This window comes from Aegilops tauschii, chromosome 2 (assembly GCF_002575655.3).
Source record: "Aegilops tauschii subsp. strangulata cultivar AL8/78 chromosome 2, Aet v6.0, whole genome shotgun sequence".
NCBI lineage: Eukaryota > Viridiplantae > Streptophyta > Magnoliopsida > Poales > Poaceae > Aegilops > Aegilops tauschii.
In genome coordinates, this window is record NC_053036.3 from 38,936,395 (window position 1) to 39,008,483 (window position 72,089).

A 72,089-nucleotide genomic window follows, 5' to 3' on the forward strand; every position below is an offset into this window, starting at 1 on the left:
TGTTCCTAATTTTGGCAGAATTTTTCAAGTATCAGAAGTATGGTGAATGTTCAGATTATTACAGACTGTTCTGTTTTAGACAGATTCTGTTTTTGATGCATAGTTTGCTTGTTTTGATGAAACTATCGATTTATATCAGTGGATTAAGCCATGGAAAAGTTATATTACAGTAGCTATAATGCAAAAACAAAATATGAATTGGTTTGCAACAGTACTTAGAGTAGTGATTTGCTTTATTATACTAACGGATCTTACCGAGTTTTTTGTTGAAGTTTTGTGTGGATGAAGTGTTCGATAATCGAGAAGGTCTCGATGTGAGAAGAAGGAAGAGAGGAAAGAGCTCAAGCTTGGGGATGCCCAAGGCACCCCAAGTAAATATTCAAGGAGACTCAAACGTCTAAGCTTGGGGATGCCCCGGAAGGCATCCCCTCTTTCTTCAACAAGTATCGGTATGTTTTCGGATTCGTTTCGTTCATGCGATATGTGCAAATCTTGGAGCGTCTTTTGCTTTAGTTTTCGTTTTTCTTTTATTCACCATGATGGTATGAGATAGTCCTTGGTTGATTTATAGAATGCTCTTTGCACTTCACTTATATCTTTTGAGTATGGCTTTATAGAATGCTTCATGTGCTTCACTTATATCATTTGAAGTTTGGATTGCCTGTTTCTCTTCACATAGAAAACCGCCATTTGTAGAATGCTATATTGCTTCACTTATATTTGTTAGAGCGTGGGCATATCTTTTGTAGATAGAATTAAACTCTCGTGCTTCACTTATATCTATTTAGGGAGTTGACAGGAATTGGTCATTCACATGGTTAGTCATAAAATCCTACATAAAACTTGTAGATCACTGAATATGATATGTTTGATTCCTTGCAATAGTTTTGCGATATAAAGATGGCGAAATTAGAGTAATGCTAGTGGGTAGTTGTGGATTGTAGAAATACTTGTGTTGAAGTTTGTGATTCTCGTAGCATGCACGTATGGTGAACCGTTATGTGATGAAGTCGGAGCATGATTTATTTATTGATTGTCTTCCTTATGAGTGGCGGTCGGGGACGAACGATGGTCTTTTCCTACCAATCTATCCCCCTAGGAGCATGCGCGTAGTACTTTGTTTCGATGACTAACAAATTTTTGCAATAAGTATGTGAGTTCTTTATGACTAATGTTGAGTCCATGGATTATATGCACTCTCACCCTTCCATCATTGCTAGCCTCTTCGGTACCGTGCATTGCCCTTTCTCACCTCGAGAGTTGGTGCAAACTTCGCCGGTGCATCCAAACCCCGTGATACGATACGCTCTATCACACATAAGCCTCATTATATCTTCCTCAAAACAGCCACCATACCTACCTATCATGGCATTTCCATAGCCATTCCGAGATATATTGCCATGCAACTTCCATCATCATCATATACATGACTCGAGCATTCATTGTCATATTGCTTTGCATGATCGTAAGATAGCTAGCATGATATTTTCATCGCTTGTCCGTTTTTTGATATCTTTGCTACGCTAGATCATTGCACATCCCGGTACACCGCCGGAGGCATTCATATAGAGTCATATCTTTGTTCCAGATATCGAGTTGTAATATTGAGTTGTAAGTAAATAAAAGTGTGATGATCATCATTATTAGAGCATTGCCCCAGTGAGGAAAGGATGATGGAGACTATGATTCCCCCACAAGTCGGGATGAGACTCCGGACTTTACAAAAAAAATAAAAGAGACCAAAGAAGCCCAAATAAAAAAGAGGCCAAAGAAGCCCACCAAAAAAATGAGAGAAAAAGAGAGAAGGGGCAATGTTACTATCCTTTTACCACACTTGTGCTTCAGAGTAGCACCATGATCCTTCATATAGAGAGTCTCTTGAGTTATCACTTTCATATACTAGTGGGAATTTTCATTATAGAACTTGGCTTGTATATTCCGATGATGGGCTTCCTCAAATGCCCAAGGTCTTCATGAGCAAGCAAGTTGGATGCACACCCACTTAGTTTCCAGTTTGAGCTTTCATACACTTATAGCTCTTAGTGCATCCGTCGCATGGCAATCCCTACTCCTCACATTGACATCAATTGATGGGCATCTCCATAGCCCATTGATTAGCCACGTCGATGTGAGACTTTCTCCTTTTTGTCTTCTCCATACAACCTCCACCATCATATTCTATTCCACCTATAGTGCTATGTCCATGGCTCACGCTCATGTATTGCGTGAAAGTTGAAATGGTTTGAGAACATCAAAAGTATGAAACAATTGCTTGGCTTGTCATCGGGGTTGTGCATGATTTGAATATTTTGTGTGGTGAAGATGGAGCATAGCCAGACTATATGATTTTGTAGGGATAACTTTCTTTGGCCATGTTATTTTGAAAAGACATGATTGCTTTATTAGTATGCTTGAAGTATTATTGTCTTAATGTCAAATGATAGACTATTGCTTTGAATCACTCATGTCTTAATATTCATGATACATGATCAAGATTATGCTAGGTAGCATTCCACATCAAAAATTATCTTTTTTATCATTTACCTACTCGAGGACGAGCAGGAATTAAGCTTGGGGATGCTGATACGTCTCTGTCGTATCTATAATTTTTTATTGTTCCATGCCAATATTCTACAACTTTCATATATTTTTGGCAACTTTTTTTACTATTTTTGGGGACTAACATATTGATCCAGTGCCCAGTGCCATTTCCTGTTTGTTGCATGTTTTTGTTTCGCAGAATATCCATATCAAACGGAGTCCAAACGGGATAAAAACGGATGGAGATTATTTTTGGAATATTCGGATAATATGGGAAGGAAAATCCACGCGAGACGGTGCCCGAGGGAGGCACGAGGCAGGGGGGTGCGCCCCACCCCCCTGGGCGCGCCCCTGACCCTTGTGGCCCCCCCGTAAGGCGGTTGATGCCCTTCTTCGGCCGCAAGAAAGCTAATTTTTAGGAAAAAATCACGGCAAAGATTTCAGTCCAATCGGAGTTACGGATCTCCATATATATATGAAACGATGAAAGGGCAACCAACCAGAACGCGGAAACAGAGAGAGACAGAGAGACAGATCCAATCTCGGAGGGGCTCTCGCCCCTCCCATGCCATGGAGACCAAGGACCAGAGAGGAAACCCTTCTCCCATCTAGGGAGGAGGTCAAGGAAGAAGAAGAAGGAGGGGGGCTCTCTCTCCCTCGCTTCCGGTGGCGCCGGAGTGCCACCGGGGGCCATCATCATCATCACCGCAATCTTCACCAACAACTTCACCGCCATCATCACCAACTCTTCCCCCCTCTATGCAGCGGTGTAACCCCTCTTTTACCCACTGTACTCTCTACTTAACCATGGTGCTCGACGCTATATATTATTTCCCAATGATGTATGGCTATCCTATGATGTTTGAGTAGATCCGTTTTGTCCTATGGGTTAATTGATGATCGTAATTGGTTTGAGTCGCATGTTTTATTATTGGTGCCGTCCTATGGTGCTCTCTGTGTCGCGCAAGCGTGAGGGATCCCCGCTGTAGGGTGTTGCAATACGTTCATGATTCGCTTATAGTGGGTTGCGTGAGTAACTGAAACACAAACCCGAGTAAGGGGGTTGTTGCGTATGGGATAAAGAGGACTTGATGCTTTAATGCTATGGTTGGGTTTTACCTTAATGACCTTTAGTAGTTGCGGATGCTTGCTAGAGTTCCAATCATAAGTGCATATGATCCAAGTAGAGAAAGTATGTTAGCTTATGCCTCTCCCTCAAATAAAATTGCAATAATGATTACCCGTCTAGTTATCGATTGCCCAGGGACAAATAACTTTCTCGTAACAAAAAGCTATCTACTATAACTAATTTGGTTGTGTCTTTATCTAAACAGCCCCTACTTTTTATTTATGCGCTCTTTATTATCTTGCAAACCTATCCAAAAACACCTACAAAGTACTTCTAGTTTCATACTTGTTTCCGGTAAAGCGAACGTCAAGTGTGCGTAGAGTTGTATCGGTGGTCGATAGAACTTGAGGGGATATTTGTTCTACCTTTAGCTCCTCGTTGGGTTCGACACTCTTACTTATCGAAAGAGGCTACAATTGATCCCCTATACTTATGGGTTATCAAAGACTATTGAATTCAAATGGGATTTATTGGAAATAATTAAACGCAACTCTGAAGATTGGGACCTCGACGAAGGTAAGGAGTCAGGTATAACACCTAAGTTTAATTGTGTTAGATCTTTTATGGATATCGATGTTTTCCATGAATTTAGCACTAAATATGGACTTGACTCTGAGATAGTAGCTTCTTTCTGTGAATCCTTTGCTACTCATGTTGATCTCCCTAAGGAGAAGTGGTTTAAATATAATCCTCCCATTGATGTAAAAGTAGTTGCACCTATTAAAGTTGAAGAAAGGACTATCACTTATAATGATCCTATCGTTCCCACTGCTTATATTGAGAAACCATCTTTCCCTGTTAGTATAAAGGATCATGCTAAAGCTTCAACTATGGTCAATAAAAGTAATATTAAGACACCCAAACCCCCTGAGCAAATTAAAGTTGAACCTAGTATTGCTATGGTTAAAGATCTCTTGGCTGATAATATTGACAGGCATGTTATTTACTTCTGTGAGGAAACTGCTAGAATTGCTAGACCTGATACTAAAAATAAACATAGACCTGTTGTAGGCATGCCTGTTATTTCTATTAAAATAGGAGATCATTGTTATCATGGCTTATGTGATATGGGTGCTAGTGCAAGTGTAATACCTCATTCCTTACACAAAGAAATTATGCATGAGATTGCACCTGCTGAGATAGAAGAATTGATGTTACAATTAAGCTTGCCAATAGAGACACTATTTCACCAGTTGGGATTGTTAGAGATGTTGAAGTCTTGTGTGGGAAAGTTAAATATCCTGCTGATTTTCTTGTTCTTGGTTCTCCACAAGATAACTTTTGTCCCGTTATAATTGGTAGACCCTTCTTGAATACTGTTAATACTAGGATAGACTGCGAAAAGGATGTTGTTACTATTGGTTTTGGGGATATGTCTCATGAGTTTAACTTTGCTAAATTTCGTAGACAACCCCGTGACGAGGAATTGCCTAGTAAAGATGAAATTATTGGTCTTGCTTCTATTGCTGTGCCTCCTAATGATCCTTTAGAACAATATTTGTTAGACCATGAAAATGATATGTTTATGAATGAAAGAAGGGGAATAGATGAGGTATTATTTAAACTGGGACCTATTTTGGAACACAACTTGCCTGTTGAAATACTAGGGGATCCCCCTCCACCCAAGGGTGATCCCGTGTTCGAGCTTAAACCACTACCTGATACTCTTAAATATGCTTACTTGATGAAAAGAAGATATATCCTGTTATTATTAGTGCTAACCTTTTAGAGCATGAAGAAAAGAAATTATTGAAAACTCTGAAGAAGCACCGTGCTGCTATTGGATATACTCTTGATGATCTTAACGGCATTAGTCCCACTCTATGCCAGCACAAAATAAAATTGGAGAAAGACGCTAAACCAGTTGTTGATCACCAACGACGGTTAAATCCTAAGATGAAAGAAGTGGTAAGGAAAGAAATGCTAAAGCTTCTGGAGGTAGATATAATTTATCCCATTGCTGATAGTCAGTGGGTAAGTCATGTCCATTGTGTCCCTAAGAAGGGAGGTATTACTGTTGTTCCTAATGATAAAGATGAATTGATCCCACAAAGAATTATTACAAGTTATAGAATGGTAATTGATTTCCGCAAATTAAATAAAGCTACTAAAAAGGATCATTACCCTTTACCTTTTATTGATCAAATGCGAGAAAGATTATCCAAACATACACGTTTTTGCTTTCTAGATGGTTATTCCGATTTCTCTCAAATACCTGTGTCAAAAGAGGATCAAGAAAAGACCACTTTTACTTGCCCTTTCAGTACCTTTGCTTATAGATGTATGCCTTTTGGTTTATGTAATGCACCTGCTACCTTTCAAAGATGCATGATGGCTATATTCTCTGATTTTTGTGAAAAGATTGTTGAGGTTTTCATGGATGATTTCTCCGTATATGGAACTTCTTTTGATGATTGCTTGAGCAACCTTGATCGAGTTTTGCAGAGATGTGAAGAAACTAACCTTGTTTTGAATTGGGAGGAGTGCCACTTTATGGTTAATGAAGGTATTGTCTTGGGGCATAAAATTTCTGAAAGAGGTATTGAAGTTGATAAAGCTAAATTTGATGCTATTGAAAAGATGTCGTGTCCCAAGGACATTAAAGGTATCAGAAGTTTCCTTGGTCATGCCGGTTTTTATAGGAGGTTCATTAAGGACTTCTCAAAAATTCCTAGGCCTCTGACTAATCTCTTACAAAAAGATATTCCTTTTGTCTTTGATGATGATTGTGTAGAAGCATTTGAAATACTTAAGAAAGAATTGATTTCTGCACCTATTGTTCAGCCACCTGATTGGAATTTACCCTTTGAAATTATGTGTGATGCTAGTGATTATGCTGTAGGTGTTGTTCTAGGGCAAAGAGTTGATAAGAAATTAAATGTTATTCAATATGCTAGTTAAACTCTAGACAATGCCAAGAGAAATTATGCTACTACCGAAAAAGAAATTTTAGAAGTTGTTTTTGCTTGTGATAAGTTCAGACCTTACATTGTTGATTCTAAAGTAACTATTCACACTGATCATGCTGCTATTAAATATCTTATGGAAAAGAAAGATGCTAAACCTAGACTTATTAGATGGGTTCTCTTGCTACAAGAATTTGACTTGCATATTATTGATAGAAAGGGAGCTGAGAACCCCGTTGCAGACAACTTGTCTAGGTTAGAGAATGTTCTTGATGACCCACTACCTATTGATGATAGCTTTCCTGATGAACAATTAGTTGTCATAAATGCTTCTCATACTGCTCCATGGTATGCTGATTATGCTAATTACATTATTGCCAAATTTATACCACCTAGTTTCACATACCAGCAAAAGAAAAAGTTTTTCTATGATTTAAGACATTACTTCTGGGATGACCCACACCTTTATAAAGAAGGAGTAGATGGTGTTATTAGACGTTGTGTACCTGAGCATGAACAGGAACAGATCCTACGCAAGTGTCATTCCGAGGCTTATGGAGGACACCACGCTGGAGATAGAACTGCACATAAGGAATTGCAATCCGGTTTTTATTGGCCTACTCTCTTCAAAGATGCCCGTAAGTTTGACTTATCTTGTGATGAATGTCAAAGAATTGGTAATATTAGTAGACGTCAAGAAATGCCTATGAATTATTCACTCGTTATTGAACCATTTGATGTATGGGGCTTTGATTACATGGTACCGTTTCCTTCCTCTAATGGGTATACACATATTTTAGTTGCTGTTGATTACGTTACTAAGTGGGTAGAAGCTATTCCAACTAGTAGTGTTGATCATAACACCTCTATTAAGATGCTTAAAGAAGTTATTTTTCTGAGGTTTGGAGTCCCTAGATATTTAATGACTGATGGTGGTTCACATTTTATTCATGGTGCTTTTCGTAAAATGCTTGCTAAGTATGATGTTAATCATAGAATTGCATCCCCATATCACCCACAGTCTAGTGGTCAAGTAGAATTGAGTAATAGAGAGCTCAAATTAATTTTGCAAAAGACTGTTAATAGATCTAGAAAGAATTGGTCCAAGAAACTTGATGATGCATTATGGGCCTATAGAACTGCATATAAAAATCCTATGGGTATGTCTCCATATAAAATGGTTTATGGAAAAGCATGTCACTTACCTCTCGAACTAGAACATAAGGCATATTGGGCCATTAAAGAACTCAATTATGATTTCAAACTTGCCGGTGAGAAGAGGTTATTTGACATTAGCTCACTTGATGAATGGAGAACCCAGGCCTATGAGAATGCCAAACTGTTTGAAGAAAAAGTTAAAAGATGGCATGACAAAGGATACAAAGCGTGAGTTTAATATAGGAGATTATGTGTTGCTATTCAACTCTCGTTTAAGATTTTTTGCAGGAAAACTTCTCTCTAAATGGGAAGGTCCTTACGTTATCGAGGAGGTCTATCATTCTGGTGCCATAAAAATCAACAACTTCGAAGGCACAAATCCGAAGGTCGTGAACGGTCAAAGAATCAAACATTATATCTCAGGTAATCCTATAAATGTTGAACCAATGTTATTGAAACCGTAACCCCGGAGGAATACATAAGAGACACTTTCCAGAACGTTTCAGACTCCGAAAAGGAATAGGTATGTGGTACGGTAAGTAAACCGACTCCAAAACAGTTCTAATGGCAATTTTTCTCTGTTTTGGAATATTTAAGAAAATAGGAAAATAAGAAGTAGTCCGGGAAGGACACGAGGCTTCCACGAGGGTGGAGGGCGCGCCCCCTGCCTCGTGCGCTCTCCCGACTCCGTTTTCTTGCACGATACTTCTTTTGGTCGGTAAAAATCATTATATAATCTCCCGAAGGTTTTGACCACCGTACCACGCAAATATCCTCTGTTTTTGTTTCGAGCAGTTTTCCTGACAGATCTAGATCACCATGACGTCTCCAAGTGCCCCGAAGGACAAGTTCTTCGAGAAGGTTATCAATCCCTACCTCGCGGAGGTGCTGCAACACCCTCAAACCATTGAGATGCATGATGGGTTGCTGCACATCCGCGATGTCGAGGGGCCAAGGAGGACCGAAAGCGTGGAGACAAGACTTGAAGCAATGGAGTAACAAGTTTTCAAGTGCCAAGGGATGGTGGAACGCAGACTCAACGCCAACCACATGATGATCGCGGAGTTCACCAACAACCACAAGCTAGATGCCAAGAACATTGGGGAGACCATCTTCAAGCTTCACGAGAAAATCGAGCACCTCCAAGCCCAGATCTATGACCTGCAAAACCAAAATTGTGAGTATGAACATAGATTCAAGAGGATGAGTTTGGCTGCAGATTTGAGGATTCCGGAGACTCGATCATCCCTCTATGATGGTGAGCCTATGCCTTGGAAGATGGACGACAAGCCTACATCATCAACAACTCCATCATCACCACTTCTGAGGAAGGAGACATAATCACATGGGTATGGGCACTCCCCTTGGCAACTGCCAAGCTTGGGGGAGGTGCCCCGGTATCGTATCACCATCACACTCCTATCTTTACCATTTTTCTTAGTTCGATCCTTTTGGTAATATCTTGATCTAGTAGAATAAAGTTTTAGTATGATTTAGTTTTGAGTTTTACTTTATGATCCTTCTATGTAATCGAGTCCGTGAGCTATATATAATAAGGATTAGTGTTGAGTCAAGGGCTTGATTACCTTGGTATGATCTTGAGAGAAAAGAGAAAGAATAAAAAAGAAGTAAAGAGATCATATTGATCTTATGGAGAGTAATGACTTCACATATAAAGAGTATGATGAATAAAAATTGTTGAGAGTTGACAAACATAGTTTTGGTCATCGTTGCAATTAATAGGAAGTAATAAAGAAAGATAGGTTTTCACATATAAATATACTATCTTGGACATCTTTTATGATTGTGAGCACTCATTAAAATATGACATGCTAAAGAGTTGATGTTGGACAAGGAAGACAACGTAATGGGTTATGTTTTCTTATATATGAAATAAAGTATATTGTCATGGATCATCCAACATGTTGAGCTTGCCTTTCCCCCTCATGCTAGCCAAATTCTTTGCACCAAGTAGAGATACTACTTGTGCTTCCGAATATCCTTAAACCCAGTTTTGCCATGAGAGTCCACCATATCTACCTATGGATTGAGTAAGATCCTTCAAGTAAGTTGTCATGTTGCGTGCAATAAAAATTGCTTTCTAAATATGTATGATCTATTAGTGTGGAGAAAATAAGCTTTATAAGATCTTGTGATATGGAAGCAATAAAAGCGACGGACTGCATAATAAAGGTCCATATCACAAGTGGCAATATAAAGTGACGTTCTTTTGCATTAAGATTTCGTGCATCCAACCCTAAAAGCGCATGACAACCTCTGCTTCCCTCTGCGAAGGGCCAATCTTTTACCTTTGTCTTATACCTTATGCAAGAGTCATGGTAATCTTGACCTTTACTTTTTACATTTTATCCTTTGGCAAGCACCTTGTGTTGGAAAGATCCTGATATATATATATATATATATATATATATATATATATATATATATATATATCCAATTGGATGTAAGTTAGCATGAATTATTATTGTTGACATTACCCTTGAGGTAAAAGGTTGGGAGGCGAAACTATAAGCCCCTATCTTTCTCTGTGTCCGATTAAAACTCCATACCCATAAAGTATTGCATGAGTGTTAGCAATTGTGAAAGACTAAATGATAGTTGAGTATGTGGACTTGTTGAAAAGCTCTTATATTGACTCTTTCCGATGTTATGATAAATTGCAATTGCTTCAATGACCGAGATTATAGTTTGTTAGTTCTCAATGAAGTTTCCGATTTATACTTGACATTGTGAATAGATTATTACTTGAGCATAAGAAATCATATGACAATATCCATATATGTTGCTGTTATAAGAATGATCATGATGCCCTCATGTCCGTATTTTATTTTATCGACACCTCTATCTCTAAACATGTGGACATATTTATCGTTATCGGCTTCCGCTTGAGGACAAGCGAGGTCTAAGCTTGGGGGAGTTGATACGTCCATTTTGCATCATGCTTTTATATCAATATTTATTGCATTATGGGCTATTATTACACGTTATGTCACAATACTTATGCCTATTCTCTCTTATTTTACAAGGTTTACATGAAGAGGGAGAATGCCGGCAGCTGGAAATCTGGGCTGGAAATGCAGCAAATATTAGAGACCTATTCTGCACAGCTCCAAAAGTCCTGAAACTTCACGGAAGTTATTTTTGGAATTAATAAAAAATACTGGCGAAAGAATCCACCAGAGGGGGCCCACACCCTGGCCATGAGGGTGGGGGCGCGCCCTACCCCCTGGGCGCGCCCCCCTGCCTCGTGGCCCCCCTGGCAGGCCTCCGGTGCCCATCTTCTGCTATATGAAGTCTTTCGTCCGAGAAAAAATAAGAAGCGAGCTTTCGGGAAGAAACTCCGCCTCCATGAGGCGGAACCTTGGCAGAACCAATCTAGGGCTCTGGCAGAGCTGTTCTGCCGGGCAAACTTCCCTCCGGGAGGGGGAAATCATCGCCATCGTCATCACCAACGATCCTCTCATCGGGAGGGGGTCAATCTCCATCAACATCTTCACCAGCACCATCTCCTCTAAAACCCTAGTTCATCTCTTGTATCCAATCTTTGTCGCAAAGCCTCAGATTGGTACCTGTGGGTTGCTAGTAGTGTTGATTACTCCTTGTAGTTGATGCTAGTTGGTTTATTTGGTGGAAGATCATATGTTCAAATCCTTTATGAATATTAATACCCCTCTGATTATGAACATGAATATGATTTGTGAGTAGTTACGTTTGTTCCTGAGGACATGGGAGAAGTCTTGCTATAAGTAGTCATGTGAATTTGGTATTCGTTCGATATTTTGATGAGATGTATGTTGTCTTTCCTCTAGTGGTGTTATGTGAACGTCGACTACATGACACTTCACCATTGTTTGGGCCTAGAGGAAGGCATTGGGAAGTAATAAGTAGATGATGGGTTGCTAGAGTGACAGAAGCTTAAACCCTAGTTTATGCGTTGCTTCGTAAGGGGCTGATTTGGATCCATATGTTTCATGCTATGGTTAGGTTTACCTTAATACTTCTTTTGTAGTTGCGGATGCTTGCAATAGGGGTTAATCATAAGTGGGATGCTTGTCCAAGAAAGGACAGCACCCAAGCACCGGTCCACCCACATACCAAATTATCAAAGTAACGAATGCGAATCATATGAGCGTGATGAAAACTAGCTTGACGATAATTCCCATGTGTCCTCGGGAGCGCTTTTCTCTATATAAGAGTTTGTCCAGGCTTGTCCTTTGCTACAAAAAGGATTGGGCCATCTAGCTGCACCTTATTTACTTTCATTACTTGTTACTCGTTACAAATTACCTTATCACAAAACTATCTGTTACCGATAATTTCAGTGCTCGCAGAGAATACCTTGCTGAAAACCGCTTATCATTTCCTTCTGCTCCTCGTTGGGTTCAACGCTTTTACTTATCGAAAGGACTACAATAGATCCCCTATACTTGTGGGTCATCACTCCCCTTGTATGTTCGTACCCTACGCTTATTGAGATAAGGCTGCCGACGCGTAAACCCATGCTGTGGTGCTTGAAGGATGGATCCTTAGCACCTTGCCGAAAGGGCGCTTGCTGCCGACCGGCCACCTTGCCGCTGCCAGAGCGGTTGCTTGAACTGTCGAGCGGACTCGAAGCAGGACAAGAGCGCTACTGGCAACGGGTAGGCCACCTTGCCGCCACTAGCGCGGCCGCATGAACTGTCGAGCAGGCTCGAGACAGAAACAAGGGCGTTGCCCATAACGGAAGGGTCCCATTGCATGCAGGTTTCCCATGCAAAGAACGAGGTCTCTCGGGGAGGACAACCTTATATAACTGAAAATAACCAAGATTTCGCGTGACTTAGCTTTTCTATCGTGGCGCGGGCGTTCACCGCATCTCCAGGCGACGCCGCCCGTTTGGTCGTCTTCTTCCTTGGAATGACGACCATAATGAAGCCGCTGCTCCAACCAGACCAGATATCCACAACTGCGCCCCCTACCTGGCGCGCCAAAGATGTCGGGGAAACGACACCTATGGGATCACTGGAATCCCTTCTACGGTTGGCGAGCGCGGGATTGTGCAAAGAGCGGGTCTGGCGGTCAGCACAAGGATCGTTTACCCAGGTTCGGGCCGCGAGGATGCGTAATAGCCTAGTCCTGCTTTGGTGTGTGTATTTGAGTGTTCTTGAGTTCTTGAGCTAGCTACGGTGCCTGCATAGCCCAAAAGATCCGAATCCTTCTCCTGGACGCCTCGGGCCTCCTTTTATAGACAAAAAGGGGTCACCACAGTGGCACACAGGAGGTGGAAAGGTGTACAGTGTGCAAGCCTATCGCTTGTTGATAATCCCCAAGTGTAGGGAATCATCGTAGCAATTTCCAAAGGTGGAACTGATAAGTATGGAGTGTCGAACCCACAAGGAGCTAAAGGTAAGATCAATATTCTCTCAAACCCTATCTGCCACTGATACGACTCTACGTACACCGAACGTTTGCTTCCAACTAGAAACGAGAAATAAAACTATGTGGTGGGTATGAAGAGGATAACTTTGCATGATATCGGAGAGCTAAATTATAAAAGTAGCTGCTGTTATCATAAAGTTAGAATATATTACTAAATATTATAAATAGCGAGTGTGGAATAATGATGGATCGGTGTGCGGAATTGTCCTAGGCAATTGTTAACAAGACCGATAGTCATCATTGCATTCATATGAGGGAGAGGCATAAGCTAACATACTTTCTCCTTTTGGATCATATGCACTTATGATTGGAACTCTCGCAAGCATCCGCAACTACTAAAGATCATTAAGGTAAAACCCAACCATAGCATTAAAGCATCAAGTCCTCTTTATTCCCATACACAACAACCCCCTTACTCGGGTTTGTGTTTCAGTCACTCACCAACCCACTCTAAGCGAATCATGAACATATTGCAACACCCTACAGCGGGAATCCCTCATGCTTGCGCGACACGGAGGGCACCATAGGACAGCACCAAAATAAAACATACAACTCGTACCAATCTAGATCATCAATCAACCAAAAGACAAAGGATATCTACTCAAAACATCATAGGATGGCAACACATCATTGGATCATAATATGTGACATAAAGCACCATGTTCAAGTAGGGATTACAGCGGGGTGCGGGAGAGTGGACCGCGTAAAATAGATGAGGATGGTGATGATGATGGTGATGTTGATGAAGACGATCACCGCGGCGATGATTCCCCTCCCGATGGCACTCCGGCGCCACCAAGAGAGAGGAGGAGAGGTTCTCCCCCTTGTGCTTCCTCCTCCATGGCCTCCCCCTAGATGGGGAGAGGTTCTCCCTCTGGTCCTTGGCCTTCATGGCGATGATGGCCCCTCCGGGATCCTCCTCCATGGCCTCCGGTGATGATGGCCCCCCTCCGGCAGGGTGCCAGAGAGGGCCTTGATTGATTTCTCGTGGCTACAGAGGCTTGCGGTGGCGGAACTTTCGTTCTTGGTTATTTTCTGGGGGTTTCTGTATTTATAGGAATTTTTGGCATTGGTTTCACGTCAAGGGGGTCTCCGAGTCGTCCACGAGGCAGGGGCCCACGCCCAGGGGGGTGGGCACCCCCCCACCCTCGTGGACAGCCCGGGACTCTTCTGGCCCAACTCTTTTGCTACAGGGGCTTCTTTTGGTCCATCAAAAATCAACAAAAATTGGCACGTCAATTGGACTCCGTTTGGTATTCCTTTTCTGTAGAACTCAAAAACAAGGAAAAACAGAAACTGGCACTGGGCTCTAGGTTAATAGGTCAGTCCCAAAAATCATATAAAATAGCATAAATGCATATTAAACATCTAAGATGGATAATATAATAGCATGAATACTTCATAAATTATAGATACGTTGGAGACATATCACTTGTCATTACGGGACAAGACGCATTAAATGCGCTCCCTTAGGTGTCCCGTTGCTTTATTGGGGATGGCAACGAGGCCCGTCCCGTCCGTCGCCGCCCCGCCTCGCTCCGACGGGCGTCCAGGCCAACGATGCATGCAGCGCCACGTAGGCTGGCAGGCTGCTGAGATGGCGTGGTGGTAGGGTCTTCAAGAAGATTTGCATGCCACCACGTATGTGTTTGCTGAGCTGGCCTGGAAGCTGCATGTCGCCATGCAGGTGCCTGCCCAGCTGGTCGGGCTGGCAGCTGCATGGGAACGGCGGTGGAGCCTTGGCAGATGCGGGCTCGATTGTGGCTTCGCAGGTGACTTCGGCAAGGGCCTTGCCGGGGTCCCGGCAAGGGCCTTGCTGGGGTCCCGGCAAGGGTCTTTCCGCGGCATCGTGGTCGTCCCCGGCAAGGATCTTGCCGGGGGTCTCGTGGATTTCCTCGGCTAGGATCCCGCCGAGGATCGTCATCTTCTGGTCTTCATTTGATCTTGTATGCTTCTGATCTTCACAAAGATCTGCATGCCACCACAGAGGTGCCTCCCGAGCCCTAGTTCCAATGTGGTTGACGGCGTTGGAGCCCTCGGCTCAAGGCTGGCGTGCTCTGCGGGCATTGGGCAAGTTGCCCCGGCAAGGCTCTTGTCGGGGCTGCGGAGGCCGCCCCGGCAAGACCCTTGCCGGGGGAGCCCACCTCGCCCTTCTTCTCTTTGTGTCTCTGGTCTTGGCGTTGCTCTTGTTGTCTTGTGCCTTCGGCTTCCCTCCTCTGCCCTGCTTAGTGTGGCCATGGGCGCGGGTCTAACTACCCGTGCACAAGTAAAGGGGTGAAAAGGAGAGCCCCTACTTTTGTATACCGACACCATGTCCCAAGACGGACTTCACGAGCCTGCCGGACTGTCTACGGCCACCAAACCCAGTATGGGAGAGCCGGTTGAAGTGGCGTCACTGGCAACCATCACAAAGCCAGACCCCTCTCCGGGCACTGATCCGAACCCTCGGAGTCAGCACCGTGTGAGTCCGGCCGGGGGGTATCCCCCCCACCGTACTCCGTGGATTTTCCTCTGTCCGAACAAACCTCGCCTTTAAGCGAGGCTCTGGACTTAATGCGATCCCTTGTCATTACAGAGGAGCAACGTCTGAACTATGCCCAGCCCGGACTAGGGGCTGAGAGCAGGGAATTTCGCTTCCCACCCACCTCCCACTTCATAGCCACTGTCGAGGACTTAACCGACATGCTCGATTACGGCTTCGAAGACATCGACGGTATGGATGACGATGCCGGAGAAGATGAGGCCCAAAACCCGCCGTTTACCGGACGCTGGACAGCCACTTCCTCATCTGACGTGTACATGGTGGATACACCCAAAGAGAATAGCAGCGACGACAAGGAAGACCCAGTCGAGGATAAACCTCCTGAGATACAACCAAAGCGCCGACGTCAGCGGCACCGCTCCAAGTCACGCCGTGGAAAAGACAGCAATACCGGCATAGGAGAAAACAATACTCCGGACGATGCCGAAGACAATGAAGACCCCGTTGAGCCAACTTCCGAACAGGACGAACGGGAAGACGGGCAAGTTAGCCCTGATGAACAAGCCATAAACGAAGACTCGGAGGACAGTAATTATCATCTTCTCTCCGAGGATGAGGTGAGCCTCGGCAACGAGGATTTTATCGTGCCTGAGGAACCTCTCGAGCAGGAGTGCTTCAAGCGCCGGCTGATAGCCACTGCAAGGAGCCTAAAAAAGATGCTGCAGCAGCTTCAAGCTGACCAAGATCTGCTCAACGATAGATGGACTAATGTCCTGGCAGCCGTGGATACGGCCTCGAGCGCCCAGCCAAAAGTTATCCGAAGCGCAAATTGTTACCTCAGTTCGATGACAAGGCGCTGGAGCCCGCACCATCATCGCGCAAAGCGGCTGACCGACCACCACGTGGCCGGGACAAAGCAGCAACTCAAGCCGAACACCAGCCCGTACTACCTCACCGTAAAGGCAGAACAGCTCTGGGACATACATATGACCTGCGGCAGGACTTGGACATCAGAGCAGGTCAAAACAGATCGATCTATGGATCGCGGGGGCGTGCCCCGACACGCGACAATGGCTATCTAACCGGACGCAACAATCATAATCACGTCCGGGCTGAGAACCGCAGACAAACTCCATCCAAGCTATGTCGCGACGTGGCCTCATATAGAGGCGCCGCACACCCCCTTTGCTTCACTGATGAGGTAATGGAGCACGAATTCCCAGAAGGGTTTAAACCCGTAAACATCAAATCATATGATGGGACAACAGACCCCACGGTATGGATCGAGGATTTTCTTCTCCATATTCATATGGCCCGCGGTGATGATCTCCATGCCATCAAATACCTCCCACTAAAACTCAAACGACCAGCTCGGCACTGGTTGAACAGTCTGCCTGAAAACTCCATTGGCAGCTCGGAGGACTTGGAAGAAGCCTTCCTTGACAACTTCCAAGGTACATATGTTCGACCTCCGGATGCCGACGACTTAAGTCACATAATTCAACAACCCGGAGAGTCAGCCAGGAAATTCTGGACTATGTTCTTAACCAAAAAGAACCAGATCGTCGACTGTCCGGATGCCGAAGCCCTAGCGGCCTTTAAACATAGCATCCGGGACGAATGGCTCGCCCGACACCTCGGCCAAGAAAAGCCGAAGTCAATGGCAGCCCTCGCGGCGCTTATGACCCGCTTTTGCGCGGGCGAAGATAGCTGGCTAGCCCGTAGCAATAACAATGCAAGCGAACCTAGCACTTCGGAAGCCAGAAATAGCAACGGCAAGCCCCGACGCAACAGACACAAGCGTCGAAGCAACGGTGATAATACCAACGACACGGCAGTCAACGCCGGATTCAGTGGCTCCAAGTCCGGCCAGTGGAAGAAGTCGTTCAAAAGGAACAATTCGGGCTCATCCAGCTTGGACCGCATACTCGATTGTCCATGCCAGATACACGGCACCCCCGATAAACCAGCCAATCACACCAACAGGAGTTGCTGGGTTTTTAAACAGGCCGGCAAGATAAATGTCGAGAACAAGGAGAAGTGGTCGCAAAGCGAGGACGATGACGAGGAGCCTCGTCCACCGAACACAGGGGGACAGATGAAGTTCCCCCCTCAGGTCAAAACGGTGAACATGATATAAGCTACCCATATCCCCAAGAGGGAGCGCAAGCGTGCGCTCAGGGACGTCTATGCGATAGAGCCAATCGCCCCAAAATTTAATCCATGGTCGTCATGCCCGATCACCTTCGATCGCAGGGATCATCCGACCAGTATCCGTCATGGCGGTTTAGCCGCACTGGTCCTCGACCCAATAATCGATGGATTCCACCTCACGCGAGTCCTCATGGACGGCGGCAGTAGCCTTAACCTGCTCTATCAGGATACGGTGCGCAAAATGGGCATCGATCCATCAAGGATCAAGCCCACCAAAACTACCTTAAAGGAGTCATACCAGGTGTAGAGGCCCGTTGTATGGGCTAAATCACACTGGAAGTTGTCTTCGGGTTCCCGGACAACTTCAGAAGCGAAGAGTTGATCTTCGATATCATCCCCTTCTGCAGTGGCTATCACGCACTGCTCGGACGAACCGCATTCGCTCGATTTAATGTGGTTCCACACTATGCTTATCTCAAGCTCAAGATGCCCGGACCACGCGGGGTCATAACAGTCAATGGAAACACGGAGCGTTCCCTCCGAACTGAAGAACACACCGCGGCCCTGGGAGCAGAAGTACAGAGCGGCCTTTTAAGGCAAAATTTTAATTCAGCGGCCAAGCTCCCGAACACTGTCGAACGAGTCCAGACTACTCCGCAGCTTGACAGTCTGGCTCTTCAGGAGTCAGACTAGCAATTCGGCCTCCATCTCAGTCCTGACCAAATGGCTGCATACGTACCGTAAGTACATAACTACGCACTCAAAATACCATGGGTAGAGACGGAGGCATAACCATACTGTGGTCCACAATACGGCTTCGACCTTCCCCGGACACACATACTTTCAGTTTTATTTTTATCCTTTTTCAAGTTTCTTTTGCCATAGGCCCCTAACAGCGGTCTGATCATCAGTTCTTTCGAAGGACGGGTACACCAAGGTGGCAGGCGGCACAGACGTGTGGGGGAATCTCTAGGCGTTCCCTTCGATGAACGTCCTACCTGTTTTCAGGATCCGCACATAGCTCCCTCTTGGTCTTGGCATGTTAAATAGCCAGGTTGCTTATTGCACTATTTGTACAAATACGTTTTGACGTATCAATCAAATTATAATGAAAAATTTTTGCAGGCCAACTTATGTGGCACTAGCTTACAATTTCATTTTATTTTGTTATTTTTATCGATCGCACACGTACACTCCGATACGCTTCAATTCGCCAGAGGCTTTACTACGCTCCATACTATGGCAATAAAGTCCGAATACTTTTACAGTATAGTTCGGCGCCCCGAATTTCAGCATTATATGCATTGGCTCCGAATCATGTCTTTGGTCAATAGTTGTGTTGCCCAGCTCCTGTGCTTACTACCTTACGTTCCGCTCTATCGGCTAGGGTAGTAAAGGGAGAACTACTGCGATTGTGTTCTGGTTTATCCAGATGAGCACCTCAGTAGAGAAAGCCGAAAATGGACTATCATGATGCGGCGTGAGCCGGTCAGCTGTTCGGAGGTTACAAATCTTTTGCAATTTTTTCCGCATTATGCGACGGATCGGCCTCAGTCCGACCAGGTGTTTACAACACCCAAATCCAAATTAAATGCTAACTAGGGGCTGCGCCTACATTTTTTATTGTCGAACTCCTATGGCTAAGTGAGGGTGCTAAAGCCACATAGTCCGATTGCCTGGTTCGTTGCGCTAAACACCTCCTTCAAAGACCAAATTTTTGGATCAAGAGTGTTTAGATTCCATCCCGAACACCCCCGTACTACGTACGTGGGGGCTGAAGCCGACGACTGGCCAACTCTTAGATTTAACAAAACAGCCGCACAGGAGGTAAAATTTTAAAAATCACAAGCATTATATTACATATCAGCTTTGTTTCACCATACAGGACAGGATAACATGAATGTATTCATTCAAAGATAACGTCCTTCGCACATTGCTCCGCCACAGTGCGGGATCCCTCCAGGACATCATCAAAATAATGTTCTGGTGTGCGATGCTCCTTGCCAGCGGGCGGCCCCTCGGTCGCGAGCTTGACGGCGTTCATCTTCGCCCACCGCACCTTGACGCGGGCGAAGGCCATCCGCGCACCCTCGATGCAGACCGACCGCTTGATGACGTCAAGCCAAGGGCAGGCATTGACCAACCACTTCACGAGCCCGAAGTACCTGCTGGGTATAGCTTCGGCAGGCCACAACCAGATTATTAAATCCTTCATGGCTAGTTCGGCCACCGTATGCAGTTCGACCAGCTATTTTAGCTTGTCGCTAAAGGGCACCAGATGTTCTGGCGCAAGGTATTGCGACCAGAACAGCTTCTCCGTCGAGCTCCCCTCTTCGGCTCGGAACAACTCTGCAGCGTCGGCTACACTGCGCGGCAAATCCGCAAATGCTCCTGGAGAACTCCAAAGCCGGGTTAGTAAGAGATACCTCTTCTTCACATATTTGCTCTGCATAATGAAGGCCCTACCCGCTGCAATCTACTTGGCCTCTTGAATCTCCTGGAGAACGCCCTGGGCTTCAACCCGGGCATCTTGTGCGCTTTGGCGAGCCTTGGCGAGTTCAGTCTCTTGATCAGCAATATTGCATTCCAAGGACTCGCATTTCTTCACGGCGTCCTGGAGCTCTTGCTGGACCTCACCGACCCTGGCCTCGTGCTTTTCGCGGGTGGCTTGTTCCTTGGCCGCTCTCTCCTCGGCCTCGGCCAATGCCTTCTTGAGGTCTCTACCTCGGTCGCCGCTCCTACAAATACCATGGCACTATAGTCAACATAAATCATCAATCCTTTCTGATATACAGCAGGTCATTACATACCTTGATTGTCTTCCAGCTGTTTTTTCACACGGTCGAGCTCTTCCTCAGTCCGCTCCAGACTCTACTTCAGTCCGGAGACCTCAGCAGCATGAGAGGTTGCAGCCAGCAACGACGCCTGCTTATTCACATAGACATGTCCAGTTAGTCTCCTGCGAAAGTTATTTGACCCTCTGTCCGGATTTTCTTTCCGAACACCGGAAAGAGTCTCAGGGACTACTGTCTACACTGTGCATTCTTCTTACACAATTACTCCGCTTACCTCAAAGCCTGTCAGCAGGCTGGTGCAGGCTTCGGTCAGTCCGCTCTTAACGAACCAAACCCTCTCAACCACCGTACCCATAAGGATACGGTGTTCCTCCACAATGGAAGCGTCTCGCAGCGCTTCCAGTAGATTATCTGGTGCCTCTGGATGGACAGAGGTCACCAGCGGAATAGGCGCACCTCCTCCCTTCGAAGGAGGCTGCTTGCTTGATTCCAGAGCCGTGTAGGTCTCCGGGATGGTATTCGGCTGGGGGCCGAATTGGATATGGCCCCCATCGCCAGTCTCCATGGGGATTTTCTCCCCCAGGTGTCCGGCGGCCGAGGGGTCACCCTCTGGCGGCACCCTGACGGCCTCCTGAACCTCTCCCTGGCCTGGGAAGGTCCTTTGGGAGAGCACCTCGGCGCCGCCCTTGGCCTTGGGAGAGTAAGCCACCGACGGTGGCTCGCTGGCCATCACCTTTGAATCCAGCGAGCCTCCCGATGAGGATCGCAGGGAGCTGTCGTGGGCTGGGCTGCAGTGCATGACTTAACATGTTAAAGCCATGGAATAAAGGATCCGGATACATGAGACATTTTTGAGTACTTACGATTCGGCCAGGGGCTTATCCTTGGGGCGCCACTCGGAGCTGCTATAGTGTCCCCCGCGGAGTTATCCGCAAGGGAAACCTTCCCCTTCTTGGACGCCTCTACCTCCAGATGCGTGGAGGCCATCCTTTTATTCCTTCCCCCCTTGGGGGGAGAGTTACTTTCTTCCTCCTCCTCCTCCTCCTCGTCGGCGGCAGGTGGGGAGTGGGCTTCGGCGTCTTCGGACGTCATGTCCGGAGTGCCCTTATGGCGGAGACCACCTCTGGTCCCCTTGACCTTCTTCTTGGCCTTCTTCTCCGGCACCTGATAGGGCGCCGGAACCAGCATCCTCGTTAGAAGCGGGATGGCTGGGTTTTCAGGCAGTGGAGCCGGACACTGAATCCGCTCCGCCTTCTTTGTCCAGCCCTGAAAGAACAAATAGGGAGGCTTAGATATCTTCCTTGAATAAGCAAGGGATACACCTTGAAATATGAAAAACTTATCGAACTGGCGGGATGGGCCAGGTCGTGCCCGCGGTCCTCTTCTTCGGCCACGACTCGTTGGACTTGAAAAGCACCTTCCAAATGTCTTCGTGCATAGTGCCGAAGAACTGCAGCAAGGTCTGGTGCTTGGCCGGATCGAACTCCCACAAATGGCAAATCCGGCTTTTGCATGGAAGGATCCGGCGAACTAGCATCACCTGGATCACATTGACAAGCTTGATGTTCTTGTCTACCATGCTCCGGATGCGCATCTGGAGCGCTGTCGACTCGTCCGACGAAGACCAGTCTAGGCCCTTCTCTAGCCAGGAAGTGAGCCGCATCGGGGCTCCGGACTGGAATTTGGGAGCCGCGGCTTAGGTGGCTTCGCGGGGCTCTGTGACATAGAACCACTGTTGTTGCCACCCTTTGACGGTTTCCACAATGGTACCCTTGGGCCATGTGACGTTGGGCATCTTGCTCACCATGGCGCCTCCGCACTCCGTGTGTTCGCCACCCACCACCTTTGGCTTTACATTAAAGATCTTTAGCCACAATCCGAAGTGGGGTGGGATGCGGAGTAAGGCCTCGCAAGCGACAATGAATGCCGAGATGTTGAGGAAGGAGTTGGGGGCCAGATCGTGGAAATCCACCCCGTAGTAGAACATGAGTCCGCGGACAAATGGGTGAAGAGGAAATCCCAATCCGTGGACGAAGTGAGGGATGAATACCACCATCTCATGGGGTTTTGGGGTGGGGATGATTGCTACCTCTTGAGCACTGTGTTGGTTTTCCCTTGAAGAGGAAAGGGTGATGCAGCAAAGTAGCGTAAGTATTTCCCTCAGTTTTTGAGAACCAAGGTATCAATCCAGTAGGAGGCTACGTGCGGGTCCCTCGCACCTACACAAAACAAATAAATCCTCGCAACCAACGCGATAAGGGGTTGTCAATCCCTTCACAGTCACTTACGAGAGTGAGATCTGATAGATATAATAGGATAACATTTTTGGTATTTTTGTGATAAAGATGCAAAGTAAAATAAGAGCAAAGTAAAAAGCAAAGGCAATAACAAAGTGTTGGAAGATTAATATGATGAAGATAGACCCGGGGGCCATAGGTTTCACTAGTGGCTTCTCTCAAGAGCATAAGTATTTTACGGTGGGTGAACGAATTACTGTTGAGCAATTGACAGAATTGAGCATAGTTATGAGAATATCTAGGTATGATCATGTATATAGGCATCACGTTCGAGACAAGTAGACCGACTCCTGCCTGCACCTACTACTATTACTCCACTCATCGACCGCTATCCAGCATGCATCTAGAGTATTAAGTTCATGAAAACAGAGTAACGCCTTAAGCAAGATGACATGATGTAGAGGGATAAATTCATGCAATATGATAAAAACCCCATCTTGTTATCCTCGATGGCAACAATACAATACGTGCCTTGCTGCCCCTGCTGTCATTGGGAAAGGACACCGCAAGATTGAACCCAAAGCTAAGCACTTCTCCCATTGCAAGAAAGATCAATCTAGTAGGCCAAACCAAACTGATAATTCGAAGAGACTTGCAAAGATAACCAATCATACATAAAAGAATTCAGAGAAGATTCAAATATTGTTCATAGATAAACTTGATCATAAACCCACAATTCATCAGTCTCAACAAACACACCACAAAAAGAAGATTACATCAAATAGATCTCCACGAGAGACGGGGGGAACATTGTATTGAGATCCAAAAAGAGAGAAGAAGCCATCTAGCTACTAACTATGGACCCGAAGGTCTGAGGTAAACTACTCACACTTCATCGGAGAGGCTATGGTGTTGATGTAGAAGCCCTCTGTGATGGGTGCCCCCTCCGGCGGAGCTCTGGAACAGGCCCCAAGATGGGATCTCGTGGGTACAGAAGGTTGCGGCGGTGGAATTAGGTTTTTGGCTCCGTATCTGATCGTTTGGGGGTACGTAGGTATATATAGGAGGAAGAAGTACGTCGGTGGAGCAACGTGGGGCCCATGAGGGTGGAGGGCACGCCCTGGGGGGGCGGGCGCGCCCCCCTACCTCGTGGCCTCCTGGAAGCATCTCTTACGTAGGGTCCAAGTCTCCTGGATCATGTTCGTTCCAAAAATCACGCTCCCGAAGGTTTCATTCCGTTTGGACTCCGTTTGATATTCTTTTTCTGCGAAACTCTGAAATAGGCAAAACAACAACAATTCTGGGCTGGGCCTTCGGTTAATAGGTTAGTCCCAAAAATAATATAAAAGTGGATAATAAAGCCCAATATTGTCCAAAAAGTAGATAATATAGCATGGAGCAATCAAAAATTATAGATACGTTGGAGACGTATCAATGATCTGCCCCTGGGCTGGAAGCCGGTGGGCGATTTCCGGGGCTAAGTACCCGGCCTCCCGGGGCTTGGTGATATCCTTCTCCTTGAAGGAGGAAACCATCCACTTTCCCTGCGCTCCGGACATGACTGGAGTACTTTCTTGAGACGGAAAGGATGAGAACTTGGGCGCTGGAGCTCGAGAATGGGTGGGCAGAGAGAGAGAGAAGGCGTGGGTAGAAAGGGGTGAATCCTTATCTCCATATAAAGGCAGCGAATATAAAGCCCAATATTGTCCAGAAAAGTAGATAATATAGCATGGAGCAATCAAAAATTATAGATATGTTGGAGAAGTATCAAGCATCCCCAAGCTTAATTCCTGCTCGTCCTCGAGTAGGTAAATGATAAAAACAGAATTTTTGATGCAGAGTGCTACTTGGCATAATTTCAATGCAATTCTTCTTAATTGTGGTATGAATATTCAGATCCGAAAGATTCAAGATAAAAGTTCATATTGACATAAAAATAATAATACTTCAAGCATACTAACTAAGCAATTATGTCCTCTCAAAATAACATGGCCAAAGAAAGTTCATCCCTACAAAATCATATAGTTTAGTCATGCTCCATTTTCGTCACACAAGAATGCTCTCATCATGCACAGCCCCGATGACAAGCCAAGCAATTGTTTCATACTTTAGTAATCTCAAACCTATAAACTTTCACGCAATATATGAGCGCGAGCCATGGACATAGCACTATGGGTGGAATAGAGTATGATGATGGGGGTTATGTGGAGAAGACAAAAAGGAGAAAGTCTCACATCAATGAGGCTAATCAATGAGCTATGGAGATGCCCATCGATTGATGTTAATGCAAGGAGTAGGGATTGCCATGCAACGGATGCACTACAGCTATAAATGTATGAAAGCTCAACAAAAGAAACTAAGTGGGTGTGCATCCAACTTGCTTGCTCACGAAGACCTAGGGCACTTGAGGAGGCCCATTGTTGGAATATACAAGCCAAGTTCTATAATGAAAAATTCCCACTAGTATATGAAAGTGATAAAACAAGAGACTCTCTATCATGAAGATTATGGTGCTACTTTGAAGCACAAGTGTGGCAAAGGATAGTAGCATTGTCCCTTCTCTCTTTTTCTCTCATTTTTTTGGGCCTTCTCTTTTTTATGGCCTTTCTCTCTCTCTTTTTTATTCCTCACTTGGGACAATGCTCTAGAAAATGATGATCATCACACTTCTATTTATTTACAACTCAATGATTACAACTTGATACTAGAACAAAGTATGACTCTATACGAATGCCTCCGGCGGTGTACCGGGATATGCAATGAATCAAGAGTGACATGTATGAAAGAATTATGAACGGTAGCTTTGCCACAAATACTATGTCAACTACATGATCATGCTAAGCAATATGGCAATGATGAATGAGTCATGATAAACGGAATGGTGGAAAGTTGCATGGCAATATATCTCGGAATGGCTATGGAAATGCCATAATAGGTAGGTATGGTGGCTGTTTTGAGGAAGATATAAGGAGGTTTATGTGTGAAAGAGCGTATCATATCACGGGGTTTGGATGCACCGGCGAAGTTTGCACCAACTCTCAATGTGAGAAAGGGCAATGCACAGTACCGAAGAGGCTAGCAATGATGGAAGGGTGAGAGTGCGTATAATCCATGGACTCAACATTAGTCATAAAGAACTCACATACTTATTGCAAAAATCTACAAGTCGTAAAAAACCAAGCACTACGCGCATGCTCCTAGGGGGATAGATTGGTAGGAAAAGACCATCGCTCGTCCCCGACCGCCACTCATAAGGAGGACAATCAAAGAACACCTCATGTTTCATATTTGTTACATAATGTTTACCATACGTGCATGCTACGGGACTTGCAAACTTCAACACAAGCATTTCTAAAATTCACAACTACTCAACTAGCACGACTTTGATATTATTACCTCCATATCTCAAAACAATCATCAAGCATCAAACTTCTCTTAGTATTCAACACACTCATAAGAAAGTTTTTACTAATCTTGAATACCTAGCATATTAGGATTATTTAAGCAAATTACCATGCTATTTAAGACTCTCAAAATAATCTAAGTGAAGCATGAGAGATCAATAGTTTCTACAAAACAAATCCACCACCGTGCTCTAAAAGATATAAGTGAAGTACTAGAGCAAAACTATATAACTCGAAAGATATAAGTGAAGCACATAGAGTATTCTAATAATTTCCAAATCATGTATGGCTCTCTCAAAAGGTGTGTACAGCAAGGATGAATGTGGTAAACTAAAAATCAAAGACTCAAATCATACAAGACGCTCCAAGCAAAACACATATCATGTGGTGAATAAAAATATAGCTCCAAGTAAAGTTACCGATGGAAGTAGACGAAAGAGGGGATGCCTTTCGGGGCATCCCCAAGCTTTCGCTTTTTGGTGTCCTTAGATTATCTTGGGGGTGCCATGGGCATCCCCAAGCTTAGGCTCTTGCCACTCCTTGTTCCATAATCCATCAAAATCTTTCACCCAAAACTTGAAAACTTCACAACACAAAATTCAACAGAAATCTCGTGAGCTCCGTTAGCGAAAGAAAACAAAAGACCACTTCAAGGTACTGTAATGAACTCATTCTTTATTTATATTGGTGTTAAACCTACTGTATTCCAACTTCTCTATGGTTTATAAACTATTTTACTAGCCATAGATTCATCAAAATAAGCTTACGTAGGGTCCAAGTCTCCTCGATCATGTTCGTTCCAAAAATCACGCTCCCGAAGGTTTCATTCCGTTTGGACTCCGTTTGATATTCTTTTTCTGCAAAACTCTGAAATAGGCAAAAAAACAGCAATTCTGGGTTGGGCCTCCGGTTAATAGGTTAGTCCCAAAAATAATATAAAAGTGGATAATAAAGCCCAATATTGTCCAAAAAAGTAGATAATATAGCATGGAGCAATCAAAAATTATAGATACGTTGGAGACGTATCAATGATCTGCCCCTGGGCTGGAAGCCGGTGGGCGATTTCCGGGGCTAAGTACCCGGCCTCCCGGGGCTTGGTGATATCCTTCTCCTTGAAGGAGGAAACCATCCACTTGCCCCGCGCTCCGGACATGACTGGAGTACTTTCTTGAGACGGAAAGGATGAGAACTTGGGTACTGGAGCTCGAGAATGGGTGGGCAGAGAGAGAAGGCGTGGGTAGAAAGGGGTGAATCCTTATCTCCTTATAAAGGCAGCGAATATCAAGCGCCTCCCCACTCGCCTTAAAACTCGCCTGTTTCCCAAGGGCCGTGCAGACGGCGCGGTTGGATTACCCACGCCCGTATTGATGAGAATCCCGTAATAAGGGGACATGATCTCTGCTTTGACAAGATGTGCCAATGAAACCGCATCTCAAAACATGGAGCGGCAGGCCGAAAAACGTTTCGAAATCATGACCGGGTGGTGACGTGGTGTCACGCTACAAAAAGTTGTCAGTAGATTGGACTCGTGAAATATTATACTCTCTGCGGTTGTGTGTGGTACTTGTTTTGCGGAGCCGGACACGTTCTTTGTGTTTGAAGGCTGTTTTGGAGTATTTGGAGGAGGAACCCGCCTTGCAATGCCGAAGACAATCTGTGCGCCGGACACCTCGTCATTGAAGCCTGGTTCAGGGGCTACTGAGGGAGTCCTGGACTAAGGGGTCCTCGGGCGTCCGGCCTATTGGACATGGGCCGGACTGATGGGCTGTGAAGATACAAAACCGAAGACTCTCACCCGTGTCCGGATGGGACTCTCCTTGGCGTGGAAGGCAAGCTTGGCGTCCGGATATGAAGATTCCTTTCTCTGTAACCGACTTTGTACAACCCTGGTCCCCTCCGGTGTCTATATAAACCGGAGGGTTTAGTCCATAGGGACAATCATAATCATACAGGCTAGACTTCTAGTTTTAGCCATTACGATCTCGTGGTAGATCAACTCTTGTAATACTCATATTCATCAAGATCAATCAAGCAGGAAGTAGGGTATTACCTCCATAGAGAGGGCCCGAACTTGGGTAAACATCGTGTCCCCTGTCTCCTGTTACCATCGACCTTAGACGCACAGTTCGGGACCCCCTACCCGAGATCCGCCGGTTTTGACACCGACACCAGCCAGTTGGGGTGTTTGATTTCTCTAATGAATTCGGCCTCAAGCGGCTTGGCTAGCTCTTCACCTATAGCTTGACGTTTGGGCTCCGAGAACCATCAGAGCGCTTGTTTGACAAGTTTCGAGCCTTTAATTATATGCAGGTTGTGCCCGGCTAGGTTGCGCGGGATTCCTGGCATGTCAGAGGCAAGCTAGGCGAAAATATCCCAATTTTCCCCAAGGAAATTACGCAGGGCTTTGTCAACCTCAGGTACCAGTTGTGCACCGATGGATGTCGTCTTGTTTGGGTTCGTTGGATGCACCTGAAATTTGACGATTTCAACGGCTGGTTTGAACGAAGTTGATTTGGATCTTTTGTCGAGGATGACATCGTCCCTGTCGACCGTGGCCCAAAGTGCTGTCAACTCCTCGGCCGTGAAGGTCTCGGCCAGTGACTCGAGGGCGAGTGATGGTGTTTTATTTTTGGCTCGTGGTGCTTTGTCAGGATTACTTGATATAGCGATCACCCCGTTCAGGCCCGACATCTTATGCTTCATGTACCTGTAATTTGGGATAGCATGGAATTTTGAAAAGGCGTCACGTCCCGGCAAGGTGTGGTAACAACTTTGGAAGGGTACAATGTGGAAGGTCAACTCCTCGGATCGGTAGTTCTCAAAAGTTCCGAAGACCACATCGAGGGTGATCTTTCCGTTGCATCGCGCCTCTTTTCCAAGGATTATTCTCTTAAATGTAGTATAACTCCGTTCGATGCGTGATTTATCGATTTGCATCTTGTCCAAGGTATCATCATAGATGAGGTTTAGACTGCTGCCACCGTTCATTAGGACCTTGCGGAGTCGACACCCACCTACGATGGGATCGAGGACCAGGGTGACCGGACATCGGTATAAGCCATACTTCGACCTATCCTGTTGTTCGAAGGTGATTGGTGTGTCTAACCACGAATCCGAGCTTGTGATATGGTAGACTTAGCTTAGCTCCTGAAGGGCTCTCTTCCTCTGGCCTTTTGAAGTGTAAGTTTCATAGATCATTAGGATCTTGTCTTCGTCCGAAGAAGTTGCCGGATACTTATGACTCTGCGTGTTCCCGACCAACGAGGGCTTCTACTTTCTTAGCCACCTGTTGCACCACCCAGCAGTCTCGAAGGCTGTGATTTGGGCTGGTGTTTAATAGGACAGAGTGGATTGGGCATGGCTTGTCCAGTAGATCATCGAGGGCTACTTTGGTTCCTGTGACAGGCTTCTTTCTTTTATATGATGGTTCAACTATCGCGGGGCGACGAAGGTTCTCCCCCTGGCACGTTTGCCTATCACGCTTTAGTCTTTCGGTGCAGATCGAGTCTGCTTTCTCCTTTTGAGCTAGTCACGCGTCCTCAATGGCGCAAAATTTTGACACCAGGTCCGATAACTCAGAGAAGGTCTGAACGTGACGTCGGGCAATGGCGTTTAAAATGCCTTCGTCTTTGCAATTAAGCTGAAAGGCTGCTAACATATCTGAATCATGACAATCTGGTATCTTATTCTTGATGAACAAGAACCTGGTCCAGAATTGTCGCATTGTTTCATCAGACTTTTGTTTTATGTAGATTAGATCCCAGACATGGGGGTGCCTGGATTACTCAGGCAATATCTGATGTGGGGGTGAGTGGGATCAAAAGATCGATTGCAGCGGCTCGTGGGCTTGAAGCCTCGGCTAGTTGGTCCCTTGAGGGGTGTGCCAATGACGAGCCGGCTAAATTAGTTTTGAGATCTGAGTTCTCAGCTCCTTTTGACAAGCTGACTTTACGGTCTTCCATTAAATGGTACTTCGGCACTTGATCCTCTTCTACACAGGGGTCTTTGGTCGAAGTGGGGGAAGAAGAGCGAGGCTTGGGAGTTGACTCCAGCTTATCACGCCTCCGCTCTTAATGGAGGACGTGCGATCTATTGATGGGAGATTCAGGTGGGGAGGCCATGCCGTGAAGGCTTTTCTCTTTAACCGATGCTTCCATTGATCTTTTTCGATCACATAGCGGGGCTCTCAATGAAATGACCAATGTCGGTACTAAAATCGGCATATCTCGGGTAGGGGGCCCCAAGCTATGGATCTCGGATCGATGGGAACATGAGACGAAGGGGACATTATTTACCCAGGTTCAGGCCCTCTCGAAGAGGTAAAGCCATACGTCCTGCTTTGCTTGTATTGATGATGATGTATCGAGTACATGCTTGATGAAAAATTGACACCGTCAACAGGTTCCAAGCTGACGACTGAAGACGACATGCAACTTAGATGGCCCAAGATGGGGCCAAGCTTAAAGACCAGTTCAGGGGCCCTTGAATAGTCGCCCACACACCTCTCTACGACCCCGTCTATTCGGCTATTCCTGTTCTACACGACGGACGGAGACGGACCGACGACGAGTAGAGGTTGACCTGGGCGCATGCCTGGCGGCTGTGGAGCCGTAGCGAATCCTTCCGATTTTAAAGGAACGGTTTGCATCATAACCTGCTTAATTATCCCTTCATTCATAATTAGATGAGATTGCTAACTGATTTGAAGATTGATAGACTTGTTAGGGCTCAAATTTTAAGGTCTGGGTGTGGGTAATTGGTCATTGGTGACGATCATGAGTTCATGAATGTTGTCTTTTGTCAAAATATTCGTTCTAAATAGTTAATGTTAACTTCAAAATTTTAATCATAAATTTCATAGATGAGGAGGTTTGTGGCTAACAGATCAAGCACTCCAAATGTGACTAAGATGTAATCAGAAACAAAGTAGAGCCACAACCATCACCTAGCGTTGCTAACGAGTTTAATCCAAATGAGATTGAGTGTGTTTCAGGAAACAGGCAGAAATTTGTGAGTATCCTCCTGATATCCAACATATACCAATATAATTTTTGGTTCAGAAGTTTGATGATATTTTATATGTTGTACATCCAAACACCCGACATCTGTTTCACCCTATGGCTCAAACTTGCCCAGACTCCAGAAAATTTCTGGCTTCGCCACTGGGTATGTGTTAGGGTATTTGTAGACAAACTTCATAAGTAGACAATCATTTTGTGTAGCTAGATTTATTATGCTATGACCACCAAATTCCTTAGGTTTGCAAACATATTTCCACACAATAAGGCATTTGGACCCAGTACATGATTCTTTTGTAGCCTAGGAAAGGTTCTCCTAATAGCATCCAAAGCTTTGATCATTTATTTGGAAGTTCAAGACTGACATAAAATATGTTGCAAGTGAGTCTAAAACTGAAGAAACTAGGACAAGTCTACTGGTATGCGACAACAATTTGGCACACCACCCAAGGAGATAGCTCATGCAATTTCTGATTATGGGCTGGAAGTTTATGCGGCGAGAGAGGTAGGACAAGGTAAGTTTGGGGGATGTTAGAGGTGGCACAAGCAAGGGTTTTGGCGATCGGGGCAACGATTTGCTATCAACATGTAATGAGACAAACATTCTCTTGCAAAGTTTTATGTTGAGCCTGGTGGAGGGAACAAAATCATCAAGGATATGTTTCAGTTGGAGAGTCGCGTTAGAGGAGGCATGAGCGATGATTAGGGGTTCGTCCATGTACTGAAGAACAAATGGAGGGAGAAAGGGGGTATACCGGATGGCACAAGCTATTCTTCGAGGGTTGGTCGCTTTTAGTATCATCTGTTGTAAGACATCAACTAAAATGATAAAGTGTAGGTGATAAAAGGATCACCCTGTGGTAGGTTGTTCTTGCAGGGGATCCAGTCACCAAGGGCGCTGTTTAGGAGGACAAAAGTTTTGCCACAAGTGAGAATGCCTTCTATCCAAGGGTAGAAGCGAGTGGGGAAGCCACGCTGGCACAAGATAAGAAGGAGGGAGTACCATGATATAGAATCAAATGCCTACCTAAAATCGAGTTTGAACACCATGGTCTTGGCTTTGCACTTGTGGCAGCAGTTCAGATAAATCGGCGATCCATCTGCTAGATAGAAATCTCGTTTGGCCACCATGGACTAGTAGGGGGATGTATTGTTTTAATCTATTCATTTGTAGCTTAGCGATGGCTTAATGGGATAATTTTGGATGGCTATAGGTCGGAACGCGTCAGTCGTGCGTGCCTCCTCTTTTGTAGACAGAAGGATCATGAATGAGCAGTTCAAACGTTCAGTAGCAGAAGTTGAGTTTGCAAAGTCTCAGAAAAGGGGGTGATAAGGTGTTTGAGACTAGGCCCGAAGTGTTTGTAGAATGCGGGGCCAAAGCCATCGATGCCAGGGTTGGCATTCAGGTTCATGTGGAGAGCGCTTCTTTGATCTCATCGACGGTGAAAGGCAGGTCGAGATGCCTGAGTTAGGGGATAGGTACATGGTAGATGTCAAGGAGATTAAAATTTTGGAAGCGGGGGTGCATGCCTAGCAAGTCTTGATATGCTTTTAAGAATGAGTGATTTGTGATCGTGTGAGAAGTAGTTTGTGCCTTGGTTGTGAAGCACATGGATCTTCCTAAAATGTTGGGAGGCCGAGACATGGAAAAACTTTGTATTCTTGTCATCGGAAATGGCACATCTAATTTTCGCCCATTGTTTTAAAAGGAGCATTCTATGGCAGATGGCTCTTTGAAGACCGAGCTTCACTACTTTTCGTTTGATCTTGAAAGTGGTGAGAGATCATTGTTCTTCTTTAGCATCAAGGAGGCTAATGACATGTTTGCAGCGCTCTCTCTTATGTGGGTTGGGCTTATGGATTTGGACCAACATTTTAGGCGGGAGCGGCATGTTTGAAGGGTGCGGGCCAGAATGGCAGAAGTAGACTTATGTGTGGGGCCATTGGATTGGCAGGCTTGGGCCACAATTTGGTGACAGGATGGGAGAAGGCCCAAAAATGTTCAAACCGAAATTGGCGGGAGCGAAGAATGGAGGTGGACAATGTGACTACGAGTGGCACATGATCAGAGGTGACACAAGATAGCTTGGTGAGGCTAGAGTTAGGGAAGGCGGAGTTCCATGCTAAGTTAAAAAGGTATGGTCGATGCGTTCATGAACCGGGGTTTCTCTGTTGTTTGTCATGCAAATTAGTTGTGTCGTTGTGATGGAAATTGGTGTTGTTCTTCTTATGTGGGTAACGAATGAGGTTAAAATCTCCTAGAACTAACTAGGGAATGTGATCGGGAGGGGCGGTGTTTCTAGTTCATTTAGGAACACCGATAGATTCTTGCAGAAGTATGATGTGTTGCTTAAGAGATATCAGAGAGGATTTCCTTGCATCTATCGGCATCACCCAAACCCCTTACATTATTCATTCATTGGAGGTTCTACTATTGGAGCTTTATCAAGAAATTAATCAAATTCTCTTTTTGTCTTGGTCCTGGAGGCAATGCTCGTGTTCTATCAAGCTTCTTTCGAACTCATAGGTCATAGCTCCAAAATGAGTAGCTGCTAGTTGAGGTACTATTTTCTCCTCTTATTCTTCATACTCCCTGCAATAAGGTTGACTCTTGAATCCCAGAAAATGGAAGATTCCTTTTTCTTGTCCAAACTTGAGTGAAAGGTTGCCCTTCTCCAATTATGTGGAAAGCCGTATTCGATGAAAATCCCATGTATGACTAGTCGGTGTTTACACCTGGTGGCGATACCCTCGCTCCAAGCTAGAGCTCCTCCAACAGGCTACGAAGAATGGGCCGGCGACCACACACTCGGGCTCAGGGAGGGAGAGGACTTCGACACTGGACTCCGCCGTCCGTCGCATGGGGCTTTGCCTAGCGGCCCCACCTTCGGCGACGTTTGGACGAAACGAGCATGAGAGGGAAGAAAACTTTATTCCACCCGTGCTTAGAGTCCAACACAATGGAGGCACCCCCTCAGTTTTTTCTTGAATTAGTAGAGTACTTGAAAAAAAGTGCGTTCATCACCCCAAAAAAAAGTGCGTTCACAGCAGCGGAGGGTCACGCTGTGTGTGCGCGTGTTTGCAGCAGAGAAAGAGAGGGGTCCGAGTCTGAGTGACCTGTTGACCTCCGCCATGGCCGTCCTCCCGACCCGAAATTAGTTTTTGTTTTCCTTCCTCGGTCCCCTGCCGTCCACATCTCTCCCTCCTCACTTCCTCCCCTGCTGCTGAGAGTGAGAAAAACCCTCGCTCCTTGCTTTCCCTCCTCTCCTCGTCCTCGTCGGCATCGCCCGCTGCCATCCGCGGAGGCCCTCGTCGTCGCGCTTGCGCATACCCGGCCGCCGACGATTAGGTAGGTAATCGCACTGTCTCCTCTGCTCTCCCGCATGCCTTGTGTTGAGGCAACAAAAAGCTCGCTCGCGTTTGATTTACGGCTTGACTGATGAACTTTGGGGCCGGCGAATCGATCCGGATTCAGAGTTGGATATCTCGGATCTATTTTTTTGATCGGCTAGGGTTTGGGGGAACTTGATTTTGGGTTGCTCCGTCACGCCGATCTGTATACATGGGCTCAATTTCTTTCTTCTACCGTTATTATAGGCTTTCCTTTAGCAGGACCCGTATGCACCAAAGGATTGGTATCTCTGTTGGTGTTGCTCTCCTTTTGGAAACATGTCGCTGCAGTGGAGAAGTGGGGAAATTTTTGTAGCAGAAAACAGTGAAAACATTTTTTGAGCAATTTTTTTTTGTGGGAAATGCTTTTATAGTGTTATCTTGTAGCTTGAATATTCAATGCATTCATTATTTCGTTATTGAATTAGAGTTTTCATATCTCTGTTCATTTGGACAGAAAGAAACACAAGTCTATTCTACATTTTGCCTGGGTTTCCTCCGATCTATCGGGCAACGGCCTTCTTAATTAGTGACACAAGGCAAAGCAGTGAAAGCTGTTCTATTTTTAGCCTCCTTTCCCTTTCTGTATTGAGCTGGAGCAAAATAGCTTCAAGAATCATATTGGTTGGTGGTTCCATCTTCCATGTAGCATTTATTTTTGAAGTTTGTACGATTATGGCCATAGTGGTAAGTATGTGCTGCCGAGTGAACTTCAGCTCGTTAGTATTTCCATTTTTGTTTGCGCCGGAATAACGTATATCTTGACTGATGAACTTTGGGGCAAATCCGGATTCAATCCGCTAGGGTTTGGGGCTGATGAACGCCGGAATACCACCGAGTTGGATATCTAGGATCTCCTTTTTTTTTTTTGAAAGAAAGGGGGTTGCCCCCCCCCCCCCCCCCCCCTGCCCCATTTTTATAGAATGAAGCAGAATCTAGGATCTCCATTTTTATTTGCTAGGGTTTCGGGTCTTGGAGGAACATGTGCCATTCCCCGCTGATTTTGGATTGCTACGTCACGCCGATTACTAGGCTCATAGCCATAGGCCAGTTTGTTCTGTCGTTAGTCTTTTAGCAGGACTCCTATGCACCAAAGGATTGGTATCTCCTTTGGGAAACGCTGGTGAACTTGAAGTCATTAGTCATTAGAAACTCTGTTGGCATGTTTTATTAACCACACTGCTTTGTGCAAAACATAAGTGCTTTTGATTCAGGCTTTTGTTGAATTTTTCTGCCAATTTGAAGGACACTGACGGTTACATCTATTACGGAATTTGTTCTGGTCCCTTATGCTTTAAGTTCGACTATGTTAGTTACTCTGTTTTGTGCCAAAAGTATATGCTGCTGAGCCAACAACGTCAGCTCTTTACTATTTCAGTTTTTTGTTTGTGCCGGAATAGCGCACATCTTAACTGATGAACTTTGGGCAAACCCGGATTGAATCTGGTAGGGTTTGGGGCTGATTAACGCCGGAATATCACTGAGCTGGATATCCAGGATCTTATTAGGGTTTCTGCCGATTTGTAGACATGGGCCCAATTTCTTTCTTCTTCCGCTAGGCTTTCTTTTAGAGGACTCCTATGCACCAAAGGAGGATTGGTATCTCTTTTGGTCTCCTTCGGGAAACATGCCGCTGCAGTGCGGAAGTGGGGAGAAGGGGGGAATTTTTGTAGCAGCAAACAGTGAAAACATTTTGTGAGCAAAGAAATGGGGGAAATACTTTTGCAGTGTTATCCTAGCTTGAATATTCAATGCATTCATTATTTCCTTGTTGAATTAGAGTTTACATTTCTCTGTTCATTTGGACAGAAACAAAGAAAAGTTGATTCTAGGTTTTGCCTGGGTTTCCTCTGATTAATCGCGGAACAACCTTCTTAATTAATGCCGCAAGGCAAAGCTTTTTGTCTTTGTTTCCTGAAAATATCAACAGTGAAAACTGCTCTATTTTTAGCCTCCTTTCCTTTTCTGTATTGAGATGGAGCAAAAGCAGTAAGAATCATATTGGTTTGTGGTTCCATGTAGCATTTATTTTTGAAGTTTGGACGACCGTAGTGGTAAGTATGTGCTGCTGAGGGAACGTCAGCTCGTTAGTATTTCCCTTTTTTGTTTGCGACGGAATAGCGTACATCTTGACTGATGAACTTTGGGGCAAATTCAGATTCAATCCACTGGGGTTTGGAGCTGATGAGCGCCGGAATACCACCGACTTGGACATCCAGAATATTATTTTTGATCGATCGGCTAGGGTTTGGGGCCTTGGGGGAACTTCCGCTGTTCCCTTTCGCCCGCTATTTTGGGTTGCTCCCTCACACTGATTACTAGGCTTGTAGCCATGGGCTCAGTTTCTTCTGTCATTAGTATTTTAGCAGGACTCCTATGCACCAAAGGATTGATACCTCCTTTGGCAAGCATGCCGCTGCAGTGTGAAAGTGGGCTTCAGATGTACAATGCTTTTTCTCTGTTATTGCGAAAAAGGGGGAACTTTTTGAGAAAAAGGGTTTTGTTACCTTTTTAGCTTGAATACTGAATGTGTTCCTTATGTTCCTATCAAATTAGAGTTTTTATTTATCTTTCCATTTGGACAGAAAGAAACAGCTGTTGATTCTAGGTTTTTCCCGGTTTTCCTCTGATTAATCAGGCAGCAACCTTCTTAATTAATGATACAAGCCAAAGCTTTTGCCTCTGTTTATTGGAAAATGCCAAGAGTGATACTGAGAACTATTCTATTTTTCCCTTTAGCTTCCTTTCCCTGTTTTGTATTGAGAAGGAGCCAAATAATAATAAGAATCATATTTTTGGTGGTTGCACATAGCATTTTTTTTTATGTTTGTATGATTATGAGCATAGTGGTAAGTTGAAAACAGACATTAATGAGACAAATTTTTACGCAGACAGTACCAAGCTCGTGCTCTCCTGCCTGTCATGATGATCATCTGTGGTAAGTATGAACTTTTGTTTTGTCCATTTATAAACTTTATCATTTTTTAAATCACACATGTACAACTGGACATGCTCAATATTTTCCTGGCCTAATTTACATGCTGGCTAAATTCTAAAGAATTTTATTTTCTATGCATCTGCTTATTTTTCACGAGTCATGACTACATAATATTATTCCACTGCCAAGATATTGCCTCGGACCTTCTGATATCAGTTAATAGCGTCATACCTTAATTACAAAAGCTCTCAGATTCAAGTATTTTTTGTATAAAGTGGTCAGTTACGTTTTCTTTTGAATCCTTCATTATGGTTTAGATCCTAGCTGGTTATGTTGTGATTGTTCACTTTACTTTTTTTCTTTGTATAATATGACATTGATTATAGTAAAAATATTTCACTAATCCGTGGCTTGCTTTATTAGCCACATTGCTTTATGCAGAAAATATGTGGTCTTGATTCAGGCTTTTGTTAAATATGTGCCTTATTTCTTTTACATTGCACATGCTATTTTTTGGATCTCAAAAGCTTATGGTTGGATGCGGTACAAAATAGAGAAGTTATATGTACTTTTGGTATCATTGAAACTTTATTTCAAGCTGTAAACATTGTGAATTGTTATGCTTCATAGTAGTAAATATATGAAGAAAAAGTTGTAAAACTTGTTAGAAAATATTTATTGTTGCAACTGTTTTTTGCATTTAATTCGTCTGCGTATGACATCTAGTATCCTTGTGGCCTTGCTTGCACTCCCTCCACTTGGGTTTATTAGGCCTATTAACCAAAACTCAAGGACAAACGATGCGTAATTTCAGAGAATAGCAACAACCAACGAAATCGCTGGCAGTTTTGCATGGAGCTGACTGCATGGTTCACTTTTGCATGCAACTAATCCAGCACTAGCTAGCATTTACAATGCGCAGCCAGTTGCCTGGTAAGTTTTTTGCATGCCACTAACAGGGCGCATGACCCAACCAATCAAGCGCACATCCAGCGGTGAGATCGAGGAAAGCAACTGTGTACATCTAGCGACCTTGAAAAATCATGTGGCTGCTGGCTCGTCGGACGTGTAAACCTGTACGGAGGTAGTAGTATCTTTATCTCTACTTTAGATGACAGAATCATTTATTTTACATCCATCGATTATCAGAATTGTTCACTCAACCTGCCTAACTTATAGAAACTAGTAAGAAGCAGCAGTAGCTGGCATGGTTGGTGATGAGGTTAAGTGCAAATGAATGTAGACGACAACGACTTTGCCAATGGAGGTGGGTTGCTTAATCGCTTTAGAGTTTTTATGGGAAGTTCACAGTGGAGCTTGAAGAACACAGGTCATTGATGAGTGGACTGCACAGGGACTACGACAAGAACTTGGAGTTTGGGGAGGTGTCTGTTCCAAGGCGATAGCTGACAACAATACCGCCTCATCATATACCGCCTATGGTAGGACTAGGGTTCCTACCGGGCCTCCGGCGTAGATTGTATGGACAAGGGGGAGGAGGACGAGGGCTGGAGCGGGCGCGCCGGCGATGAGACGCCGTCGCGGCTAGGGTTAGGTGCTCCTCCAGGTCGCCGGCCGTGAGCTGCTGCTGAAGAAGGACGGCGTCGTCGGCCGTCGCAGTGGCGCGGCGAATGTCGGCGAAGAGACCGAACGTCGGCCCAGAGCGGATGCACAGGGCCGCCCGGCGGACTCGTCGGTGGAGGAAGCAAGGTCGGAGTCGCGACGGGACAGCGCGTCGGCCACGATGTTAAGACGGCCCGGCCGATACTCGACGGAGAAGTCGAAGCCGAAGAGCTTGCTGATCCACTGGTGCTGCGGCACGGTCGACAACCGTTGGTCCAGCAAGAACTTCAGGCTATAGTGGTCCGTGCGAATGTGGAAGGACCGTCCCCACAAGTACGGCCGCCAATGACGAACGACATGTACAAGGCCAATTAGCTCCCGCTCGTATGCCGCCAGCTTAAGATGGCGTGGAGCAAAAGGCCGGCTGAAGAAAGCGAGGGGCCCATCGCCCTGATGAAGCACGGTGCCGAACCCGGCGCCCGAGGCGTCACAGTCCACCACGAACGGGCGGTCGAAGTCGGGCATCTGGAGGACGGGGCCCGTCGTGAGGGCCCCCTTGAGGGCCTCGAACGCCGTCGTCGCCTCGTCGTCCCAGGTGAAAGCGTCTCGGCGAAGCAACCGCGTGAGGGGCGCCGCGATGAGCCCGAACTCTCGGATAAATTTCCGGTAGTAGCCGGCGAGGCCGAGGAACCCATGGAGAGCCCGCGGCGAGTGAGGCGTCGGCCATGCAGAGACGGCCGCCACCTTGTCGGCGTCCATAGCCACCTCGTCGGCCGAGATGACATGGCCGAGGTAGGCGACGGTAGGTGTCCCGAACGAGCACTTCGAGCGCTTAAGGTGGAGGTGGTGCGCCCGAAGCTCGTTGAAGACGATGGCGACGTGCTGGAGGTGCTCGGCCCAGGTGGCGCTGTAGATAAGAATGTCATCAAAGAAAACAAGCACAAACCGCCGTAAGTAGGGTCGAAGGACGTCGTTCATCAGGGCCTGGAAAGTCGCCGGGGCGTTGGCGAGGCCGAAGGGCATCACCAAGAACTCGAAGTGGCCATGGTGGGTGCGAAACGCCGTCTTGGCGATGTCGTCTGGATGCATGCGCACCTGATGATAGCCCGACCGGAGATCGAGCTTGGTGAAGAAGCGCGCCCCATGGAGCTCATCCAAGAGCTCGTCGACCACCGGTATAGGGAACTTGTCCTTGAGCGTGAGCGCGTTGAGGGCGCGATAGTCGATGCAGAAACGCCACGTGTCGTCCGACTTACGGACGAGAAGCACCGGCGCGGAGAAGGGCGACGTGGAGATCCGGATGATGCCTGCCGCGAGCATAAGGGCACACTGTCGCTCCAGCTCATCCTTCTGTAGCTGAGGGTAGCGGTAGGGCCGAACCGCCACGGGGGTGGAGCCCGGTACGAGGTGAATATGATGGTCGTACACCCGGGCGGGTGGAAGACCCCGTGGCTCGTTGAAGAGGTCGATGTGCTGCTGCAGAAGGGGATCCAGCAGGGGGTGCTCGGCCTCCTGGGATGCGGCGGCCAGCTGGAGGTGTGGTACGGCTGGCGCGGCGCCCCCAAGGCCGTCCCACCGGATGCGGCGGCCCAGTCGCCAGAACGTCATCGAGAGTCCGTCGAAGTCCCACAGGATGGGCCCGAGGGTCCGGAGAAAATCCACCCCGAGGATGAAGTCGAAGCAGCCGAGGTCGATGCCTGCACATGTAATGGAGAAGTGCTCGCCACCGATGGAGATGGGAACGTCGCGGGCGAGCCCATGGCACCGGAGGCGATCGCCGTTTGCCACCGTGATCCGCAGGCGCTCCCCGCCCGTGGTCGGCAGTGCTAGCCGACGCATGGTCGCCGCGGGCAGGAAGTTATGGTTGGAGCCAGTATCCAGCAGGGCCACCAGCCGCTCGCCATGGACCGTCACCGGTAACAACATGGTCCGCTCGCCACGGATGCCGGCGAGAGCGTGGAGGGAGACGACGCACGCCGTCGCCATGGAATCCGCGGGCGTGTCCGCGGCCGCCGCGGTTGGTGGCTCGTCGGTCGAGTCGTCCGCCTCGGTGTAGTCGACCGTCTCCAAGTAAAATAGGCGGGGGCAGACATGGGTCGGCGTGTAGGGCTCATCACAGTTGAAGCAGAGGCCCTGACGGCGACGCTCCTGCTGCTCGGCCGGTGACAACCGACGGAAGGTCCGGGTGGTGGCCGGAGGTGCGGTCGTCGTGGCTGGAGGAAGCCGGCCCGGTGATGGTGGATTCGGCGCTGGTCGACTGGGATGGCGGCCGCCCCGGCCGGCCGGTTGCTGCAGCGCCTGAGCCCGCTGTTCGAAGGCCCGGGCGTAGTACATGGCCGTCTGGAGGTCGGGGGGATCCCGGAGCTCGACGTCCACGCGAATATGGTCCGGTAATCCGCCCACAAATAACTCGGCACGCTGAGTCGCGGAGACGCCCGGCGCATGGCATGCCAGGGCCTGGAAGCGGTCGGCGTAGTCCTGCACCGTGGATGTGAAAGGCAAGCGGCCGAGGGCTGCCAGTCGGCTCCCGCTGATAGGAGGCCCGAACCGGAGGAGACAAAGCTCCCGGAAGCGCTCCCATGGTGGCATGCCGCCCTTGTCCTGCTCGAGGGCGTAGTACCAAGTCTGCGCCGCGCCTCGGAGATGATAGGACGCGAGCCAGGTACGATCCGAAGCGAGCGTCCGCTGCCCTCGAAAGAACTGCTCGCGCTGGTTGAGCCAGTTAAGGGGGTCCTCCGTGCCGTCGTAAGTGGCGAAGTCCAGTTTGGCGAAGCGAGGGGGTGTCGGGCCACCGTGCCCGGGAGCTGCAGTCAACGGTAGTGCGTTTGCCGGGTCGGGGATCTCTGGGGCGTAGTTCGCCGAGCTGGAGGGACGGTCAAATCGGAGGGAGGGCATCGGGTGTTCCGGCGCCGTAGTATACACCGAGTCCGGAGACGAGCCGGCCGCCCACGCGGGAATCGGCGATGGCGAGAGCGGAAATTGCACCTGGTGAAGGGGCCGGCCAGTAGGTCGGGACGCGGGTGGTGGTGCTGTCGATGGCGGCGGCGCTTGGTGGTGCCGATGCACCGTCGCCTGCGTTGTGGGGGGCGGAGGTGGCGCTGGGAAGAACTGCTGAGGCGGGCCCCCCAGCGATGCGGTGGCGGTCGGCCACGCTGGCCAAGGCGTTCCCGCGGCCGGGTAGTGCGGCAGCAGGAGCGGCGGCGGAGGCGCCCCTCCGTAGGGCGCCTGGAAGGCCGGGGCGGGCCACTGTAGCGGCGGCGGCCCATAGGCGGTGGTGGCGGCGCTCGGCGGCGGGGGCTGGTTCCAGGCGAGGTAGAGGGTGATGCCCCGGACGGCTTGGACGAGCTCTCGCAGGGTGCCCGACACCTCCTCGGGCGTAAGGAGCGGGGGCGGATCCGCCGTGGTGGTGGTCGTCGCTGGCGCGGTGGTGGTGATGGTCCCGGACGTGATCGCCTTCATCGGCGAGGAGGTGGCCGGCGGCAGCGGTGGTGGGGCGGAGGTGGATGGCAGCGGCGGCGGTGATGGAGGAAGCGACATGATCGGCCTGGTGTCTCTGGATACCAAATTGGTAGGACTAGGGTTCCTACCGGGCCTCCGGCGTAGATTGTATGGACAAGGGGGAGGAGGACGAGGGCGGGAGCGGGCACGCCGGCGATGAGACGCCGTCGCGGCTAGGGTTAGGTGCGGCGGCTAGGGTTCCGGCTCCTTGGGGAGCCGGGCAACAGAAGATTATAATATCTTTATTGCTTGCCTCAAACGGTGTCTTACAACTAGTATTTATAACTTTAGCCTAAGATAACTTGCCTAATATAACTTGCCTAAGATAACTTATGGGTCAAGCCCCTAATACTAATGCCCGGTGGGCCTCTTTCTGGTATAGACCAAACCGGTCATAACAGCCTAATAGGATGTTGGTATCAGTGAAAAACGAGGTATTTAGGTTAATGGGGTTATTTGCAGTTGTATAGTCGTGGAAGTAATTTAAGCGGTTTTAGAGTTGAGGGTTTAAAACAGACTCAGCGGACAGTTAGAGACCAAAACTTCACTGTTCCCTTTTTCTAGCAAAAAGAATCAAGAAATGGGCATTACATCATTCAAGAAATACATGATTAAACAATGAAGAATCTGCAGTATAACTGAACTGGGAAAGAAGGTAGAGAGAAATCTGATGTATTACTAAAAAAGGCTTCTGCCCCGCTTTATACATAAAGCAACACAGCCAAACTGATATAAAGTTATGAGGAGAACCTCTTAGAAAGCAGATCAAAGGTAAAAAGCAAAAGTATAGGAGCAGCCACACCCTACCACAAAATGACCTAGACTACTGACAAGAAAAGTAATCGGGCCACCGTGGAAAACCGCTGGACCTCGATGCACCGCTCACACCAAGCTATCGTCGGGGAGAGCCCCCTGCCCTCCCACTCCGGAGCGAACAGCGCGATTCCTACTTGCGGATAGCGAGGACCATGAGTGGTGCCAACAAGGACCTGTGTAAAAGATGAGAAGGCAAGCGAGGCTGCCACACGCTAGAGTCAAAGAAGCCTCAAGATAGGATCCAAACTTGCCCGCCGATGATGACATGGCACGACCGGAAGGAACCTAGACTCCACGTCAATGCCTCAAGAGAGTGACGGCGCAACACGTCACTATCGCCGAGACCGAAGAGTGGTCAAGGGTTTTCACCTGGAGCTCTGGCGCAGGGAAAGGGACCACATGACGCCTTTAAGAGGGACGTGACACCCACGAGCATCGTCGTCGCCGATGCTGGTGTGCAAAGTTTTCGCTCAGAGCCTCTCACCCACGCCATAGGAGGAATCACGAGCACCAACCCACCCCAAGGGCCGGCCTGTCACCACCAAAAACAGACCTCCAGGGTAGGATAGCCACCACAGCCGAAGCACCACTAGTACCAAGATCACCCACCGCCACATCACTCGCCGCCCACACAACCAAAGAGTGCAACCACCACCGCCGCCAAGAAACCTGCTGAAAGGCAAACCAGATGGACCACCACCTGGAGCCGCCACCCCGACATCCAAGTAACCCAACACCCTAGCCTCACAGTTGGCCGACATGGATATGCCCGTCGGAGAAGACATGCCACGACCCCCTTCGGAGCCCCCCACCTATCAGCAACAAGACCAAGCAAGGCCAAAACGCCCGACGATGGGAACACACTACCCACGAGCGAAAGATGGCGACCATGGCCAACCATCCGGTTCAACAACCCCAGAACTATGCAGGGCCGGCGCGGGTACCTTGGGCAACCCGTCCCTAGCACAAGGTGGAGCAAGGTAGCCGTCGGTCCCCTGGCCCCAGGTGTGGCAAGGTACCCACCGGCGCCCCTGGCCATGACTACGTCGCGAGGTGGTCGGCATCCACGACCCCCATGGTTGCGACCCTGACTCGGACGGAGAGCCCCACCGGCCCCTAGGCCGAGGCAAGCTGCATGTCGATGAGCCCCCAGTCCAAGGCGAGGCACAACGCCGTCCCTCCTGGTCGCGAGCACCTCCTCTGCCCGAGGCGGCCAACTTTTGAGGCGCAATGGGAAAGCCTCACCGGCAGCAACCTATACTAGGGTTAGAAGGAGACGGGACTGCGAGACCGTCCCGCCGCCGCCAACCCACGCCGGGCCTTTGGCCGGCAGGGACGACCCGTGACGGCAAGAGGAGAGGGGAGAGAAGGTTGCGCCAGCGGCGAGGGGATTGGGAACTGCTTGAGTCACCCCTTGGGGACGACTTGGGGGCGGGGTGAGGAGCATTTTGAGATGGGTTTATAGGCAAGAGGAATCTGATGTATTAAGGGATTCCACTCACTGAAGTCAGTGACGAAGATCACAATTTCTTTTTCCTTTTGTAGCGGGTGGATCGATTTATAATCATGCTATGCTATTAGTTGTCATTGTCCTTTTTTCATCTCGAACACCTATCTAATTGCGTGTCGTTGTGCAGTAGGCGCCAAATAAGGCACATAGTACAATTTACCAACTGTGGAGCTTTAATTGTCCTTAATTTGTTTTTTGGCAAATTACCTTGAAATCAGTATTGTAGCCAACCTGTCGAAGGGTTCCTCCTCGAAACACAAAGGATAATGTTTGAAGGACAATAAAACAACTGGGAAAGATACAAAGAGAAGATGAAGAGAGGTTTAATCGGAATCTAGTGGAAAACCAAGTTGTTACTCTGCTGGGATTTTATCTGGAATCTGGGAAATTGAACCCTGCTGGGATTGCTCTCGGATCAGTTCAACACATATTTGTTGAAACTGATATGTCACATGTTTAGCCTATGGACTATCTAATGAAGTCTAAAACACATGCATTACATTTTGAGTGCTAATGGCCTTTCATGTTAGTAACAGTGGCTAAAAATTATGAGATTGCTGCCTTTTGAGTTAATTTTGTTATGTTAGGGTCGCAAGAAAGTGAGCATTGTTCTTTGGTTGCTTGTTAGGCATGTACAATCGTTGATAAGAGGGTCTTATCTTATACCTTGCATGTCATTTAGAGAGGACAAAACATATGATGCAGTGGATTATCTCTTAGTGCCATCTCTAGCAATTAATGTTTGCGTGCTCCTAAATTTGTGGGATGTTTAAAATTAAATTAGAACGTCTATAACTAAGAGATGACATCTTGTAAAATGGATATAATTGTCTTATCTTCCTTACTAAGAGATCATCTCTTAGCTGGAGAAGACATACCTTTTTTTTTTCTCATTTCTCTCTCTTCCAACTCAGCAATTATCCTAGGTGGCATTGCTAAGATAGCACCATTGTACACACCCTTATGTAGCAAAAAAGTTCATGCTGTTCTTCTGTTTTAGAATGTACTCATAAAATTTCTTGATCATAATTTTGTGTTTGTTTGGTGCAGGTTGACGAGTTACTTTCTTTGGTCTACTGCTTGCTCTTTGTTGTCTGGAAGTAGTATATCTCACTCCAGACTACCACCATGAATCTCCATAATAATTGTCAGCAAGAACAGCTATCGGGCTCAAATTCTGCAAGACCGCAAACATTTTGGACCATCTGTCCAGCTTGTGACACCAAATATCAGTACCACCATGCAAGTTCACAGAAAACTGTCCGCTGCCAAAGTTGCTCGAAGGCCTTTATAGCACATGTTTTAACTGACCAACCTGTTCCTTGTGGTCCAGAGCAATCTGTGTGGAAAAATGCAGGAGTATTTTCAGAAATTAGATTGCTTCAGAAGTTCAAACCTGGGCAGATCTGGGCTCTCTACAGTGACATAGATAAGTATCCCAATTGCTATGCCTTAATAGAGAAAGTTGAGCCGGAGAATAATGAAGTACGGACAAGATGGCTTGAAGTTTGTCCCGATGGAGAGTTGGAGAAAATATCTATAGAAGATCGAACTGTCGGGTGTGGAACCTATAAGGTTGGCAACACTGATGGTATTATGATTTACACTGACATGAAATCCTTTTCTCATCGTGTAAATGCGATATTCACTGGTAGAAGGAACTCTTATGAAATATATCCTAGGAAAGATGAAGTTTGGGCACTTCTGAAGGGATGGGATATCGGTTGGAGTTCAGATGCTCACAATCAAAAGAAATACAAGTATGAAGTTGTTCAGGTCCTCTCTGATTTCACAACTGGCACTAGCATCACCGTCATGCCGCTTGTCAAGATAAAAGTCTTTGTTAGCTTATTTATGCAGTCTAAAGAGGCTACTCCATATCTGATACGGCAGGATGATACAATATGGTTCTCGCATTGTATCCCGTACCGTTTGATGGGTGCAGCTGAAAGTGAAGGTATTCCAGAAGGAGCTCTCGAACTTGATCCTGCTGCGCTTCCCCTTAACTTGGAGCAGCCTCATGTTCGTGTTGTTTCAGAAAGCAGGTCGGTAAAGGGCTCGGAGTTTGATGCCGCATATGCTGGTTCGTCCAGAGGAAATAAGTCTCACAAGGAATCTGAAGGGGTTGGGAAGAGGCAGCATGCTACATGCATGAATGCAGGGATCTTTGCAAAGACATCGGTGGTAGAGAACAGAGACCATAACACTCCATCTACTGTAGAAGGTATGGATGCTGCTGAAGAATCTGACCACGTGCAAGCGAAAGTATTATGTCCTGAATTTTTTGACTTTGACCAACTTCGAGATGTAAGTCGGTTTAGACGCAACCAGATCTGGGCTGTCTATGATACTAAATGCTGTATACCAAGATTTTATGCTCGAATTACAAAGGTAACAAGGGCCCCAAAGTTTGAGGTACACTTTGTTTCGCTGGAATTTGATCCCAGAAATAAAGCAGAGGTGGCATGGTCACGTGGGGAACTGCCTGTTGCTTGTGGACATTTTATGCATGGAGCATCACACACAGCTAAAGAAACTAAGATCTTCTCCCAGATCATTTCCTATGAGAAAAGCAGGACAAGAGCCTCGTTTGAGATATATCCTAAGAAAGGTGAAGTTTGGGCCCTTTTCAAGGGATGGGACATTGGCTGGAGTTCGGACACTAAAAACCACACAGACTTTAAGTATGAAGTTGTTCAGGTTGTCTCTGATTTCACGACAAGCACTAGCATCATTGCCATGCCGCTCGTAAAAGTAAAAGGCTTTGTTAGCTTATTTACGGGGTTGGAAGAGGCAACCCCGTACGTGATACCGCAGGATAACACACTAAGGTTTTCACATTGTGTCCCTTACCGTTGGATGGAGGGGACTGAAAGAGATGGCATTCCAGAAGGAGCTGTTGAACTTGATCCTGATGCGCTTCCCCCTAACTTGGAAGATGCTTTTGCTTCTGTTGTTCCAGAAAGCAGTTACACTCAATTTGCTGTAGAAGGTACTGATGTTTATGCGGAATCTGATGATATCATCCAGGCAGAATTTGAATGTGCTGAATCTGAATTCCATGAATTTACTGAAATGAGATCGCTTAACAAGTTCGAACCTGGGCAAATCTGGGCTCTCTACAATGATATAGATAGGTTCCCCAATTACTATGCCGGCATAAGGAAAGTCGATCTCAAGAATAATAAAGTACAAGTGAGATGGCTTTATGTCTCTCCTCGGGGAGAGGAGGAGAAAAGATTGGTCAACGAAGATCGCCCTGTTGGCTGTGGAATCTTTACGGTTTTCGGTGAAAATGATGCTATTAAGACTTACACTGGTACAAAAGCATTTTCTCATCCTGTATGTAGTAGACCAACTGGTAGAGAGAAAGAATTTGAAATTATTCCTCTTCCTCGTGAGATCTGGGCCGTTTACAAGGACTGGAGGGCTGGATGGACTGCGCGCGATTTTAAAAATTGTGACTATGAATTGGTGGAGATATTAACCCATACGGACTCGTCCATACAAGTTAAGCTGTTGAGAAAGGTGGATGGTCACAGGACAGTATTTAGAAGAGAGCCATCTGTGGAAACGATATGTAAGGATGAGTACTTAAAGTTCTCTCACCAGATCCCTCGCTTCCATCTGACAAATGAAAAAGGAGGCAAGCTTCTAGGCTGTTTGGAGCTTGATCCTTTCTCGGTGCCAGAGAGGTTTCTCGGCATTGATTCAGTGTGAGATAACCCTGTTCATGGTGGCTCTTTGGATGGCTCTCTTTTCGAAGGAATTACAAGACTGAAGGTTGTGCGGAAGTTGATCAAACCGTGTTTCATGCTGCCCGTAGTTCTCCATGTTCCAATGATGTTATGATGTGCTTGTTTACTCTTCCTGCAGCCGGTGCCTCTAAAATCTAGTTAGAGGCCTGACATTTGTTGCAGCTGTTGTTATTTTTTACTTTTGGTCTGGTTATTGAACTGACACTCTTCCTTCGCTCGTAGTTTATAACCTGTAGTAGTATGATTTAACTGTGATGGATTCTGGATGGGATCTGCCTACCTCAACTTGTTTGAGACTAAAGGCTTTGTTGTTGTTGTTGTTGTTGTGCACATCATCATTTTTGTGTGGCTCATTGTGCATGTCATTGATGGTACAAACAATTCATGTGTGAGATCACTATTGATGGAGTAGCACCCTGCACAACCAAACCATGTGGGTTTTTCATTTTACTGTAATCACATTTTCTCCAAGTTCTTCAAAAAAGTTTGGGGGACAGCGTTCATGAAATTTAGTAACTCGGTAGAATCTGGGAAACACTGGTACCTCATGAGTACGATAAACCTGGTGAGGAAAAATATTATGTGTCGATTCATGACATTTTTTTTCACTCTTTTGTTTTGCCTAGCAGAGAATCTGTATGCTGTTGTGAGCCTGCAAATGTTGAATTCTGAGGACTGTGAATCTGTGATGTCTTCGCACTTAAAAAAAAAACCTTTTTCTAATTCTCTAGGTTCTGTTTCTCCTTCGCCAGGACATTCCTGAAAGAAATGCCTGTGTTACAATGCTGTCATGCGGGGCAAGAAAATTAAGCTCAGCAGGCAATTGAGGCATGGCTGTGCTTTCGAAGCTGAATCTTATTAACTTCACTTATGGTGGTGCTTACGCATTTTTTTACGGGGTCCAAGAAAGATACAACATGGTCCTCCAGCAGCGATGAGTATGTTTCACCGACGGATGCTGCCGCCAAAGACGAGAACGACGGAGTATGAGGACGGCGTGGGATTGCCGGAGCGTCCGGAATTGGCATTTCAGAGGTTCTTTTGTTTTTTCACTTCATCCTAATTTTGCAGAGTCCGGGTGTGTGCTCATTGTGTTTATATCCTTTTGATGCTTCATTTTGAGTTAATAAAATACACTATTTGTCCGAAAACAACAAATGGAGGAGAAGAAAGGAGAAAGTTATGAACTTGCAGAGCATACAAAACATATGTGGACATTTAATCTTTATGAAGAATGAAAGATTAGTTCATTAAAAAGAGATGCCAAAAAAACTTATTTCTCTAGATATAATGAGTGGATATGTCACGAGCAATTGAAAGACATGGCACCCCTATCCTTGACATGCATACAAGATGAATGCTTGGTGGTTGGCGCTGGCAATTTGTGCGAGGGAAAGTGGACACTAGTAGATGGATATGCTCATATGCATATATATATATGAGTACCATTTAAGAATTTCCTCATCATTGGACTTAGTTCATGTACATACAATATTTGTGTGATTTGAATTGTTAGTTTGTGTAAGCGTCTCTACCCTCATACAAAGGGCCGCGTGGTGTTTATATTGATTGGGAGAGACCCATCTCTCATAGGTTACAACCGAAGAGATATTACAGGAGGGATAAGAGAGAATAACAAGAAAAGAATCCTACTCCTATAGCAACCACCTTGGCGCAAAAGGCAGCCTAGGCGTGACACAATTACATGTTTAACACCTTTCCTTAATCATAACTTAGCTAAGTTAAGATTACGCTTGAACTCTTCAAACTGTCTTGTAGGCAAAGCTTTTGTGAACCCATCTGCAACTTGATCCTTGGAGTGAACAAAGCGAATTTCCAATTCTTTGTTTGCAACTCTTTCTCGAACAAAATGATAGTCAATTTCAATGTGTTTTGTTCTTGCATGAAAAACAGGATTCACAGATAAATATGTGGCACCAAGATTATCACACCAGAGACAAGAGGGTTGTGTATGACGTTTTCCAAGTTCTCTGGGCATGGATTTGACCCAAATGATTTCTGATGTTGCATTTGCTAAAGCCTTGTATTCTGCCTCAGTACTTGACCGTGAGATTGTGGCCTGTTTTCTTGCACACCATGAGATGAGGTTAGGTCCAAAGAAAACAGCAAAACCACCTGTTGAGCGTCTGTCATCTAGGCACCCTGCCCAATCAGAATAAGAGAAAGCAATAACAAGAGTGGACGGTGACTTGTTGAATGTCAGACCAATACTCAAAGTGTCCTTCACATATCTCAATATGCGTTTTGCAGCAGTCCAATGTGCAGTGGTAGGGGCATGAAGGAATTGACAAACGTTGTTTACAGCAAAGGAAATATCAGGCCTTGTAAGGGTTAAGTACTGAAGTGCTCCTACCATGCTTCTGTACCTGGTGCTGTCATCTTGGCTCAAAGGTTCACCTCCTTCAAGACATAAGTTTTCTGTACTAGACAATGGTGTGGGTGAGGATTTGCACCCTTGCATGCCAACCTTGCTCAGGAGATCATCTGCATACTTATCCTGAGAGAGATGAAGACCACCTTCCCTGTTTCTCTTGACCTCAATACCAAGAAAGAAGTGCAAGTCTCCCAAATCCTTGAGAGCAAAGTCTGCATTCAAGTCTTTTAACAAGGCTGTTACTCCTGCACTGGATGAACTTGTAACAATAATATCATCAACATAAATAAGCACAAATATGGATATATGTGACTTATTACAGATAAACAGAGATGTGTCAGACTTTGAAGGCACAAAACCAAGTGACTGAAGTTTTGCACTTAGCCGTGAGTACCAAGCTCGAGGGGTTGTTTCAATCCATAAAGAGACCTGTCAAGCTTGCACACATATGGGGGTTTGTTCTTGTCTTCAAAACCAGGAGGTTGACGCATGTACACTTCCTCTTCCAGAACATCATGAAGGAGCGCGTTCTGTACATCTAGTTGTCTGAGGCTCCATCCTCTGGACGCAGCGATGGACAAAACAAGATGGATAGTTGCAGCTTTAACGACATGACTAAATGTATCCTCATAATCAATACCGTACCTCTGCTTGAAGCCTTTTGCAACAAGTCTAGCTTTATAACGATCTATTGTGCCATCTGATTTCTTCTTTATCCTGAATACCCATTTGCAATCAATCAAATTTTTACCTCGGTGCGGAGGAACTAGATGCCATGTTCTGTTTTTCTGCAAGGCTTAAAATTCTTCTTCCATTGACTTTTTCCAACATGAATCTTTGCATGCTTCTTGAAACGTACGAGGTTCACCTGTGGAACATGTCAAACCAAATTTAACTTTGTAATTTGTGTGTTGAATTACCCCTGATCGAAGGCGTGTGCGTGGTGCATCAGGAATGGATGCAACTGCTGCTGGCACAGAGGATCCTGTGATCTGCTGCAGCGGATCCGAAATAGATTCCCCCGCCAGATCTTATGTGGCAGGCGCTGGTGAAGACGCGGGCGAGGGTGGCGCAGAAGATCCATGCGGGGCCGCCGCCGGATCGGGATTGGATCCCGCGCCCGCCTCTGGTTGGTGCAGGCGCCTGGTGTAGACCCGCGGTTCCACACTGAACCGCTCGGTCGGGTGGTCCACAGAAGCCGACGCGCGCATGGGGGAGAGCTGGCCCTCAGCCCACCGCGTGTCATCTCCAGGTTGGCGAGGCGCGCGTGGCGTGGACGGCTGGCCCGCGGGCGCGGGGTCCGGGGAGGCGGTGCCACCCAGAACCTGGCGCGGCGACAAATCTGACGAGGGAGATCCCGAGGGGGATTCGATGGCAGGGTTGTTGCACCATGGGGGTCACATAAAATACTGCTCGTTTGACCTATTTTCTTCATGATTTTGCACAAATTTTTTTCTGTTGCTTCAACATCCGACCCTGCAGTACCAGAAGACTCAAGTTCAAGGTTAGGAGGGTTAGTCATGTGATCACAATTATCGTCCCGTGATGTAAAGAGGTCAAATGAGGAGGAAGAAGTAGGATTTCCTTTCGAAGGAGGGCACCGGCATTAGGATGAAGTGTGGCGAAAGGAAAAACCGTCTCATCAAAAACGACATCCCTCGAGATATAGACGCGTCCCGTGGATACGTCAAGACACTTGACACCCTTGTGCTGGGCACTATAGCCAAGAAACACACATTGTGTGGAACGGAACATAAGTTTTCGATTATTGTAGGGACGGAGATTGGGCCGGCATGCACACCCAAAAACACGGAGAGACTTGTAATCTGGTCTAACTTGGAGAAGTCGTTGCATGGGAGTATCATTATTAATGACACGACTAGGAAGCATATTAATGAGATGGACAGCGGTGTGGAACGCTTCGTCCCAAAACTTTAAGGGCATAGATGCACCCGCAAGAAGAGCGAGGCCTACGTCCACAATATGCCTATGCTTGCGTTCAGCGGAGCCATTCTGTTGGTGCACATGGGGGCAAGAAACATGATGGAAAATGCCAAGCGTCTGAAAAAACGAGTTTAGTTTCTCGTACTCGCCACCCCAGTCAGACTAGACGACAATTATTTTGCGATCAAACTTGCATTCAAGTGCTTGGAAATTCTTAAATACTTGGAAAACATCAGAACGACGTTTGAGAAGATAAATCCAAGTGAATTTGCTGAAATCATCGATGAAGCTAACATAGTAAGTATGTCTACCAACCGAGGAAGGGGCAGGACCCATACATCAGAAAAAATATGCTGGAGCGGCTTGGTAGAAATACTAGTAGAAATATGATATGGCAATTGATGAGACTTTGCCTTTTGACAAGAATCACAAACAGTTTCGATACTACACTCACCAACACATGGGAGCTTATTATTTCTAAGCACTTGTTGCACGACATAAAAAGATGGATGTCCTAGTCTAGCATGCCACCTGTCCGGGGAGATTTTGATGACACCAAAAACTTGTTTATTGAAGCTCCTGAACTCGGGAAAAAGGGGGTAGAGTCCATGCACGCATCCACCGCGATAGAGAATTCTCCGTGTGACCCGATCCTTGATAAAAAAGAAATAGGGATGAAATTCAAGAAAAACTTTGTTGTCAAGAGCAATGCGATGTACTGAAAGAAGATTTTTGGCAGTTTGGGGAACATGCAAGATGTTTTTAAGATGAATATCACGATGAGGGGTTGCAATAATTGAATGACCTACATGAGCTATCTCCATACCTTCTCCATTTGCATTGTGAACTTCTTGCCTGGGGTACTTGTCGTGCATGGTCAGCTTGTCCAGCTCATGAGTGATGTGCTTGGAGGCGCCGGAGTCAGCGTACTAGTTGGTGTCCACACCATAGGACGTGTTTGCGGCGGCTGCAACCTTCTTGCGTTGGGAATTGTTTTCGGCATAACGCCAGTCACAATGCTTCGCAATATGATTATCTTTCTTGCAAATTTGGCACTTGTTAAAGTATTCATCATAACCTTGGAAAGGGCGGCGATTGTTGTTATTGTTGCGGCCCTGGGAGTTGTTGTTGCCGCGCTGGTTGTAGTGGCCGCCGCCGCCACCGCCGCCGGTCTGGAAGTGGCCACCACCACTGCCACCACCATGCGGATAGGGAGCGCCGCCATCGCCACCGCCATTCTGGAAGCGGGCGCCGCCACTGCCACCTGGACCGCCACGATAGCCCCCACCACCACCACCCTTGGGAGGGTTCTGGGAGGTTTTGGGAGGCCTGCGACCTCGATAGGCGGCGTTTGCAGAAGATTTGAAGGCGCCGGGACCAGTTCCTTGGAACAGCTCGACGCGCTGATCGAAGTTGGAGATCATGCCAAAGAGCTCATCGGTGGAGACAGGATCAGTTCGCACATCGAGAGCAGAGATGATGGGCTGGTATTTCATGTCGAGACCGGCGATGATGAAGGAGATGAGTTCATCTTTGCCGATGGGTTTTCCTGTTGTCGCGAGTTCATCAGACAGCGCCCGCATCTGCCCAAAATAGGTGGCAGCGTTGAGGGAACCCTTCTGGGCATTGGAGAGGGCAATACGCCAGTTGTTGATGCGAGACTTGGATTGAGCTGAGAACATGTTTGCCAGGGCAGACCAGATGGCGTGAGAAGTCTCGAGGGAAGCAACTTGCACCAGGACTTCTTTGGAAAGGTTACGGAGCAAGTAGGCTACGATATGTTGATCTTGAATGAGCCATGGGGTATGGGCGGGGTTCGGATCAATCTGATCCTTCCCGTCTGAGGATTTGGTGGTGATGGTTTTAGGTGGCTCGGGTAGGGTTTCATCAAGGTACCCATATAGCCCTGCTCCCGTGATCTGGGAGCGAGCTTGTGCTTGCCAGAGGATGTAGTTGGTACGTGTGAGAGGCTCGGAGATGGTGTTGTTCAGGCCGGTGCAGAGGAGTTGGCTGCAGGAGGAGGACATGGCGCCGGAGTTGGGAGGATGGGAAGGGTGTGGGCGAAAAAAATTTGGTGTGGGCGATAGGATGGAGATGATGATCGCTAGATGAGGAAGAGGGAGGCTCTGATTACCATGTTAGTTTGTGTAAGCGTCTCTACCCTCATATAGAGGGCCGCGTGGTGTTTATATTGATTGGGAGAGACCCATCTCTCATAGGTTCCAACCGAAGAGATATTACAGGAGGTTTTACAGGAGGGATAAGAGAGAATAACAAGAAAAGAATCCTACTCCTATAACAACCACCTTGGCGCACAAGGCAGCCTAGGCGTGACACAATTACATGTTTAACATGAATATCTGAAACATTGGAGGAAACCAAGAGTTGGAAAACACACAATGCACTTTGGTTGCCACTGGTTACACATTCGAGCCCGCCTTCCTTTTGCTTGAATGTACTGTAGTAACCAAGGAGCTTAAAGGATTTCTTACGGGCTAGAGCCTAGAGGAATTCTCACACAAGCTAAAGCATCAAATTACTTTTTCCTAGTGCGAAAGGGTCGCCCAATGCTGAACTGGGAGCAGGGCTTCCATATAATCAATGGGATCACACAAAGGCTTCTCTACTTGCACAAGCCCTCTCGCTTGAGAGTAATACAGACCTGAAAGCCAGTAACATTTTACTGGACCATGAGATGAACACCAAGATTTGCGACTTTGTTTATGTTCTGGTTTTAAGCTTGAATGTGCGTATGTGACCGAAGCATCACGACCAGGATCGTGGGCAAACATTAAGTGCTTCCAATTAAAATTCTAACTTTCACAAGTATGTTTTGCTGATGGATTCTGAATGCATTCAGATTCTCTTATTTGTTTGACACAAAGCTTGCATATATGTTCTGTGTAAAATTCAGAACTTCGCATGCTACGGCCTGCGCACAGGCAAGAACAGGACATGTCATGTATAATTATGACTTGCATACATATATGCTTCTAATACATTGCATGATTTTCAATTGCATACATACAACATGCATATTTTTTTCCTTCCAAACTACTTTGTTGAAATTCTAGTAGCTTAGCTGCATTAGATTGTTCATGTCCTGCTCCTGTCCTTTTCGATGCATTAATCTCAGCTCCCAGCAAGTCAGCACGTATGATCACAGTCCATAATTAAATCCCAGCATCGAGCATACAATCTTTGCATCTGCTGATCTCGACAGATTTCGCGAGAATTCTGGTACTCAAGCATGTTTAGTAGCCTGACAAACTACACCATGAATAAGTTGTTCTGGTCTTCAGTGTATGTCTATAAAAGAAAGATTGAATCGGTCCCTCCTGCGTGTGAGGGTTTTGCGTGAGTGGCGATCCCGAGGCGACGTTGTTGTGTATGAAAAAGGGTTTTCGTTTCGCCTTGATGGCATGGCTGCATATCTGGATCTGGAAAACTTGTATGAATCTATGGGAAGTTCCAATGTGCTATCACCCTTTTTTTAAAAGCTTCGTACAACTCTATCATAAGGCCTTTTCGCTTTACTGATGCCACAGTTCTTCCTGGTATGTGCAGGCCAGGAATTAAAGATTCTAAACACATGAAGCAGCACAACTAAAAACATGATCAATAGCTCTCAGGAAGCCACAGTTCTTCCTGGTATGTGCAGGCCAGGAGTACAAAATTGTTCAGCCATTGGACACAACATTCTCAGCAGTTCTGAATCCAGAATGGAGCAAGTTTAGCTAGCAGAAGAAACAGAGAGTTTTCTGAACCTATATCTATCTACCCATAGGCAGAAGTAGGCGCCCAGTTCTATTGTCGTCCAGGCAGCGAAACTTGTGGACATGTGAACTTTCAGGACCCCTGCTCCGATCTTCCTCTACTCCGCGTGGACATCCGGGTGTCGCAGCTCATTGTAGGCTGAATTAGCAGAAATTATGAGCCAATTAGGCAGCAGACCAACAATTAATAACAAGACCAAGAAGGAAAAAAAAGTTGAACAATATAATTGTATTCACAGGTTAGAGAATTAGTATGTTCTTCTCTGCAAAGGTGAAATGAGATGACTCAACTTGATTTGGCTTTTTAGCTTCCATAATTTCTACCAGCGGCAGATGTTATGAAATGCACCGACTGAATTATCTGAATCAAGGACAGAAATGTGCAACTAGTTTTATCCAACTACTTTTACCTTTGTACAGGACAACAACAGTTTCCTAGCACTCGACGAAAGTAAGACCCCAAATATCATGTTCATAAAGCAAAAGCAGATGAACAATTCAAATCTCAGAGTCTTGCAATTTAGACCAAGATGTGCAGAAACGAGATTTATGTAGTATTGTTGGAAACCTGAATTTCGTGAGTAAAATGGGCTAAATCAAACGGGTATCACCATCTTCTCTGTTAAGGCTGAAAGGAGGTGAATCAACTGATTTGGGGTTCCAATTTCAGATCCACTTTTACAAGATTTCAACAGTTGCATATACCTAACAGTTTCAGACTTCAACAGATTCAGTTAACTGTTTTCAGACTAGAACAATTTCAGTAACCTTTTTGTCAGACTGTAACAGCTTCAGTAAGACAACTAGATTAGCACCCCCACTAAAGTAAACCCAAAATAGCATCTGCACCAAAATCTGAACAAAGACTATCATCAAATTTGTATGAATCTGTGGGAAGTTCCAGCGTGCTATCATCAATTTTTTAAAAGCTCTGCACAATTCTATCATAAGGCCTTTTCACTTTGCTCATGGCCACAGTTCTTCCTTGTATATGCAGGCCAGGAATTAAGAAGTTACACAAAAGGCAGCATAAGTAAAAAACACTATCAATAGCTACCAGGAAAAACATTATCAAGGCAGCACAACTAAAAACACTAAAATTTGCATTTGTATGCGAAAATGCATAGTATAAAAAATGAATGCAGGACCTAGCTCATTGTCAAAGCCACTGCATTTTCCAATGACGCGGAATGCATAATCTAAAAATATTGCAGGATCGTCTATGAAGCATTTTCATCCAACTACTTTTACCTTTTTCCAAGTCATAACAAAACGAATCTTAATATCCTTTTTCCAAGCATTATCGAGTTAGAAAATAAAAAGAATAACAAGACCAATATTACAGCTCATGTACAAAACCTGAATAAAGCTCATGTGCAGAGACGAAATTTATTTAGTATTGTTGGCTAAATCAAACGCGAGTAAAATTGGCTAAATCAAACGCGAGTAAAAAGAATAACATATCATATTTTACTTACCTACAAGATTACAGCAGGTGCAGACAATTCCCAACACCTAGCAGTTTCAGACTTCAACAGATTCAGTTAACTATTTTTCAGACTACAACAATTTCAGCGAACTGTTTTAACACCTAACAGTTTCAGACTTCAACAGATTCAGACTAGAGCAATTTCAGTAAGACAAGTAGATTAACACCCCACTCAATTAAACCCCAAAATATCATGGTCATGCAGCAAATAGCATCTATCAGCTGCACCAAAATCTGAACAAAATTCAACCATTAGGAGATACTTAGGAAGTTGGGGGCATGGAGAGAGGCTCTCACCAGGGGTGTCGGCCCGGAAGACGACAATCTCGAGGGTGTCGCCATAGCCTCCGTCGGGCAGGTCGACGACGAGCGGGGTCAGCCTCCCGTGGCGGCCCGCTCGAACGCACATGGCGATGTTCCGGTGGTACACGCCGGCGCCGAGGAGGAACCCCAGGTCGTCCCTCAGGCGAAACGCGGACCTGCCCCTGAACCAGATCTGGCGCCAGCCTTCGTTCCCGGGGTCCTCGGGGTAGTGCCCGTCGTCGAGCGCCCGCACGAACCGGATCAGCCGCCCCGGCTCCAGGTAGAGGACCCCACGGAGGTATCTGTATGGGGGATTCTGCAGTTAAAACGCAAAGCCAAATCATGGTCATGTTCAGGAGATCAAGAAATGCTCGAGAATTCGCTGAATCGCCGAAAGCAATTCAAGAATAGGTATCAAGAAGCCGGTCGGTCATGGCGAACTCACTACTCACCGGCGGTGGGGCAGGAAGGGCAGGCATGTCCTCTCTGGCGGGGATGGACTCGACGACCCAGTAGTACATCATGGAGCTGACGCTGTTGTCGACGCTGACGCCGACGTTCCAGCGGACGTACCTGCCGTTGGAGCGGAGGTAGAGGCCGCCGACGTTGCGCAGCAGGACGACGTCGTCTGCGAAGCCCGACCCCACGGCCCGCCACGTGATGGCCTCCAGCTCCGACTGGTTGTAGTCGCGAAGCTCCGCGCGGAGGCCGTGGTGGCCGAGCCTCGCCGGCGTGGCCGTGGCGGCGAGGTAGCGGCCGTAGGCGGCGCTGTAGAGGAGCAGGTACGGGCCGTCGTCACCGTTGTAGATGTGCACCGCCCACGCCGCGTTCATGGAGACGCGGACCTGGCTGAGGGTGACGCTCTCCCCGTCCTCGGCGGCATGGATGTAGTTGCGCCGCACGCGGCTCCGCAGCCGCACGTGGTGCCCGTCCTGGAAGCGGTCCATCGGTCGCCGGCGCCGGAGGGCGGATGCGGTGGGCTGCTGCGCGGTGGGGAGGGTTCTTGGTTCGTTGGGGACTCCGGCGAGGAAAGCTGAAAGCTGTTGGTCGGGGCGGTTACGTTGGGCGCCAAGGCGGAGGTATTTCAAGGTGCTCTCACACTATCGCCGCCGTCCCGGGCTTTCTTTAGGCCCAGCCCACAAGTCGTCTCTGTTCCTCCTCCCGCACAGGCCCGCACGAGTCCCTTCCGTTTCCCGGCCCACCGAACAGACGTGCAGTGTCGGCCTCTGGCACGGCGAAGCAACGGCCCCGGCGAGGCGAGGCGACGGCGAGGAGCGAGCGAACAACCATCAGATCTACCGAAACTGCTATAGAGTTTTTTCTGTTCATTTTGAGATGTGTCATTGATGCTTTGACAATTTGGTTGTAGCAAGTGCTTGTGTCGGCTATAGAGTTTTTTCTGTTCTTTTTGAGATGCAATTGGTTGCTTCTTCATTCAAGGTTCTCAGTTGAATCCAAGTTCATCACATCGCGAATACACAAAGGTGACACATGAAACCAGGTCTTAAACAATTTATTCAAACAGCCCTAGGTAGTGTTTTGTTGTGTTGTACCCTATGCTGGTGTTTGTTAGTCTCATCCCATTTCAATTACTCTACTCTTTCATGTTTCACTTTGCCTTGTGTAAGTAAACTGTGTGATGCGCAAATTGTTTCAAAATTGTATGAAGTGGAGCTATCTTTTCCCGCCATGGTCTTCACACCCCAAAACCATCCTTGTTTTGGCACCACGGTTTAACAACATCATTGCAACGATTGTCATGTGGCGCACATTGATGGTGTCAATGTTGTCATGGTGTCTAGTGCTCTTGTTTTGCCATTTCCATGCTTTCGGTCATCTTCCTTGGTGGCTTTTCAAGAGAAAGCGGCCCGGTCAACACCGGGGAACAATTTGTTGTATCCTAGCATTGCTACCCAAAGAAAGTCCCAACAGTCTTATGGTCCCAGGGTGGGTTACTCATGCAAACTACTCGAAACAGTTTACTTAAATCCTACCAATGCAATGCAGGAACGCCGATGTGCTAAAGCTTGGGGGTAGAGACATGTTGTCTTGGATTGATGTATCGTTTGGCCTTCACATCATTGTTTTTCTTTTCTTTTTCTGTGTTTCCTTAATTTTATGTACTTTGCTTAGTTAATCATTAAAGTCTTATTGTGCTTGTGGTCATCGGAGGTGTTAGAATAAATTCGAGGCACACCGTCGATCATCCGAGGACCAAGCAATCACACGAGCACGACACCGAGATTTGTTAACGAGGTTCACCGATATGGCTACATCCCCGGGGCTTGACTACGGGCGCTCCTCCCCGTGACACCGTCACAATACCGCACCCCGGCCACCCAGGCGCCGGCACATGCCGCCGGCTCCCCCTTGCGCGCCTGTGCTATTATGTTGGCATAGGTTACATCGTGTGTCTAGCCTCGCTATATATGAGAGGCCTAGGATACAAGTGTCCTACTGGACACAACTTCATATCCTATCTAAACACAATACAACTGCAAGTCCAACTGTAACCTACCTTGTACACTATATTCGACACAACTCTAACAAACTCCACCTTGGCGAATATTCTCCACCACCTTGAATTCGTCCATGTGTCAAACGTCCATGTACATTGGACTTGAGCTTATCCCATGAGTACCGCTGCTACTCCAAAGACTCCATATGACTCCACCTACAACTTGTAGTCCCTCCTTTTCTTGACCATAGTCAACACTCGAGCAGAATTAAGTTCCTTATTACTCTAGTTTGTGCTCCCAACTTCCAGAGTATCCATCCAATGCCATCACACACCGATCACTGACCTGCGTGAAATTGAACAACTCATATATTGGGTGTCACACATAAGAGTTACCTGAACTCAACATCACCGCTCCTTTCTTGACCGCCTGTCTAAAACTTGAAGGAATTTCACCATTGCTTGTAGTCATCCCGAGTCAAATTCGCAGTTGTCTCACCACATGTATGGCCACCAGAGCCCTGGCCCGTCTCCATGTCCCATGCATCGCACGCCTCGCCGCTATTACTGCGTCGAGCCTCCGCTGTCCCGGTCGAGTCTCAAGGGTCGCGAACCCACACCACTCAACCCCCATTGCAGAGTACCACCGATCATCACCGACCGATGACGAGTTTCATGCTTCCATCAGACCACTGGGCTCCGGTCCGAACTGCATGTCACTCGCTTTTTCCGCACTGAATAGGCTTTGATTCTCTGGATCCTTACACCGTAGCCCCTCAATCCAGCACCGAGTGAAGTCCTCCAGACTCCAGCTCCACCTTCAACATGACTCTATGGTAGATGATCAGTCCACCCTCGCGCCCCATCGATTTCAAGCTCTCATGTGCGCACCGTCTTGAATCAACCCCGCGCCATAGTCTTGTCGAAGCCACACAGGCCCTCGGGGCCTGCACCACGTGTTTCCACTCCCAGAAGTCGGTCACCATCAGCATCACACTCCTACGTCGTCAGCGCCGATTTCACCACCGTCTTCTGTACCAACCGACTCGCGTCGATCCGTCAGACTGCCTAGTCCAACCCAGCCGAACTCGTTCGACTGTACGACACACTCGAGGCTCCCAAATCGTCTTCCGCGAATCTCCATCCATCACCTGATAATTCCATCTTAGCTGACATGACTTCCCGCAACAACTTCAAGCATCCTTGTTGCACCAACAAATTTTTCACTCTTGTCTGCCATAACTCAAGGTTGTCAGTCCCATCAAACTTCTTCACCAAAAACCTGGTACCCGATGGCGCCATAGTTCTTTGTATGGCTGACCCTGCAAAAAATTATCCGAGCTTTCCTCACGTGATGTCCAAATACACAAGCACCCTCATGTACTAGTAGCAATTCCAACCAAAAGAAAATCTTAGTAATCACGTGATGGCTCCCTTGCACAACCCCCAATGAATGCTAATTGCTTTGTCTCTGCCCTGAGCTCCTGCTTTCCAACGGATTATGCCTTGCGATTTTTTTCTATTCGCCAGTTGATTTGCGTGCCTATCTCAATGTCACTTGGAGACTCCGTCTCCTTTTGGTCCAAAACAAATCCCGCGTACACTTCCTGTAGTTCCAGCATGTTCACGTCCCTTGGACTGCCTTCACGCGCGTACACTTCCTGGTTGCAGACCCGCCTGTGTCCGCCTCAGCCCGCACATGAGGCCGCTTCCGCTCCTGCGGCCACGCCCGCATACGGACTCGCCAGATCGATTTCGATATGATCTGCCATCATGGGGACCTTCACGAACACGCCTCTTGCTACACATTACTTTATGCGCGATGATCTCCGATCGCTGTCGCACGTCGGTGCCTCCACAGCCGCCGGTCTCATCGCTCTCCTCTAAATCAACTTCCACAACCTCCGAACAACCTGGCTCTGATACCACTTGTTAGAATAAATCCGAGGCATACCATCGATCATCCGAGGACCAAGCAATCACACGAGCACGACACCGAGATTTGTTAACGAGGTTCACCGAGATGGCTACATCCCGGGGCTTGACTACAGGCGCTCCTCCCCGTGACACCGTCACAATACCGCACCCCGGCCACCCGGGCGTCGGCACATGCCGCCGGCTCCCCCTTGCGCGCCTGTGCTATTATGTTGGCATAGGTTACATCGTGTGTCTAGCCTCGCTATATATGAGAGGCCTAGGATACAAGTGTCCTACTGGACACAACTCCATATCCTATCTAAACACAATACAACTGCAAGTCTAACTGTAACCTACCTTGTACACTATATTCGACACAACTCTAACAGGAGGCACCACCGCTTGTTTCGGGTTAAGAGTTTTTGCACATGTCAAAGATGCTTCTCTTGCTTGTTTCGGGTTAAGAGTTGGGTCGATGTTGAAGATTATCATGCATGAAAATAATTATTCTAAGAATTATTTTTGGTGAGGTCAACGAACAACACCGAGGGCACAAAGAGGGGCTAGAGGAGGGTCTCCAACTGTCTACAGATATTGCAATGCTCAAGCCCGCCAAAATTCAGTCTGCGCCGATGTCATCTGAAAAGAAAATAAACCCACGGTAACAAGGTTACAGCGAGGAAAGCTGTTGGTTGGGGCGGTTATGCTGGGCGCCAAGGCGAGGTATTTCAAGCTACCGGGCATTTTCTTTCGGCGCGAGGTGGGCTCGTGGGCCGTTTCCTCGGCCCAGTCTACCGCCGTCTCTCTATTCAATCCTTTTCCGCACAAGCCTGCACGAGTTTTACTAAAAAAAGGCCTGCAGGAGTCCCTTCCCCGAACATCTCAAAGAAAAAAATATCCCTTCCTGAACAGACACGCAGCGGCAGCCAGCAACACCGCTCCTTCCCTTCCCCGTGAGTCTTTCACTGCACTGTGCCCCAGCACGCCAGCACGGCTAAGCGACGGCTGGCGGCATAGCTCACCCTCCTTGCCCTGCCTCTCCGTAAAATACATCAAAAAACACAAGCTACTCATCGCCTCATCAGCGACAATTTTCATTTTAAGAAAACGAAGACATACTCTAAGAATGTACCATCTCAACCTAATTTTTTGAATCCTAGTCGATCTCTAATCGCTAGTGCCAAAGGGGGAACGGGGATCATGGCCTCGCAGGAGCACCAACAAGCTTATGAACATGGCATCATGATGAAATTAAGTTAGGAGGGGGATCAAATGAACCCGGGGTCTTTATAAAAGGGGAATTCTACCGACCTTGCATATTACAGAGGAATATGTTGAGAATCAATAACTGGCCAAACTCCCATCAGGTCAGTTGTCGGCATTGTCCTAAGCTTTGCTCGTTCAGTCATTGCACATTTGCGATTGATTGGACAACGAGGAAGCAATGACATCACTTCAGTAACCTGGGTTGAGGCCCTGATATGTGTGGACCTTATGATGGAACCCTTGCACATGCTCGAGAGCAGTCCCGAACATCGTCATTGTCGATAGGAATAGGTCACGCTCCAAGAGTTGGTGATCAATGGTATTTATAAAACATCCTTGTGACATGCTTTGTTGAGTGTATGGCATCCTTCAGTATAAGGTCATCATGAACAATCCCCACTAACATTATGTCTCAACGTATAACCATCAACACCTAAGTGAGAGGAGAAGCATGGATTCAATGAGCTAACAGTTGATGTGGCACACACGCACACACGCGGTCGGCGGGATGACCCCCGGGTAGGCAACGGAACCCGCATTCTTTTTCAAAATATCGGGTCAGCCGAAGCCCCTCAATCCGGCTGGCTAGCTTGCCGGCTAGGCACGGCAGCCCGGCCCGGTCAGCTGGTCGCAAGCTGGCCACAGGGACAGCAGCCGATCCCTCCGGACGTATGACAAGACGACTCCCCACAATGGGGCCAGCATGGCTATAGCGCTCCCCCCTTTGCGCCGGCCAAAGCAGGCGTGGCTACAGTGCGCTCCGCACCGCTGACCGAGGCGGGCAGCGTGGCACTGTAGAGTTGTACCTGTCGCCCCGCGGTGTGGGACAGGATGGGCCACAGTGTCATGCAGCCGGCCGAATCCGTGCCCGACGGCCCCGGCACGGCCCGCGCCCGGCGGACCCGGCGACCTGGCGGCCCCCACCGTCGGTCCTAGACAATGACACCAGGGCCTCGCGCCCATGCAGCTTTACCTTTGTATCCCTAGGGGATCGCCCTGTAGGAACCCCCCCCCCCCCCCCCCCCCACGAGGAGCCCTCCATGCAGAGGGTCGATCCCCTGCTAGAACACCCACCCACAGGAGAGGCAAGAACTGAGGCCTAGCCCTTTCTTCCTCCTCCGCCCTAACAGCTCCAGGAGCACCATTGTAACCATAGTGCATATCATCCCAATTCGGCAGGAGTAGGGATGTTACCTCCCACGGGGGCCCCCAAACCTGGGTACGCCTTGTGCCCTGCACTTGCGTGTGCTAACCTCGCTCCCGGAACCCACTGGCGTCCTCACGTAGCCCCCCACTTTTAGCCATCTTATGGCATCTGCCGTGAGATCACCACGACAATTGTCGCCCACCGTGGGGCGGATCGCGGTGCCGAGCGGAGTCAAGTTCCGGACGAGGCCTTTCACCAGCTCCGGCGAGCGCATCGTGCACGGGTTGACATCACATCAGTAACCTAGGTCGAGGCCCTGATATGTGTGGACCTTATGCGATGGAACCCTTGCACATGCTCAAGAGCAGTCCTGAACATCGTCAATGTCGATAAGAATAGGTCACTCTACAAGAGTCGATGGTCAAAGGTATTTATAAAACATAATTTTGACATGCTTTGTTGAGTGTATGGCATCGTTCTCTATAAGGTCATCATCAACAATCCCCACTAACATTATGTCTCAACTTATAACCATCAACACCTAAGTGAGAGGAGAAGCATGGATTCAATGAGCTAACGGTTGGTATGGCACGCGCGCGCGCTCACACACACACTAGGATTATAATTATGTTCAATATTGTTTATACCTAAAAAATGAACAAAATTTTAATTATGTTCAATGTTGTTTGAACTTCACTACTGCAGGATGCTGCTAACGCGACACTACAATCAGAGACCCTTCGACGAAACTGTGTGCGATGCAATAATCGTAAACGGTAGTGTAAAAAAACGTCAAAAAAGGTGCAAAACATTTGCAATGGAGGATGCATCAAACACGGTTCAGATTTTAGTTGCGTGTGCGATGCAGGGCATACGGTTCAGTTCAATTAACTGTTTGCAATGAGGAGGAACAAAAGAAACGGGCAACCAGATGAAGGTGTGTATGATATACAGCATACGGTTCACTCGGATGAACTGTTTGTGATTAGGCAATATAAAAGAAACGGTCAGCCAGATCAAGGTGTGTGCGATATACGGCATGCGGTTCACTCGGATGAACTGTTTCTGTTGAGACAAGAGAACAGAAACGGTTCAATATAACAAGATGTATGTGATACGCGACAAACAGGTCTGTAATTAGAAATGTGTGCGAAGACCGATAATAGCACAGACGGTTGCTGCTAATAAGACGCGTGTGTTGTGCGATGCGATTGCATACAGAACAACAACATATATATTTACACACTTATAAGGACATGGTTGCATAACCAAATTAAACATCCACTTACATAGGTGGCTACTACAACCATGTCATTCGCACACACCAAAGTAAACTACTCTCTTCATTTTTGTATACAAGGCCACAAACTCATATTACAGGTACCAAGGTAAAAATCAATGCTATGTTTAAGTCAATGTTGCAAGCTAGCTTGTCACATTGTTTGTCGTGTTAATTAATGTGCTTTTTCTCTCCCATGCACAACAAGCCAACCCTCTTACTCCTCATTGGTTGATTAATGTTGGGAATGCAAACTAACTTTCTTACTCCCGCATGCACACAAGGGATATTAATGTCCTCGGGTGCTAGTACGAGGCAAATGCCATCAATTTTGCCTCAATTAATGTTAGTGGCCTTGTATAGTTGCAAATTATAATTTTTATAGTGGCCTTGTATACAAACATGGAGGGAGTATTACATGCATAATTACATAGGTGGCTACTACACACATGACATTTCCACACACCAATAAAGTAAACTATATATTACATGCATGATTAACTAGCATAAACGATCATCTGATCATCATCTACTTCTTGTGACGCTTGCTCTGCTTGTGGCTCGATCCGGGCTCATCGATTTGGGTAACGAGGCACTTCCTCATGTCAATGATCCGCCTGTGCATCTCGTAGCATGTGTACACGCTCTTGGCCGCGAACCTGAGGTGAGGTTCATCCAGTTGCTCCATCCAGGCCCTGTGCCAGGATACGAGACTTGTTCTCTGGGCATCCTGCTTCATCTTTTCGTAGTAGGGGTCGATGATGGCCGAGGCGAGTTCGACCAGGGAGTCCTTCGTGCTGCCCCAGACCCTGTAGTGGTCACAGATTTCGACAAGGTTCTTGCAGGCCAAGCCCGTAACACTGAGCGCTTTTACATCGTCGGTGGTTTCCATCGTGGTGAACTTGTAGTCGGTGCTGTTGACAAACCTGTTGAAACGGTCGCAAGGCTCTGTGGGCAAGCAGTAGTTGTAGATGAGGACATGATGGCGCAAGCACAACTGGGCGACGGCAACTTTCTGATCTATACTGGGATGACCGGCGGTGTACTGGAGGTCGATGCCGACCAGCTTGTACTTGTCTCGAGCAAGCAACTGCCCAACGCTGTTGATGTAGTCGTCCACTGATACGTCTCCAACGTATCAATAATTTTTGATTGTTCCATGCTATTATATTATCTGTTTTACATATTTAATGGGCTTTACTAAGCACTTTTATATTATTTTTGGGACTAACCTACTAACCCAAGGCCCAGTGCAAATTGCTGTTTTTTTTGCCTATTTTAGTGTTTCGTAGAAAAGGAATATCAAACGGAGTCCAAACGGAATAAAACCTTCGGGAGCGTAATTGTTGAAACAAACGTGATCCTGAGGACTTGGAGTGGACGTCAAGAAATCAACGAGGAGGCCAAGATGCAGGAAGGCGCGCCTGCCCCCCTGGGCACGCCCCCCACCCTCGTGGGGCCCTCGCAGCTCCACTGACCTACTTCTTCCTCCTATATATACCCATATACCCCGAAACCATCGAGGAGCACCACGAAACCCTATTTCCACCGCCCCAACCTTCTGTACCCGTGATATCCCATCTTGGGGCCTTTCCCGGTGCTCCGCCGGAGGGGGAATCGATCATGGAGGGCTTCTACATCAACACCATGGCCTCTCCGATGATGTGTGAGTAGTTTACCACAGACCTTCGGGTCCATAGTTATTAGCTAGATGGCTTCTTCTCTCTCTTTGGATCTCAATACAAAGTTCTCCTTGATCTTCTTGGAGATCTATTCGATGTAACTCTTTTTTGCGGTGTGTTTGTCGAGATCCGATGAATTGTGGGTTTATGATCAAGATTATTTATGAACAATATTTGAATCTCCTGTGAATTCTTTTATGTATGATTTGTTATCTTTGCAAGTCTCTTCGAATTATCAGTTTGGTTTGGCCTACTAGATTGATCTTTCTTGCAATGGGAGAAGTGCTTAGCTTTGGGTTCAATCTTGCGTTGCTCGATCCCAGACAACATGTATTGTATTGTTACCATCGAGGATAAAAAGATGGGGTTTATATCATATTGTTTGAGTTTATCCCTCTACATCATGTCATCTTGCCTAATGCGTTACTCTGTTCTTATGAACTTAATACTCTAGATGCATGCTGGATAGCAGTCGATGTGTGGAGTAATAGTAGTAGATGCAGGCAGGAGTCGGTCTACTTGTCACGGGCGTGATGCCTATATACATGATCATGCCAAGATATTCTCATAATTATGCACTTTTCTATCAATTGCTTGACAGTAATTTGTTCACCCACCTTAATACTTATGCTATCTTGAGAGAAGCCACTAGTGAAACCTATGGCCCTGGGTCTATTTTCCATCATATTAATCTTCCGTCAACTAGCTATTTCTATCGCCGTTTATTTTGCAATCTTTACTTTTAATCTTTATCATAAAAATACCAAAAAAATTATCTGATCATCTCTATCAGATCTTACTTCTGCAAGTGGCAGGAGTCGGTCTACTTGGTTGCAAGGTTCTTATTTGTTTGTGTAGGTACGAGGGACTTGTGTGTGGCCTCCTACTGGATTGATACCTTAGTTCTCAAAAACTGAGGGAAATACTTACGCTACTTTGCTGCATCGCCCTTTCCTCTTCAAGGGAAAACCAACGCATGCTCAAGAGGTAGCAAGAAGGATTTCTGGCGCCGTTGCCTGGGAGTCTACGCACAAGTCAAGACATACCAAGTACCCATCACAAACTCTTCTCCCTCGCATTACATTATTTGCCATTTGCCTCTCGTTTTCCTCTCCCCCACTTCACCTTTGCCATTTTCTTCGCCCTCCTTCCGTTCGATCTTGTGTTACCATGTGCCTTCTTCTTGCTTGCATCTTCGCTTGCTAAAAGTTTATGGATCCTCATCCCCTTGCTAATCTTTTTAAGAGATCCAATTATGATGAACCAATTTCTAGTGATTTGAGTGCACTAGATTATCTTTATGAGGTTTTGCTTGAAATTCGTGAATCTGAAAATTGTGATGAAGATATTTATGAAGAGATTCACGATAGCTCCTTGAATAAAAAGCATGATTGCAATGATTTTACTATACATTCTCTTGATGTCAATTGTGCTAATAATATGCAAAACCCTAAGCTTGGGGATGCTAGTTTTGCTATGTCTACTACTTGTTGCAATGATCATGATTGTGGTGATTCTTTTTATGATCTTGAAAATTTATTTAAGCCCCATGATGGATATGAGATTGATAATAGTGTTTGCAATATTATTGAAAGTGGGTTTGGAAGAGTGTCAACTTTAGATCCCACATATTTGGAGAATGTTCAATCTATTGAAATTTTTGATAAATGTGGGTTTGGAGAGGTCATGACTTTATTTTATGATAATCCCACTATTTTGGAAGAGTGTCAACTTCGCATGCATGTGGATCATGTTGAGAATATGTTATGTGATAGCTATTTTGTTGAATTTGCTTATGATCCCATATGCAATTATTATGAGAGAGGAAAATATGGTTGTATAAATTTTCATGTTACAAAATTACCTCTCGTTATGTTGAGATTGCTATTGTTTCTTTCTTCTTCCTTGCATATGCTAGATCTTGCTTGCCTTGCTAATTTGTTTTCCTATAAAATTCCTATTCATAGCAAGTATGTTAGACTTATATGTGTTTGTCACATGTTTATGATGCTCTCTTTGTGCTTCAATTCTTGTCTTTCATGTGAGCATCATTAAAATTATGAATGCCTTTTTTTCGATAAAGGACATTTCATTGAGTAGATATATCGAGGTGATACAACCGCATCGAAAGAAAGCCCGGCCTCTGCATAGCTAGATGCACACAGCCAAAAAAGTCCAGAGTACCCTAAAAGCAAAAAATAATTTGATACAATGCCAATCAAAAAAACATGTCCAGCCTAAGGAGTGGCATATCCTATCCGTAGGTCACACCGCCATCCATGGGGGTAGAAAACCTCCCTGGCCGTATGCTCCAGCCGTGTAGACGCCATCATAAAAAGGTCTCTATCCTCCGGCCTCTGCAGGATAGACCAAGTACGGAGCCATCGTGTACACACATGAATAACCTGCATAGGAGATGAGACACATTTGTTATTAAAAATCACATCATTCCTGGTAAGCCACAGTGCCCGGCATAAGGCCGCCGCTCCCACAAGAATATGTGCAGAAAATTGTTTATCAATACCCCGCAACCAGTTGCCGAACATGTTCCGTGCACTACGTGGTGGGTATAGATTCGAAGCTACTTGAACTATGGCCCAAACTGCCCGAGCGAACTTGCACTCAAAAAATAAGTGTTTAATAGACTCGTCATGTTGGAAAAAGACACATGTCTTGGAACCATGCCAGTTTCGTCGTGCCAGATTGTCTCTAGTTAGGATGACTCCTCTGTTAAGAAACCAGAGGAAAATCTTCACTCTTAGAGGGATTTTGAGCTTCCACAATTTCCTGTTATCAACTGGAACATCACAATGAATCATTGCATCATACATGGATTTTACTGAAAATTTGCCATTCTGATGCAAGTTTCCATCGAAAAATGTCCGGCTCACCTGACAATTGAATGTCCTCCAGGCGAGTGAGTAATTCATTCCATGCTGCCAGGCGAGGGCCAAAAAGGTCCCTACGGAAAGAAATATCAGGGTTTTCTTGTCCTAAAACTTGTTTGATTGTGACGAATTTATGTCTAACAATCCTATACAAGCTCGGATATTGCACCATTAGTGGGTTATTCCCTAGCCAGATATCTTCCCAGAATCGAACCTGAGAACCGTCCCTAACTGAGAAGGTCCCAAATTGGAAAAAGAATTCCTTGGCCTTCATCACACCACTCCAGAAATGCGAATCCCCAGGTTTCCAATGAACTTGAGAAACGGCATTGGATCCCACATACTTGTTGCGAATGATTTCCTGCCATACTCCATTCTCAGTGAGTAGTTTGTAAACCCACTTGCTGAGAAGAGCAATGTTTTTAATCTCAAGATCTTGGATTCCCAGCCCCCCTTGACTTTTATGTCTGCATAATACGCTCCACCTAGCCAGTCGATATTTCTTGGATTCGTTATCGCATTGCCAAAAAAATCTGGATCTAAAGTAGTCTAGTCGCTGGAGAACCCCTTTCGGTAGGTGGAAGAATGACAACATATATAAAACCATGTTGCTTAGAACTGAATTGATCAAGATCAATCGTCCCCCGTAAGACAAGAGCTTGGCCTTCCAACTGGCTAAGCGTTTCTCAAGTCTCTCTTCCACATGTTTCCACTCAGCGATAGTTAAGCGCCGATAGTGTATGGGAATACCCAGATATCGAATCGGAAACTGCCCGAGCTGGCATCCAAAAATCTCAGCATACTCAGGT

The 72,089-nt window shown here is 46.7% G+C and overlaps 2 protein-coding genes, 1 non-coding gene and 1 pseudogene across 3 annotated transcripts; 1 reads left to right on the forward strand and 3 right to left on the reverse strand.

Annotated features, from left to right (window-relative positions):
• The first annotated feature begins 34,367 nt into the window (after positions 1–34,367).
• Positions 34,368–49,074, forward strand: LOC109761550 (uncharacterized). Its single transcript, XM_020320371.4, has 3 exons — positions 34,368–34,612; positions 37,545–37,591; positions 46,029–49,074. The coding sequence occupies exon 3, from the start codon at positions 46,107–46,109 to the stop codon at positions 48,696–48,698; it is 2,592 nt and encodes an 863-aa protein (XP_020175960.2). The 5' UTR covers positions 34,368–34,612; positions 37,545–37,591; positions 46,029–46,106; the 3' UTR covers positions 48,699–49,074.
• On the reverse strand, positions 39,143–42,691 carry LOC141040699 (uncharacterized; annotated as a pseudogene).
• Positions 49,075–54,480: 5,406 nt separating the features above from the next.
• LOC120975136 (small nucleolar RNA Z247) lies at positions 54,481–54,619 on the reverse strand. The gene has a single exon (XR_005770973.1). It is a non-coding gene; the product is annotated as a small nucleolar RNA Z247 (small nucleolar RNA).
• Positions 54,620–56,851: 2,232 nt separating this feature from the next.
• Positions 56,852–59,590, reverse strand: LOC109761525 (uncharacterized). The gene is made up of 3 exons (XM_020320349.2): positions 59,096–59,590; positions 58,638–58,959; positions 56,852–56,990 (listed from the first exon to the last, which is right to left on the reverse strand). The coding sequence occupies exons 1-3, from the start codon at positions 59,588–59,590 to the stop codon at positions 56,950–56,952; spliced, it is 858 nt and encodes a 285-aa protein (XP_020175938.1). The 3' UTR covers positions 56,852–56,949.
• Between the last annotated feature and the right edge of the window lie 12,499 nt (positions 59,591–72,089).

Bases quoted from the DNA above. Each gene is read 5' to 3' on its own strand.
- LOC109761550 (XM_020320371.4), top strand. From the start codon at position 46,107: ATGAATCTCCATAATAATTGTCAGCAAGAACAGCTATCGGGCTCAAAT.
- LOC109761525 (XM_020320349.2), bottom strand. From the start codon at position 59,590: ATGGACCGCTTCCAGGACGGGCACCACGTGCGGCTGCGGAGCCGCGTG. The intron at 58,960-59,095 runs GTGAGTAGTGAG...TTTTAACTGCAG, and splicing joins CCCTTCCTGCCCCACCGCCG to AATCCCCCATACAGATACCT. The intron at 56,991-58,637 runs GTGAGAGCCTCT...CTGCTAATTCAG, and splicing joins CTTCCGGGCCGACACCCCTG to CCTACAATGAGCTGCGACAC.